The sequence below is a fragment of the Terrapene carolina genome, unplaced genomic scaffold (assembly GCF_002925995.2).
Source record: "Terrapene carolina triunguis isolate 2854851 unplaced genomic scaffold, T_m_triunguis-2.0 Scaffold199, whole genome shotgun sequence".
NCBI classification, from domain to species: domain Eukaryota; kingdom Metazoa; phylum Chordata; order Testudines; family Emydidae; genus Terrapene; species Terrapene triunguis.
Window position 1 is genome coordinate 574,035 of NW_020664550.1, and position 72,089 is coordinate 646,123.

The following is a 72,089-nucleotide window of genomic DNA, read 5'->3' on the forward strand; positions in this document are numbered from 1 at the left end:
TCCTCCTTCCCTCACGTTATTTGTTGAACTCCTACCTGCAAAACACTTTGGTCCGTTAATTTCACACTTTCCCCAACACATTAACAGGAAGCTATGAATGAAGATGCAACAAAGGAGTTTTTGGAGGGGAAGTTTTGAATCATTAAATCCTATTTATAAATAGAATATTTATATATACATATATAAATATAGGATATTTAATATAAAATAAATTACAACCTTTGCAAAACAGTAAGCTACCACAGACCTATATTTTTATACGTACAGAGATACATTTCAGCTGGTGAGCAGATACTATTGCCAATTAAGCTCACCAATATTTTCTCATTGTTTCCTTGTACTTTCCTGTCTGTCTGTATCCACTTATTTTATAGGTAGACTGTAAGCTCTTTAGGGCACGGTCTGTCTTTTTGTTCTGTTTGTACAGCACCTAGCACCCGGGGTCCAGATCTAGGACTAGGGCTCCTAGAAACTATATTAATAATAATAATGTAATTTTCCTACCTTTGTCACAATCACTTGTTTATTAAAACGTTAACATTTTTTCATTGTGCACCAAAATATTCAAACTTGGGTACTTGCTGTTAGGTGCCTAAATCCATACGTAAGGCACTTTCAGAGGTGATGGGCATTCACAACTTCCACTAAACTTAATGGGAACTGCAGCTGCTCAAGGTCTTCTGGAAGAAACGGGGGGAGGGGGAGGGGAAGGGGGAAATCAAGCCACTTACTTAGGTGCCTGCCTTTGAGCTCCCAAGTTGAAAAGGTTTTACTGCTCTTTTTTGGTATGTTTTATTCCCTGGAAGCAAAGTGAAAATGAACTTGTCCACTTCCGATTGCAGGAAGCTTCTGTCACTAACATGATCTAGCTGCAATTACACAAGGGCTGCAGAGGGTTATGTGCATTTAGAAAGTTGAAACTTATCTCTATACATGCCACAGGCAATATGAAGGGGGAAAATATTATAGACCAACATTAAAATGGCTCCAGTCTGGGCCTCAAGGCAGCTGTACACCCCAACTGGGTACACATCTAGCTACCTGCTTTGCATTCGCCAGTGCCAAGCAAACAAGGTTTTCAGGGAGCACAAAAATATGGGTGGCAAAACAAGCTGCTGCTTTGGAAGTTTTTTGCCTCCTCCTCAGAGCTTCCTGCAATCTCTGCTTTGCAAACTCATTATTTTCTATGCCTTTTCAATCAAGAGAGAAAAAGAACAAAAAGCCAATCATACCATTAAATGTAATATCGTACCTTCTGCAGCGCTTCTTGACCAGGGAGCACCATGCACTTCCTAAACACCAATGAGGGTTCAGTAAGTGCCCATGAGCCAGCTATTGTCCCCATTTTACAGATAGGAATACTGAGGTACAGAGACAGTAATTAGGTCAAGGTTTTCAAAAATGACTAATTATTTTGGGTGCTTCAGTTTTTGGGTGTCCAGCGAGAGAGAGGCTAAAAAGGTCTGATTTTCAGAAGGTGAATGGCTCCACAATTTCTGAAATTCAGGACCTTTTAAGGCATCTAAAGTTGGATGTTTAAATGAGAGGTTTAAAATTGCTAGACACGTCTGAAAATTTCGGCCAAGGTCACATGCCAAGTGAGCAGTAGAGCAGGGAACTGAATTGGGTCTTCCAGGCCCCAGGCCATTGTCCCATTCCAGCACCATCCTCTCTTTCTGGCACAAGGGCTCTCATACGGGTGTAAAACTGGTGCAACCTCAATGGTGTTACTTCTAAATAATTTTCAGTGAGTTACATGGGTTCCAATGTGAGAAGAATCAGGTCAATAATGCAAAGAGATAATAGCTTTTCATTTGCTGTTCTGGAGGAAAATTTGAGTTCTTAAGTATGTCTGTTTCACAAGTGAGTGAGGGATGAACCAGAGATATTTAAATCCCAAAAGTACTGGATCTGGGTTACAAGCTAATAGTGCCACAATAGCATGAGGTTAACACTCAAGTCAGTTATCAAACAGCAGTCCAGCTTGCAAAATTCTAGTTTCATTCCTCATTTCAGCACAAAGTTGTTTTTTGTTTTGCTTTTGCCTTTTAAGGTCCCTTCTTCACAATGTTCAGGATCCTGGGTTGTTTTAATATAATCACAGCCGCTCTTTTCTATGAAATTGAGGGCTGCGTTTTACTGAAGTGACAGAGTTACAATGCAGCTGCAGCCCACACACCCACCCACACACACCAGTAAGAGGAGAGAATGGAAGAATATTTGTGACAGGCAAATGCATGTTATGTCAAGGCTTCTTCATCAGGGATTTTTAATTCAAGGTTATGTGGGATTTGAAAAAAACAAAACAGAACTTCAAATAAAAATACATGGGCCCCAGGAAGAGTCAATCCAAAAGTTTTGCTTCATATACAATTATGTGACAATTCCCCATTGGATTCTGGGTCTGTTCCAATCACATGCATCCATTATACTTACAGGGCTGCTGGATTAGAAGAACTCACTTTCTCATGCGTTTCTTGTCCTGTCAACATCTAGTCCCATGATCTGCACACAGGACCAAGACTCAGGAATTCTTGAGTTCCAATCTTGTTCTGATACTGACTTTGTCTGTGACCTTGCACAGATCACATAACCTCTCTGCCTTAGTTTCCCTATCAGTAAAATGGGGATATTTACGTAACTTGAAGATGGAGGACTGAGAGAGTTAATATTTGTGACGTGCTATGCATTCTTCTGCATATTTAAACAGAGCTACCATTATATACACACAAATTGCTTTCCTCCAACTAAAATGCAGCAACTTCTGAGGTGAGACTTTGCAGCTGTTTAACAGCACAGAGCCACACTACGCAACTGTTTAGGGCAGACCACCACTAACTAGGTGGAACTGCAGGTGGAATTTAGATAGGCCCAATGCTCTTCCCTCTGCACAGCTCCAAAACCAACAGCAGAATTTATTCCTGGGAAAACTGTTTGAACAGAACACGGTGTTTCCCTGTTTGCTTTTCAGTACAGTGAGAAAATGCTGGATGTTGTTGCTAACGTTGCTAACATTTTATTTATGAAGCACTCTCCTGCCCCTCCACCAAAGGAAGTTGTCTACAACAGAGCTGGGTGAGATTTTCTGGACAAATAGTTTATTTGCCGAGAAATACAGTTTCAGGTTCACCCAAACTATTTGCAAATTCAGGTCAAATTAGGTGAATAGTTTTGGCCGCAAATAATTTTTTTTTTTTAGGGTAAGTCAAAAACTTTTCATTTTGATTTTTCATTTGAAAATGCCATCTAGTTAAAAAAAATTAGCTAGATTTACTTGCCAGAAAGAATAAGACACCCCAAAACAAAACAAAAGAATAAAAATACACGTCGGGTCAAACATGTTTTGTTCGAACCAAATTGAAGTTAATTTAATTTTGAACACTGAACAAAAAAAGTCAGGTGTTTGCTCAGCTCTGATCTGTGAATGTCTCCTATCATGTCACAACCCTCCTAATGCTGATCTAAATGTTTGCTTGGCAGGTATTAATCCATAGCCAATATACCTGTAAAAAGCGGTATTTTTTGTTTGTTTCCACTAGCAAAAAATGCATATTCAGCTGCTAGACAACAAAACACTTCCGCTCACTATGGACCAATACAGCTTGTTAAAGGACTATTTGCCACAAGAGGAGATTAATAAATGAACCTTCACTTGAGAGAAAGCCGTAGACACGCTTAAGACATTGACTACCTATCCTGAACATTAAATACAACTATCATCTTACTTACCCCTCTACCTTACGGAGCAAGCAGAATATCAGGGCCTGTCCCGCAATCCACCATTACTGTATTGTGGTGTGTTGACATATTGTGGTCACTGTATCAACATGTTTATAACGTGAACTTTCAGGGGGCTGAAATACATGCTCAGAGTAAAAGTCACTGCCCACCAGGAGCCCACAATTGGTTATATGCATCAGAAGGTGCAAATTCAGGCAGCTTCCGACCTTTCACCCAACCTCTACCCTGGGTTTTTTTACACTCTACTTTGGGTGCCTCTTGAGCTGCCAACTGTTTGTGTGTCAGGCTCAGACAGTTCTAGCTGACACGGGGTGTGCATGGCTGCATGCGTGTTCTGAGCACAGATCGGTGCAGAACAAAGCCTAAGTCCATTTGAGAGGATTAAAGTTGTTTTGGTCAATTGCTCCTCTGCCACAAACCCAGGGGGACAGTGTCACTTTCAAATGGTTTCACAGTCTGAGACAAAATAAGAACTTGGGGGATTCCCCAGTTGCTTTTGGATTCAGTGTGTTAGTGGTTCTCGCCAGAGGAAATTCCCTGTGCATACCGGAAGGGGCCACCCTTATTGCCTCTTTATACCATTTAATAGCACATGCCTAGACATAGGCAGGCTACAGGAAATTTTGCAGAGGCGGGGTTCCACCAGAGAAGCTGATCCTCCCTTTGGAGGAAAGTCCCCTTACATCACAACAGAAAACCTTCTACCTACAGGTCATGCGCGTGTGCAGTGTACTGCGTGTGTCTGATTCCGCTGCATCAGCTCTTGTGGCCAGGGAGTGGGAAAGTTTGCACACTCTGTAATAATGGTGCACAAAGGGGTGAAGACAACAAATCCATATTTGTGGCAGGAACACAAAGTGCAGAAGTCCGTGAGTTCCGAGGAGAAATGGCAGAGTGCGATCATTTGGATGGGCTTCTCAAAAGCGCGCGGCGCTGGCCTCACTTTGTTCCTTTAGAAAATTAATACCTGATTTCATAGATGAGCGCTTTTGAAAATCCCATCTTGTGCGTTCAAACTTTGAGGAGCAGAAAGGACTTCTTACTCTTGGGAAGAAGGATGTTTTTGAGAGCAAAGCATGAGACTAGGTCAGGACATCTGGGCTCTACTCCCAGCTGTGCCATGGAATCCATGTGACACCTCAGGCAAGTCACCTAACACACTGCCTCAGCTTCCCCATCAGTAAAATGGGGACTCAGAGCAGATCAGTGTGGCTACATTAATGAATGTTTTTTACACATTTCCAGGCCCTGGGCTGCAAGGTGCTACAGAAATGCAAAATAGTTTTGTATGGGACTGAGCGGGAAAAAATCCCTTTCCTCCCACTTAGATATTAAAATACAGCATTAAAAAACAGCAGGTTTTTGGACAGTGTCTTTAAATTGCTAGGTTAAGCTTGCATAGGGATACAGCCTAGGGCTTGCAAGAGGACAGCATTAGCCATTCTAGAGTACTTGGGGGAAAAACAAGCTCGCTGCTCTTTTCCCAACCTCCTGGACTGGGACAGCTAAAGTCTATTAAGTGCTATTTTGCAGAAAAGAGGATACAGTTTCTTCCCTAGAAAAATGTTTCCATTTTCATTAGTCAGCAGGTTTGTACAGGCCAGGAAAAGGCTGGTTAGAAACAGTGGTTAACCAAGCCCAAATAACCTTTAGGAACCAGTGCATCTCATCTTCCGACACTGAAAATCATGAGGTGACCGTTAAAAGATATAAATGAGACAGATACACACACACACACACACACACACCCTCTCCCACTCCCCAGCTCTTTTTTTTTTTTTTAAATGAACAAAAGATCTATGGGGTCAGTTGATTTTTGTTTGAGCGATTCCAAACACCAGGGGTGAAATTCTGGCCCTACGGAAAGCAACGGGAGGTTTGCCAGCACCTTCAGTGAGGCCAGAGTTCACCCCAGCTGCTTGAGATGGTGGGGGACGGGGGCAGGAGGGAGTGAAAGAAGCCTTCTATATCAAGGGTTAACATAAGAAAATGACAAGCCAAATAATTTTGGCAGGAGGATTTCTGTTTCATGTTGATTCAGGGAGTTCCGTCTAACTGCTGTTTTATGGCAGTTTAAACAGGACAAGAGCTGTTAGTGCAGCCCTGCAGGAAGTTTGCCAAAAAAGCCCAACAAATTCCTGGTCCGAACCCCAGCTGGTGTAAATCAGTGCCACTCCATTGAAGTCAAGGGAGCTGTGCTAATCTACACCAGCTCAGCTTCTGGCCCTCTGCTCCTCCAAGAGCTCTAAGTATGTTTAAGGCTGACTGAAATATAAATGCTAACTTATAAATTAGGAGGTTCTTAGAAAATCATTTGCGGGTAAGGTTTTTAAAACAGGGCCTCATTCCCAGTGTGTTCATGATCGCAAGTGGTTTGGTTTGAGAGCTGGGTATTTAAAATTGGAATGTAAAGGGAACGTTTAGATTCTATGCCAGATTTCACTTGGTGTATATGACTTTTTCCCTCCAGAAGTCTCTAGAGATACTTCTTATACCTACCACCACGATCTTTGCAGAAACGTTATGTTAATACGGTTTAAATTGTTTGTTGTCTACCTAAGTCTGAAACATTAAACGGATTTCAGTTCAAGTTGATTTTAGCCCCAGATTTTCCAATAGTGGCCACTAAATTTTTGATTCCTCATTTCTGAGGAATTCAACCAAACCCAGGGGCTGACTTTGTGGATACTGAACATCCACAATTCCCATTGAAAACAACGGCAGTTCAGCACGTCTGAAAGAACAGACCCTAGATGTCTCAAGCGTTCGGATGGATGGTCCAGTGGTTAGGGCACTAGCCTAGGACTTGGGTTCAAATCCTTACTCCACCTCAGCCTTCCTGTGTGAGCATGAGCGAGTCACAGCCTCTCCATGCCTCCCGTTCCCATTTGTGCAATAGCACTGCCCTGCCTCCTAGGAGTACGTGATGACAAACCCATTAAAGATTATGAGGATCTCAAATCCTATGTGATGGGGGCCATGCAAGTGCCTTAGACACCCAAAAACTGGGGCACTTTAAAAGCCAACATTTTCAGAAGTGGCCCCCAACCTTAATCTCTCCCCTGCAAAGTAGAGTTTGGGGCTCATTTTATGCATGTTGTGGGCCCCAGATTAATTTTTTTTTTTTTTTTAAAGATTTATCCTTCAGGGATCAACAAGCCCTTGTGATGTGACCACTGCATATTAAACTGACCTTAACGAATACTCACTTTTACTATGTGCTACCCCCACCAACTGCTGTCCTCACATTTTGTCCTTTGCTATTTACTTCGACTGTAAACGGTGAAGCAGGAACTGTGTGTGTGCGCACATCACACACACACACACACACACACGCAGCCTAGCGCAATGAGGCCTAATCCCTGATCGGGGCCTCTGGGTGCTACCACAATACATGTATTTAATAATAATAATAATAAGCCAAAAGAAAACTTCCCACCTTGGTCCCCAGCCCAGTCCTATGGCCCCGGAGGTTTGGATACTGATTTCTTCCTAAGACATCTCTCCAACTCTATCCCCAAAGAAACCTCTTTATAGTCCTTCCCTCAACTGGCTGTTCAAAAGGTGGGGTATGCAGATCTGAGATTAACCCCTTGTTAACCAGGGACCAGCCCCATGCACGTACACAATATGTGCAACAGTAATAACAGCTAGTGTTTAGCCTCCCCAAGCAGGAAGCAAAAAAATAAAAATAAAATAAAAAGCCCCCATCCGGTACAAGGATAGTGGAGGCTTATCAAGACTGTGAGGCTATTAATTTATCTAAAGGTTGACACCACCCTATTGTCAGGGGGTGAAGGATATACTCAGGGCTTAGAGTCTGAGCTTAAGCAGCACTTTGGGACCGTTCAGTTTCTTTAAATCATAATGACAAAGTGACCTGTCAGGCTGCCTGAGCCCAAGGACGTGACTGCTCGAAGGACGTAAGAGTCAATGCTCTGGAACCAAAACATTCACTCAGGGGGTTGAGGTTTGACAGTGGGGTTTACCGTTGATTGTTTAGCAAACAAATGGTTAGCCACAGAAAACGCACTGGAAAGGGAATAGCAGGAGAGGTGAAAGAAAGAGAAGAAACAGCTTGTTACAGATCGGCTGGGACAGTCATTCTTGGTATCCTGTTTGCTATTAATTCAGACATTCATGCTTGGATAGCAGCCCCGCTTCTTTTTTTATATGTGGGATCAGCAGATCGGCTGGAAAGTATGAACAACCACAAGCATTTTGCACTTTTCCAGTGCCTTGATCAGAAGCTCTCAAAGCACTTGGACTCAATCTCCTGGGGCAGCCCAGTATTGCTAGCGTCATTACGTAGGTGTAGATGCTGAAGCCCAGGAAGGTGAAGTGACTTGCTTAAGGTAAAATCAAATCCACTAGGACTCAGGAATTCTAGCTCTCAAATCCCTTTCTCTGGTAACCCAGTCCCATAATCAGACCCAATGCTAGGAACAGAAGTCAGATGTCTTGGTTCCTAGTCCCTCGCTCTGAGCACGTGATCCGATGCTATGTTCAAGAACTGGAAATAGAACCCAGGAGTCCTGGCTCCCTGTCCCCTGCTGTAACCATTGGATACTACTTCCTCCCTTAAAAGTATCAAGGTAGTCATATTTTTAAAATGCGAATAGCTTCAATAATAATCAAAACTAGCAAGAAATATTATCAAGGGGCAGGGACTGACAAACACATTGAAACACTAAGTTTCATAAGTGTGAAACTTTCCTCCAAACAATAAAGTTTCTCTTTCTGAAGTTAATCTTGGGAAACTGACAAGGAAGCTTGACACAGAGGGGCTGTTCTACTCCATCATGTCTTTGAAACACTCAGCTTGCCCTGACTTGTAACACATCTTACACCAGTACACAGTGAAGGGAAAACCCACAACCACAAGGCAACTATGGTTTTACTAGACATGGAGATTAATTACTGGCAGTGCCGGTACAAAAGCACCTATTTGCATTGTGAAAGAGTCAGAGGCCCATTGAGCCAAATGTTGTAGGCATCCACTCAGAGGCAGTCCTTGCCCCAAGGAGTTTGCAATTTGAATAGACAGGCTTGGAAGGGAAGAAAAGGGAAGTGACTTACCCAAGGTCATCCAGCAAGCCAGTGGCACAGCCAGGAATAGAATCCAGGTCTCCTGGCTCCCTGCCCAGTACGCTACCCTCTTTATCACATTGTCGCTCCACTTACCATTGCTAAATGGCTATAAACACTTGGCTATAAGGACCAAGTAGTGCAATGAGCCTGCGTTTCCCACTAGAGACGCCTGGACACCTTCTACATTGTATCATTAGCATAGTTCCCTTTTTGTAACATGCAAAGTAGGAGTCTAGGGGGCATAGGCAGTGATTTATCTATAAGTGTGAGTGGGGCGGGAAGGGAGAGAGAGCACCAGGGGAATTCCCTTCCCTTTTAAATGCTCAGCTCCCAGGTTCTAAATAGCCACCTCTCAGACATGGATTGCATTTGCAACCCCACTCCCCTCCCACTTTCTGTGAGCGGCATCATCACTCAGTTTAGCTCCATTTGCAGCTTGGAGACCTTTATCTGGGTCTCTCTGCTCCCCTCCGCTGGGGGTTTCACCCATAAATCACCCAGCGGGAAGATGGAAAAGGGAAAAGGGAAAAGACAGCGCACCTGACTCTGCTTGCAAATAGCTTCTTGATATCATCTAATGTTTGCCCCCTGGAGAGTCTAAGCTTCCTATATCATCATCACCTGACACTCTGCTGCCAGCAAACAGCTGAGTCAGCGGATAACGGGTAAGGATTACAACCGCTCGTAAAGCCCAACGTTAAAAATGGTAGGAAGTTTGAGGCATAATACTGGAGGCAAAGTATTTGGCACCAGCATTGACTTAGAGCAATAGGGATTTTGAATAGATCTCATGTTTTTCCTGGCCTACAATTATATGGGAATTAACTCCCTTCCCCCTCAGTCCCAGCTCTCCTAGACCAGCACAGGCAAAGGGCTGTGGCTGTCCTCACACACACAAAGCAGCAGTGGTATCTTCAAACGGCTCCACTGGCTCAGCATTCATTTCAGGCATCAGCTCAGAACTGCCCTATTTTAAGTCTGCCACAAACTCACTCCAGCCAACCTCATTGACTTAGTCTCTCCTACTTCCCTCCCTGCTCAATTGGCACTGGCCTCATCTTTGCATTCCCTCCCCGACAATGCTGTCGGTGCAAGAGCCTTCTCCTCAGAGGCTCCTGCCATAGAACAGCTTCCCTCTGTCTCTGTGACCCATAGATAACTCCATTTCAAAACTCAGAAGCTGACAAATGGTCCTTTCTTTGCTTATACCTATTCAGTCTCTCAACCAAGATCAGGGAACCCTTGTGCTAGATGTTGCATGGACACATCAGAGACAGTCCCTGCCACAAAGAGTTTAGGATCCAAGCAGACAGAACAAAGAGTGAGAGGAGGGAATCAGTTGCATGAATAGATTTTTCTATTCACACCCAGCAGGCCAGTGGCAGAGGCAGGAATAGAACCCAGCCCAGTGCTCGAGCCACTAGGTCATGCGTCCACAAGGCCCCAGTCTCTATTATTCTGGGATAAACTTAATCCCTAAAGGCCTGCTGGGGATCAGCAATAAATCAAGCTATAGAACATGCAAACAATCGGTTTCTCCTTTACAAATGCAGTCACATTTTATAATGAACTCTGCGCACAGCAACACGAAACACTCAGCGTTCGTTCTGTTCTCAGGTGGATTTATCTTCAAAACCATGCCTGAAAATTATGGCTTGGATCCTGCACTCTGGCACATGCAGGCAGACCCCTGTGCCCAGGCAGAATCCCACTGAAGAACATGGAGTTTGGCCAAGCAGGATGGGGGCCTGTGCATGTATCACAAACAAGGACACCTTTGCATCCACTGTCAAAGCGTATTATCTCCCTAATGAAAGCTAACAAAACGCTTTCCTGGAACGCTGCAGTCAGATTTACTGGGAGTCTGGGACTGTCCAGATCTGCAAACTCCAGACACACAATTCTGCATGTTGGAGCAGAGGCTTTATAAATAGCCCTAGGAATCATTTCTGTAACAAAACACCATTTCTGTAACCATTTTATTCCATTATCACGTGGACGTTAACAGACACCACAGACATGACCAAGCAAACGAGTTCCATTTACAAGTTGTTCTCCAAACAAACCAGACCATTCCTGTGTTTACATTTGGTTTGCATTAAAGAGACGCCTTCTCTGCATCAAATACACTGTCAGATCCAGATCAACTGTACCACCAAATACGCTTGGATCACTGATTATTTGGGTAATCAGAGTCAAGGGACAGGGAGACAAGAGGGTACCAGGGCAGTGTATTAGAAAAGAAGGTTTGGAGAGCGAAGCATTCGGGTAGTCAGTGTTCTGCTATTACATACATGGGACCTAGATACACGCGCACAGCTCTCATTAACTCTAGTGGCGGTTAAAAGCGGAGATTCAAGAAAGAAGAGATTCTTGATTGAAAACAAGATTGAAATTCATAGGGCCAGATCATGAAGCTGGTGTAGATCAGTGAAGCTCCAATGGAGACACCAGCTGAGAATCTGGCCCATATTGTCAAGGAATGATAACACTTAGTGAGTATTGAAATTATTCCAGAAAGTTATTTTTATACCATCTGTTTCATGTGTATAGCTTTCTGTGAATAAATGTTCAACGGCGCCTAAGTGATTTAGGAACCAAAGCCCAGTTGTCAAGAGTGACTCGGGCACTTAAGAGCTTGAATTTCCATTAATTTTCAATAAGATTCAGGCTCCTAAGTGCCCAAGTCCCTTTTGAAAATATAATTTAGGTCTCAAGTCACTTTTGAACGTTTTTCACTAGGTCCCTTATGGGAAGCCAATTTAACAAATTTAAATTAAATCGCCAATAAGCCAATCGGACCAGCGTTCTCTGGAATAATTCAGCATTTCACAGCTAGATCAGCTGTCCGCTTGACATTGACTTCCACGGCTCATCCCAAAACAAAAATCACCCTCTCCCACTTGTAAAGATGCGTTTGGATGCAGCCCATGGATGTCACGTTCAAGGATTTTACACAATATCTTTAATATGGAATTACTCAGGGAGTGTGTGCGCGCATGTGCATATAAGTACAGAGTTCATGTATCGCTCTGGAAACAGACCTACAAGACACGGCAACCGAAGCTTCCGATTGTTTCATATTCTTATGGCCATCGGTAATCAGAACATATGTGACTTAGGTGGAGAGGAAGTGACAGAACACAACCAGATGGTCCAGTCTCCAGCACACAGTTGACAACAGCTATACTCCAAAGCGAAGCTCTTCGAAGATTTGGTGCTGTTGATTTCTGCATTGCCCATATTCCACCTTCTCCCAGTTGGAAGTGGGAATATTTCCATACTGGAACAGATCTTTGGTCCATTGAGTCCACTATCCTTCCTGCACACGGCTCACACTGGAAAGGACCCGTGATGATCAAAATTGACAAGGATAAAGAACCCAGGAGATCATGCAATGGAAAAATCATCTTTATGCTGGAGTCACAAATTACAGAGACTTCTGCTTGTATTCCATGGGTGGGAGAGATGTAAAGTGGCTTAAAGATGCTGATTTAATCTAACCCATTTCATCTAACAGAGCATGGCCTCCTTGATACAGGATGAAGTCAGCAATTCGATGGGAACAAGAAAGAAATGTAAAATACTGGAAACAATCCATTTTGTCAAAGGAAACCCAAACAGGGTAACATCTGAACAACATTAGGGACACTGCCAGTATTCAAGCACTTGAGGTTTGCAGCCCAGGTAAGGCTAATGCTGGTGAACTGTGCCAAAGTGCTGGAGCAGAGAGGTAGGACAAGGTGATGTCTTTGAGCTAAAGTTCTCCATTGATCTTGACCCAAAGTGCGAGATATAATTTAAAAACAAAAAACAAAACACTATTTCATCAGCTCCAAATCCATCACATCTCCCTCAAACATCTGGAGCGGACGCAACCCCACTTAACCTGTGGGAACAAAAATCAAAAGGTTTATACTAGAGAAGGACACAGCAACCTTCTTGGATTCATACACTCCTGAACTCTGGGGTGGAATTTGGATGTGGATCCAAACTTTTGCAGCTTGTTCCCACATCTCCTGAAATAAGCCATTCGTTCCGAAACACACCTGCTCTTTTCTTCTTCATTCACAGCCAGCACTATGGTGCTAATGTAGTTAATGTCTCTAAAAGCAGGCAGGGATGCAAACACGGAGGTACAAAATAGAATTTTTCTCCCTCTAAATTCTAGCCTGAAACATATTGACATTTTGATTCTTATTATTCAGAAGGATTCATGGTAACTGAGGTGGTGTTGTCTAGGGAGCAGGTGGTGAGTCTCCTGGGTTTTATTTCTGTCTCTGCCACTGACTTGCTGTGTGAGCCTAAGCAAATCACTTAACCCTTCTCTGCCTCAGGTTTCTCTATCTGTAAGCAGAGATGTATTTAATGTTGTTAAATCACTTTGTGATCCTGAGTCCCAAAGACCAGGAGAAGTGCCAGATGTTCTTATTAGTAGTAGGAGGCGGATCTTACACTTAGCAAATGAGTTTGTAAAGAATTTCTGGATGAAACACTAAGGGTACGTCTATACTTACCTGCTGGTTCGGCGGCAAGCAATCGAACTTCTGGGTTCGATTTATCGCGTCTTGTCTGGACGTGATAAATCGAACCCAGAAGTGCTCGCCGTCGACTCCGGTACTCCTGCTTGGCGAGAGGAGTACGCGGAGTCAACGGGGGAGCCTGCCTGCCGCGTCTGGACCGCGGTAAGTTCAAACTAAGGTACGTCGACTTCAGCTACGTTATTCACGTAGCTGAAGTTGCGTATCTTAGTTCGAATTGGGGGGTTAGTGTAGACCAGCCCTTTGTGCGTACAGGAAACACTTCAACCGTCACTGGAATACAGCCACTTCTGGGGTGGGAAAACAGCAACTGTCGAACAGTGCAGAGCAACAAAGGAAGAATGTCTGAAATGGCAGGGTGAAACGTAGGTAGGCATTCACATAAGCTAAGGTCAGGCATAACTTCAAAGGCAAATAAACTCTTCAGAAATTCTAGGTCAGGAGGTAAATTTAGTATAGTCCTAATATCACTGTGAGAAATGGCTCAGTTGGCTGGCATAACTTTGTTGTAGACCTTATATTCCTTTATCTCATTACAGTACCAATGATCAACACTATTCCCCTGGTCAAATTCATATCTGAACCATCCCACGCTCCTCCCAGGCAGCAGGTTAAGCTCTATCTAGACATTAGAGGCGGCAAGTAAACGCTCAGCTGAGTAGCTTTGCTGCACACAGAGCACACTCTCTTACCGCTCAATGATGCTGTTGTTGCTCTGGAGGTCATTCGCTACCAGTTTCATTTGCTCTCGAAGTTCCTTCATTCTGACAAAGACACAAACAAGCCTCTTAACTCACATGCTGTTTTGCTAGTGGGAGAGTTTCCTGCAGAAGGAAAGTGGAAGTCCTCTTCTCTTCAGCAAGTCCTTACCCTCAGGTAGGAGAACAGTGTGTGCAAAAGTAAATGGCTTAACATAGCAAAGAACACAAGAGAAACGTTCCCCAGCAGGAGGTATAAGTAGGGCCCTATGAAATTCATGGCCAGGAAAAACGCATCATGGACCGTGAAATCTGGTCTTGTATGCTTTTACCCTATACTATAGAGATGTCACGAGGGAGACCAGCATTTCTCAAACTGGGGGTCCTGACCCAAAAGAAGTTTGCGGGGGGTTGCAAGGTTATTTTAGGGGGGTTGCGGTATTGCCACCCTTACTTCTGAGCTGCCTTCAGAGCTGGGCAGCTGGAGAGGGGCGGCTGTTGGCCAAGCGGCCAGCTCTGAAGGCAGCACCCCGCCAGCAGCAGCGCAGCAGTAAGAGTGGCAATACCATACCATGCCATCCTTCCTTCTGTGCTGCTGCTGGCGGTGGTTCTGCTTCAGAGCTGGGCTCCCGACCAGCAGTCGCTGCTCTCCAGCCACCCAGCTCTGAAGGCAGCGCCAGCAGCAGTGCAGAAGTAAGGGTAGCAGTTCCACCCCCCCCCCGTACAATAACCTTGCGACCCCCCTCCCCACAACTCCTTTTTGGGTCAGGCCCCCTACAATTACAGCACTGTGAAATTTCAGATTTAAATATCTGAAATCACGACATTTACGATTTTGAAAGTCGTATGGCCGTGAAATTGACCAAAATGGGCCTTGAATTTGGTAGGGCCCAAGGTATAAGGCAGTCCTGTGAGTACCAAGCACAGAGCTCCCCTGCTCAGACACTCCCCCATTCTGAGTAGCAAGTAGCTATTCTGGAGTTTCCTGCATTGCTTCTGAGAGCCCAACTTGGCCTACAGTCCCCTCCTCCCTCAACCCCTGTGCACCTGTGGGAGGGCTAGAAAGCCGGTTAACACTATCTGCTAGAGAACAAACAAGGTCTCCCTGCTCCTTCAAGTTCTCAAGCCTGCTCTGTTCTGATACCCACACCTAAAATCACCACCACCACCACACTTCATATTAAGGTTCCTTTTACGAACAGTTCACAAAGGGTTAACAGCGGTCTGAATGCACGGTTTATCAATTGTTGTAGAGTCCAACAGGCTGCTGACAGCCACAGCTTATACCCCTCTATAAAGTCTTCTCCTGATGGACGCCAAACCACTTATAAACACATAATGTCTAACATGATATTTGTTAACCCCTCAAACCGTTTATTAATGGAACCTTAATATAAAGAGGGACCATGAACTCTCACATGGCTGGTAGTGGTCCCTAGCCCAAGCCCAAACCAACCATAGCTTGGCTCTGGGGAAGTTTATGATTCAGGCCTATTCCTAGGCATAAGGGAACTCGTAATGGTGCACACAGCTTGGGTCCTTCTCATTGGTTCTGGACATGTTCCAGCTCCCTTCTCTCCTGTCACCCACCTGGACTCACCTAAGTACCATCTCCTGATCGACTAGATTCATGTAAATTGGTGGGGGTGCAGAAGAGACCTGGGCCAAATTTGGTTTCTCCCGCAGGATTCTCTGAGGTAATCTGTCCAAAGCCTGTGAAGGAGAAGGAAACTTTACAGCCTGCAAATGACATGCTATTTCCTATATTTAACTCTAGCATCTTTGATGCTTAGAGGTTTTAATAGCAAGGGGGTTTTAAACGCGGAAGTAGAGTGATGTGCAGATAACCAGGGCCATCACATAAACCTCTCCAGGGAAAGCAAAATAAAAATAGCAGATGGACCAGGGCACCTGTTATGTGTCTACATCATAAAGTACCAGAGAATGCATCCTAAAAACCACTAGGCAGCTCATCATGTTTATAACTGTTGCCACTTCCAGTTTATTACAGTCTAAAGTAACTACCGCTAGGCCGCTATTCACTTGAAGGAGGGGTGTTCATTGTTTCCTGTCCACTGGGCACCCAGGACCTGCCATTACATAACCTGTTCAGTTAAGAGATCAACACATCATACTCGACCATTAGTTACACAGAAATTTGGCAGGGTGTTAATGAAAGTCTCAATGAGGCAAAAAACCACAAGAGTCAGAAGAAGTGTCACCCTCGTGAGATTACAGATTGTATGTTGTAGCGTATAGGATACGGGCCCAGCACCTATACTCACTGGGATAATAACTTGTTAGCAGCGACTTAATTTGCTGCTAATTTTTTTTTTTTTTTTAAGACGTGTGAGCGTGTTGCAGACTAGTAGTCTGAACACAGGATTAGGAGCCAGGAATGAGTGCATTCTAACCCCACCGCTGACACCAACTCACTGTGTAACTTTGGGCAAGTCACTTGGGATCAAATTTTCAAAAGCACTTAAGTGCCACAAGAGCCAAGGTCCCATTGACTTTTTGAAAGTGTTACCCACTTCACCTTGCTCTTCTGCAGGTTTTCCCCACCTATAAAATGAAGACTACTTAGTATCACAGGGGATTTGTGAGCACTTTGAAATTTACAAGTGCAAGATACTAGTTTGATTTTAAAAAAAAATCCACATTGTAGTATCCATCTTCTGAGCAGAGAGGGTTTTAGAATAAACACAGTACATTATGGAGGCACTCCTGGCATCCCATCATCTCCACATTACAAGCGGCTATAGAGTTGCTGAGTTTCTTCAAATGCTCTCTCATCTCCCAAACGTCCCTATTGAGAAAAAACAAACAAAACAAACAAAAACTCCAGTCAAATATTTGGTAAGAATGAGAACTTTGATTTTTTTCCCCCCTTCTGAAAACCATGTTGGATTTGGGTTAAAATCCTACAGGAAAGCAGATGAATGGCTCTTGGTGTCACACCCATGTTATAATTACAGTCGTGCCTCTATTGTTCTTAGGCAAGGCTGTCCAAAGAGCACTAGCAGTAAACGAATGGGGAAAATGTACCCTGTGTGGAGGGTGCACACACCCGGTGCCAAAATTCACTCTAAAAGGCTATTTAAATTTGTAATTAACAATGGCTGTTCTCCTTTCTCTGTGCCTCATCCAGTAGAAAGACTCCCTTTGTCTTCAATGGGCTTTAGATCAGGCCCTATGTGCTTAATTCCCACATAGACAATAATAAAGAAAAATAGGCATTGCCTAAAAGTAACGACTGCACTTCTGTAGCATGCACGAGTCTCCAAGCAATACACTAAACCTTACTATGGGGAGGTCAACATTACAGCTGAGGAATCCAAACACAGAGAAGCGAAGTGACTTGCCTGAAGTCACACAGCACATCGGTGGCTGAGCTGGGAATAGCACCTTAGGGTGTGTCTACACTGCACATTAAACCAGGGCTCTGACTCAGGTTTGAGCCCAAGCCCTGCTTCCGTCCACACACAGATGAGTCTGACTTGGGTCAGCAAGCACTTATGACCTGGGTCCTAGGACCCTACTAGGGGGGTGGGTCAGAGCCAGAGTCCTACCATGACTTGGGTTCAAGCCCTGTCATTTTGCAATGTGGACTCCAGTCAAGCTGCAAACCCAAGTCAGAAGGGCTGTGTAGTGCGCTATGGAGGCATCAGCACAGCTGTGAGACCCAGCTCCAGCGACTGTAAACCCAGGTTAACAATGCAGTGTAGATGCTCAAACACAGGCTTGGAAACACCTAGTGTACAAGCCTGGGTTCCACAGACCCAGTTTCATGAGGCAGTATAGACATACCCTTAGGCCTGGTCCACACTAACCCCCCACTTCGGACTAAGGTACGCAAATTCAGCTACGTTAATAACGTAGCTGAATTCGAAGTACCTTAGTCCGAACTTACCGCGGGTCCAGACGCTGCAGGCAGGCTCCCCCGTCAATGCCGCGTACTCCTCTCGCCGAGCTGGAGTACCGGCGTCGACGGCGAGCACTTCCGGGATCGATCCAGGATCGATTTATCGCGTATAGACAAGACGCGATAAATCGATCCCAGAAGATTGATTGCCTGCCGCCGAACCAGGAAGTAAGTGTAGACGTATCCTAAAAAGTCCTGATTTCTGGGTCCCTATTTTAGGGCCAAATATAGCTTACCCTATTCCTGTATTATTAGTAGCAGTTTTATGGTAAGGCGTAGAGGCCCCAGTCAAGGATCAGAGTTCTGTGACGCTAGGCACTGTGCAGACAAGAAATTAGACCAGTCCCTGCCCCAAAGAGCTCAGATCACTCCCAGTCAGTGGGATCACTTGTTTGATCAGAACAATTAGCATTGAGTCACGAGACCCTCTCCAATGGAGCCGTCACACATCTGGGGTGGACAGAGCTCAATATTTGGTCAGAGCAACAGCTGCCACATGCAGATTACCAACAGCATCACTGGTGTGTTTCAGACCAAGAACCTGTCTACAATCTTGGGGGGACTCACCCTGTTGCCCCCTGTGCTATGTGCCTGAGTGCAAAGGTGCCTCCCAGTGGACAGACGTGACGCAGATGAAACCCTCATCATTCTGGAAAGAGGTTGTACGTTTGTTTTGGCTTTATTTTTGTTCTTTGAAAGTCAACAGTGCAATCCCCAGAAAAGACCCATCACACCACAGAACCCAACCCACTAAACAAGGACAAATCCAAAACAAGCCCATTAGAAATGAAGTGAAAGTAAAAAACCAACTCTGACCTCAAACTATAGAAATCAACCAGGAGAGAAAAGGAAAACAAGAGAAATCTTAAAACAAAAGCAAAAAAACAAAAAAAACCCACTGCTCCCACGCAAATCCCACTTAAATCTAAATGAGACTAACATGTTGCAAAGGCCTCATGCTGTCCCCTCTGCAAAGGGGTGAAGATCATCCTCAGAGAAAAAACTCCCACTGAAGTCAACAAGAGATTTAACTGCACAGGGAATGGGGACTCCAGGATTGCATCTACTATGATGTTCGAGAACTCCTTCCCCTACCACTGAAATGCAGCCACTTTTGGGGTACGGGATTGCAGCTAGTCAGAACTGCTGCACAGGATTAGAAAAGGGTAGGGGAGGAGGGCACCTCAAGAGGTTGTCTAATCCAGTGGTTCTCAACCAGGGGTACGTGTACCAGTGGGGGTACACAGAGATCTTCCTGGGGTACATCAGCTCATCTAGATATTTGCCTAGTTTTACAACAGGCTACGTAAAAAGCACTAGTGAAGTCGGTACAAACTAAAATTTCATACAGACCATGACTTGTTTATACTGCTCTATGTAATATACACTGAAATGTAAGTACAATATTTATACTCCAATTGATTTATTTTATAATTATATGGTAGCAATGAGAAAATAAGCCATTTTTCAGTACTAGTGGCCGTTACACTTTTGTATTTTTATGTCTGATTTTTGTAAGCAACTAGTTAAGTGAGGTGAAACTCGGGGGTACGCAAGGCAAATCAAACTCCTGAAAGGGGTACAATAGTCTGGAAAGGTTGAGAGCCACTGTTCTAGTCGGTTTCTCCAAGGAGGTACTGTGTGCATCCTGCCCAACAGTGTGGGGGGAAGAAAGAAAATGGTAGCCAAGGACACCAAGGCAGATGCTTGCTCCTGAAGAAGATGTCCTAGGGCTTTTTGAGATCCACCTACAGGAGGTTTGAGCTTCACTACCAGGCTTGTCCTAAAAGTTCCCCCACACAGTAAATCTCACTGAACTCGATTCCACCTCAAACAGAGGGGCCAAACCACAAGCAAGCTCTAATGCTAACGGTTAGAGAAAATCATTCCCACCCACACCTAAAGCCTTGGGGAGAAGATGCTCCACTTTAAAAGCAACTTTGCAATAAAAACCCAACCTCGGCAACAGCCACAGCTAAGTAACTCCACTTTTTTTTTGCTGTGGTAAGTCACTGTGCAGCACTCAATCACCACAGGGCAATTTGCTCTTTGCTGTATTCCCCAAACGCCATTTAACATAAAATCATGCTTTGTAAGTGGCGCTCTCTGTCTTAATAGCAGCCTCCTTGTAGTACACGGAACCCTCCCGTTGAGTGAACAAAGAAATCAGCCACTTGAAGGGAAGCTGAGGCAGTTTGGCACTGGGAGGGATGGTCGGCTGGATTTTTTATTTTAAAATGCTGCCATGTGCGTGTTCCCCAATACAGAGGTGTGAGGGGACAGTCAGGGAAATCACCCCCTTTTCTCTGCTCCCTCAACTCTGACTGGTCAGCATTTACCCAGCCAGGGAATTAATTTTCTCCTCCTCTTACCCACTTGTAACTTTTTCCTGTGCTCTGGGTTATTACTTAGACCCTGGTCAGCCAATTGGACAGAGCACTGGACTGGAACTCTGGAGGCCTGGGTTCTGTTTCTGATTCTGCCTCTGCCACTGCCCTGCTGGCTGACCTTGGGCAAGCCACTTAACCGTTCCCAGGCCTCAGTTTCGCCATCTGTAAAATGAGTATAGCGATATTGCCCTCCTTTGTAAATGTGCTTTGAAACCTACTGATGAAAAATGCTACATAAAAGAGCTGGGTATTTATTATTACCCTGTAACGACTTACACACATGCTTAAGGCCTATTGACACCATAAATAGCCCCACTGATGTTACCTAGGGCCCTAGACTGTAAGCTCTTTCCGACAGGAAACAGGCTGTTATGTGAACGTACAGCACCTAACACAATGAAGCTCCGATCCCTGACTGGGGCCTCTAGGTGCTACTACAATACAAATTAGCATAATAAAACATAGGCAATAGATTAGAACTAGAGGTGGATCCTCAAACCCCAGGATCCAAACTCCAGAGAGAAGCTTTGTCAGCCAAACCCAGACCCTGCATCCAAGCAATCCAAAAGTTGGGGGGTCAAAATCTGAATCTAAATTCAGTCTTTCCCAGGGTTCAGGTTCTTTGGATTCAGACCATCACAGAAATAGATACAGGCTAGAACATGGATCCAGGATTCAGACTTGGGCTTGTCTCCGAATTACATCCGTCCACACTATTAGGAACATCACTGGCAGGGCCTCTCCGCCATGCTTCTTAATAAGCTCTTCTACAGAGCAACGGCTGAGCAATTCTTGGCACAGGATAAAAACACAAGACAGGCAGTAGCAGCCCTAGAGGATTTCTTACTAGCTTTGTGACTTATTACGATTTCCTCCCCAACCCCAACGGGAGGTACTAGTAATATATCTTGAACCAAGCCCCACCATTAGCGTAATGTTCGGAGACCTTTAGGAGCTATGAGAGGTTCTCGGAGGAATGACTACATATTAGTGTTCACAGGAATCACAGCCCCTGCACCATGGTGATCCCAACCCACGACTATGAACACAGAGGCTGCTCCCAAAGTACCAGCTCTGCTTACATGGAAAACTAGAACCCGGATACCTGGTGTAACACACAGGACACAGGTGAAGAAGAGAGCACGGCCATTACCTCGTTATGTTCCCATGGATGGCCAGCATAGCTTGATATTTCTGTACGCAGTTCTCCTGGAAAATTGACAAGACCTTTTTGGCCAAATGCCCTAAATTCATCCTGAAAAGATTGGGGGAGAGGAAAAAGAAAATGAGTATTATTTGGGTGGGATTCAGTACCATCGCTGAAGTAACATGAGTGCTGAGATGGTCTCCAGAAAGGAAAGGTGGGCGGGGGCGCTGCACTTTCTGAAGGCAAGGCAAATTCTGCTGTGGTGTAAAAACAAGTCTCAGGCAAAAATTTGTAGGGAGACTCTCTTTAATGGGAGATTTTCCAAAAGCATCTAAGAGATTTAGGAGCACAAGTCCCACTGAAAGCTATTAGGACGTTTGCTCCTAAATCCCACAGGTGCTTTTGAAAAGTCTCCACCTTCAAGTTTAATGAGACAGTCCACAGTAACATTAGATCTGATAAAATATATAGGGGGAATAAACTCTGTTGTGTCAGGTGAGCATTTAAGCATGTGATTAACGTTTTGCATCTGTTTAAGTCCCATTGGCTTTGGTTGGGTTTGGGGGAGATTTTAAAAAGAACAAGTGCCATTTAGATACCTAATTCCCACCGAAAGTTAAGCGTGTGGCTTAATTGCTTTCCTGAACAGGGGTCTTCACGCATAAGCCAGCCACTAATTGCTGGCGGGCAGTAACCTGCAGGCAGGTTGTCTCATCATTCTCCATGACTATTCGTTTTAATTTGTAATGTGATAGTGCCTCAAGGCACCAGTCACGGATTGAGCCATTTTGCGCTAGGTGCTGTATACACATAATGAAGAGACAGTCTCTGCCCCAAAGATCTTACAGGGTACATATATTTACACTATGGGGTTTCTTGCACTTTCTCCTAAAGCAGTTTGTAGTTCGGCTGGGAGGAAAGGGCTGGAATCGATAAACTGATTGACATGGAAGTCATTTACAGGCCAGACATTCTTAGCATTAATAATCTGAGAACGTTTTGAGTCTCCTCAAAAGGCAACCAGAAATGTCAGACATTGAACGGCCCAGTTAACTATGGCCAGGCATTCAAGACCCTGGAACAATGGGTTATTTACTTACTTATCCAGCTTGTGTATTTGTTCCTCATTGTAGGCTAGCCCTAGAAAAGAGAAAGATACTTATTGGTCATGTGCCGGGAAAGAACACTGGGACCTTCCACATTCATACAGACTGATAAATGTACCTACATATACTCACAGCTGCTACACTATAGCAAGAGACCTCTTGAGGAAAAAACTACAGCTGAAATTTTCTAACGGTGTTCAAGTCAATGGTAGTTGGGTGCCTAACTCACCAACTTCAGCTACTTACGCGGACTCATCCGGGTCTTCTTGAATTGCTTGTATATGAGCTGCATCTTCTCGAGGCAGCACTCCATCTGCCGGATGCTGTGGAACCAGGACATGAGATGCGTTTTCTTTCCATCCAAATGTTCAATTAAACCTCGTTTCAGAGGAGGAGCTGGGTCTGCAGCAACCCATTTCCCTGTGAGTCGCACAGAGCGCAAAGCGGAGGCTGTGCCCCCAAGTGGATAGAGCCCTGGACTGGGATTCAGGATAACTAGGGTTCTCTTCCCAGTTCTGCCACTGGCCTGCCGCATGACCCTGGGCACGTCCCCTCTCTATGCCTCAGTTTCGCCCTCTGTAAAATGGGGATAATTATACTGATCTCCTTTGTAAAGCCCTTTGAGGTTGACAAATGGAAAGCTCTACACACGGACTTTGAAATCTAGGTGGCTAAGACCAGCCCTGAGGCCTTCACTTGTCTCCTCACACAACGAACCACCAACTCCCTCCTTGTTAGTACTGCTACTAGCCTTTACATCGGGGTGCCCAGGCATCTCACTAGACTTAAGCGGAGACATTCAAGATGTTAAGAAGGCTGCATCGACACTGAGCCTTGTGTGAAGTCTCCCAGCATTGCATCAGCTGCAGGCATGGCTCCCCCAGCAGAAGCCCTTGCATAGAAAGAGCGCAAGCAGGTGCTTTTACCGCCGTGTTGTTTAGCCCTGCTCCGAGTGGGGTTAGACGACACACTGGTTAAGATACCAGTGTCCAGTCCACACCAAGGCTCCCACTGTTGCTAACAGAGGTGGGATGCACAAGTGGGAGATTTTAACTAAAAGCTCAGTGCAGGAAAGGCTCAAAAGAGCTTAAACCCCATCTCCCTCTGCGGCAGCCAGCCAGGAATTCATCAGCGAGCAAGGCCTGGCCAAAGAAGGCTGTCCTGCAACTCTTCCCACAGGAGACCAGGATCATGCAAATTCATCCTTAACACACACCTGTTATTGTGGTTGGTTGGTTCCAGTAGCGCCTGCAATGTTCGAGGCATTTTCCAAGCAGAAAAGCAGCACAGTCCGTGCTCCCAGGGCCGCCCAGAGGATTCAGGGGGCCTGAGGCAAAGCAATTTCGAGGGCCCCTTCCATAAAAAAAGCTGCAATACTATATTCTCGTGGGGGCCCCTGTGGGGCCTGGGGCAAATTGCCCCACTTGCCCCCCCCCCCCCGGGTGGCCCTGCCTGCTCCAAAAGAGATTTCCCAATGGTGCCTATTGCAAGCTTCTTCTCCCGCACCCTCAGCTTGTATTAGCCCAGGGATTGTGATGGTGGGTAGCGGGACGGAGAGGAACATAGCTCTGCCACCTCTGCTCATAGCAGATGGGTGCTGCCCCTTCCCTCCCAGGCTTGGGGAGAGTAGCTCCCACTCCTATTAGCTCAGCTGGTGCAGTGAGAACTCCCCTCCTGTTTCAATCTACTTTAACCCCTACGTATTGCACCTCTGAAATATTGTGCTTGTGCCAGGAGCAGGCTGCAAGCTCCCTGGAGCAGGGCCTGGGCATTTTTCATGGGTCCACTCCTCGGGCATTCAAATAAAAACAGAGCTGGCCGGTGTGGCATGTCATGGGTGGGGAGGCACTTAAACACCCTTGAGCTAAAGGGGAAATTGGGAGCCCACCAAGAAAACCTCAAACTGAGTCACAGAAGTGGGTGTATTTAGGAGCTGGTGCCCGAGACCACATTCTGCTTGTCAAACCTTCCCAGAGACTTGCTCTGCCAGCCTCACCTCCACCTACGCTGCCCCTCCCGTCTCCATTTAACCTCACCTTCACCTACTCCTCTGCTCCTTTAGGTTTGGCTTCTGGACAATTACTCCCCTGACACCGCCTTCATTTTCTATAGCTGTCGATTCATTTGCACTGCTCCATTTGCCTGAGGCAACCTCCCCATCTCCTTCCAAAGGGGAGTCTCGTCCCTCCAAACTTCTCCTTCTCACCTAAGCTTATTATCGACATTCACCCATAACGGGCATTGTGACACTTGCCATGATGGACATTATAAAAATAAGCAGCATTCTAAATATAGCTTAGTTTAAACAGCAATGACCTGGAAACACAGAGGCTTCTGAGTGCAATCTCTTCTGGCTCCTGGGGAAAAGCTCAGGATCTGGCTTTATTAATACCATAAGACAGTCCCTAGTACTCTAATCCAGGAAACTGGCATCCTCAACGCAAATGTTAGATAAGAATGATAAAGAGCATCCTTGAGATCAAATGCCACCAGAGACTATAGTACCTAAGTGCATACACATTTATACGCATGTTTCTCTAGAAGCTGGGACTGAATTGTTCTCATAGCAGAAAGTGAAACAAGTTCCAGATAAGTAGCCTGAAATGAAATAATGCTCCCTAGAATCACAGCTGGCCAACGCACATGCACCAAGAACATTACTAGAAGGTTACAGGCAGTATGGTCCAGTAGGTAGGGCCTGGGCCTGGGAGTTGACAGTCAAAGAATCATAGACCCATGGGTTGGAAGGGACCGCAAGAGTCATCTAGTCTAATCCTGCATCTTGGCAGGGGGTTAGTTATGATGTGTGTGACAGTCTTGAGTTCTAATCCCAGTCCTGCCACTGACTCCATTTTCCCACTTATGAAAATGGGGATAATTATTAGAACAGACTAAAAATGGGGGAGGGGGGGAATGCTGAAATATTTGGTGCCAATTTTCCAAAGTTTTCCCATAACAATAATGATATGTTAAGAAAGTGCCTGGAGCTGTATGGATGAAAGGCGCTATAGTATGTCCAAAGTAATATTATTAATGCTAATAATGGTACAGCTATTATTACTTAAATATATAGTGCAAAATAAGGTGCCAAATATTGGCAGTGTACTGGAACTGTATATGCATATATACAGTACACCACTCATATTTGACATAAAATTATCACTATCTTGCACTTAAATGCAAAGTAATATGAATATAAAACGTACTATTAACTGTGTTTGCAAATATTGGTAGTGTACTGTAACTTATACATCAATATATGCACATACTAGAAGTAGGTGTGTACAGCAATATACAGACAGTTGCATATGAAAATATATTAATGTTTTTCAACATTAAACAAAAGCTTATTCTACAAACCTATTTTCATGTGCCTGTTTCCTGTGCTTTACCAACTCAGACAAAAGAGAGTCCAATGTCCCTTTATGTTCGGAGATGCTGTGGGAACATCTGGTGAGGTCTTCAGTGACCTACAGTGGGAAAGAAAAGGTCCAGACCAGGGCTCTCCATTAATCAGAGAAGTTCCACATGGGCTTCTCAGCTCCTTCCCACATAACACCCATAGCTGGAGCTACATACTCACAGTCTGCAGCCTTGTTTTCACCTCAGCCAGATCCTTCAGCTCTGGACTACTGTTGCCTCCAGAAACAGAATCATACCTATTAGACACAGATCAAAGCTTTATTAAACCAGAGGCCGGATTCAGAGGGGCTTTTCCTGCTCTGGGCTAAGAGGGACAGATAACACCTGGGCAAATGAAAACCCTCCTCTTAGGCTGGAAGTTTCAAAGGCATCTAGGAGATTTACAATCACAACTCCCATTGAAATGAATGGGAATCACACCTCTAAATCCCCCTAGGCAGCTCTCTCAGCAATAAAATAACCCAATCCCAAATAAACCATTTTCCACCCCTGAGGTGATAAAACAAAGACGCAAGAGCTAAATGACCAAGGGTAGGCTTGGATTTCACTGGAGCAGCAGTGACAGCAATGGATGTATTTAGTAGGATTGTCTGAGATTTCCCTGTAACTTGGTCTCTGATGGAAGTTCCACTAATGGAGCCTCTTAAATGGAAATAAAAGGCACATCAACATAAGGAGTGCGGTCAGGCTGGAGGCAGCACTCAGCAGAAATGCACTGTAATGGGTCTGAAACCTAGAGATTAGAGACAGAAGACGCACATCCATCCTCCAGAGCGAATGCAGAATTGTTCCTTATAGTAGATTCTACAGGGTTTTGTCCAAAAGGACAGGGATTCCACCCATTCCCTTGGGAGAACAATGTCTCGGTCTGACTGACCTCCCCCTGGGATTTAGGTTAATGCAGTGTAACTCTTAACGCGGTTTTCATTTTACCGAGCAACACGGCTCTTTTTTTCCATTTGCATTCAGCTGAAGATTCCAGCACTGGTGTCTCCTTGAATTTACGCTATGACTTCATCTCTGTGGCTTATATAGGTTTGCCGTACCCTGTAATATTCAATCTGAAAAACCCCAGAGAGCAGCCAGACCACCAGGGACTAAAATCCAAGTTCTTATGAAAGTGGAGACTGATTGGGGGGAGCGGTGGGGAGAAGGGTAACCATTCAGCTCAGACATTCCTGCACATTCCCCACGTACAAGGATTGCAGGAACATAACACTCACCAGCAACCCAGTTTACTCACAAGTCTCTTTCTCCACTGCCCCAATCATCTGGAGCACAATACCTACAGATAACCAGCAAGGGCTCCTGACAAGTTCCTCCTGCACAGAGCATTGCCTTGGTCACTTTACTTCAGGAATAAAAGTAATATCAAGGTCTTGTATAGCACTTTTTAATCAGTAGATCTCAACGCGTTTTATAATGGAGACCAGTGTCATTAGTTACTTTTTACAGATGGGGAAACTGAGGGAGAGAGCGAGGAAATGACTTGCGCAAGGTCACCAAAGGGCAGGAGGCAGGAATAGAAGCTGGGTCTCCTGAGTCCCAGCTCAGTGCTCTATCCAATAGGCTGCACTGCCAAGCGCTGCCTCGAGTGGTGAACTAGATCCAGTTCCTAGTGGACTGGTGTCCACCTCACCAAAACTGCCACCATGGGTTGAAGATCTCAGCACAGAGGACAAGGACTGAATGGGCCCTGGAAACAGAATGGGAAAGTGGCTCAGACGGTCAGGGTGAAGGTACTCTACACTGGTGGGGGGAGCAGTGGGATACCGCACTGCTTACTTTCCATGCTGTACCAGCTCTGCGGATAATAAAGGACCTCGGCCTCCTTGGCTGTCAGGGGAATTCTCTGCCTGGTGTTCCCCTCTGGATCCCTTGTTTGCACCTTGTGAGCTACATGCTCTGCCCTTGTTTTTGATTCTGTGTCTCCTGCAGTCAGTTAAGTTCTGGGTTCTGTGGCTGCGCACGTGGCCTTTGCTGTTACCCTGGTGAGTTCTGCTCCCCATCCCAGGATTTAAATAGGCAGCACCAGATTCACCACAGAGACGTTAACGGAGCTCTACACATTTTTCTGTCACGCACGAGAGCAGCAGATGCCTCAATACAGAAGGTGGGAAACCTACATCGTCCCAAGTCTGGAGAAGAGAACATGGCCTTTGGATTTATATTAACCAAGAGTCCTATAACTGACGCCCCAGTCCAGTAGGTGGGGGCCACCAAAGAGGCCTCAGGTGGATTTTTCCAAAGCCCCAGTGTGAGTGAGGAGCACAAATCCCAGTGGCTTGCCGCTAGACTTGTGCTCCTGAGTCATGCAGGAGTTTTGGAAACTTTCCCTCTTAATCCCTAACGTTCTGAGAGCTGCAATAACTTCTCTTCAAGCTCAAGTGACAAGGGCCTGTGCAGAGCCCCTACTGGACCAGCCCACGCGTGGGACAGACATAGCTCAGTGCCATGACCACATGTGCACAGCTGCAGAGCATCCTGCACTGGCGCCTGCATTACCCCTTGCTGCAGAAGTGACAGCAACAAAGCGATACTTACAACACGAAGGCCTTCAGCTCGGTATGCTGCAAGCAGCTCAGCATCGAAACGGCCGCTTCCCTTCTCTCCACAACACGGGAGCACTTGGCTTTCAGGCTCTCACTGCAAAGAGACAGGTTTGTCTGGAATCCTCCAACTCCCCTCACCCAAGGGGTGCAATGCAGCTGAACTTTGAGTGTTTGCCCGTTTGCAAACCCACTTTGCCAGAAGCTGGGAACGAGCGACAGGGGATGGATCACTGTTCTGTTCATTCCCTCTGGGGCACCTGGCATTGGCCACTGTTGGAAGACAGGATACTGGGGTAGATGGCCCTTTGGTCTGACCCAGTAGGACCGTTCTTATGTTCTTAACTTGCTTCCAACCACATCTGCCTCTCCCCACCCCTCAAGCCCCAGCCTTGTGCTTCAGGGTTTCCTTTGGGTGCTTGTAACCATGAACGGTAGAATATACACAGCTCTATCATTTACTCTGATCACCTGATATCGGGGGTCCTATAACATGAGAGAGTTCTTGCTCCAAAGAGCTTAGAGTCTAAACAGGCAAGACACTGTACTATGTGCATTAACACTGCTATATTTGCCACCCTGGCCTGAACCGACCCATCGGTGTCAGACTGTGACGAGTGCTCAGCCACAGTGGGGACAAGGATTCCATCTGGAACACATGCTCTGAATGAAGCCCTCGGGTGTCTCTAATTCACACACATGCACGCACCCTTCTGCAGTTCAGAAGCAGAGAGAATATCCCCAAATTGTTTTATTTTTTTACATCTAACATTACACATGCGCGCGCGCACACACACACACACACACTCTCTCTCTCTCTCAATAGTATTGATCCAAACCACTGCAGCATATGCAGTGACACTGCAGGATTTGGAGCACCGCTGTAGAATACTATTGGGGGATTGTCTGAGCAAGCGATCTGGTTCTCAAACACAAGATATTTCTATCAGCTACACAGAGAGAAAAGAAATCAAACAGTTCCGGCTGTTCTTTACACAGCACCAACAGGGTACACTGGCTGTCATGTACTTACATCACCCAGTAAAGACCTCTCAGAATAAACTCTTGACATTTCAAAAGTGACCGAGAGATCTTCAGTGTCTGGTGAACGGCACTCAGGACACCCTAGAAGGCAAAAGGGCACTGCCAATGACCACTCCTTCACTTGAGTGTGATTTCCAAAGCCTATTTCAATCTTGAGCTGAAATCCCCAACATACCTTTGCCATGCTGCAGTCAGCTAGGACATCAACCTTTGGGACAAACTTTGGAAACTCAAGTGACGCTGAAAACAAAGACATCGTTCAGAGCCCTTTGTGGGTACATTTCCTATATCACCCGCTATACAGAGGGACCTCTGTGCTTCATGTTTGCTTCATTAACAGGGAATCTCTCATGGAGTTGCACTCTTGTGGATCAGCAGTGACATCTAGTGCCCACTTAGGCAAACCACAGGTATTACACCAGATATGGGAGGACATTTTCCAAATCTCACATGTGACTTAGAAGTCCAAGTTCTACTTTCAAAAATGACTTAGGCTTCTAAGTCACATAGGAAATGTTTAAAATTTTACCCTACATCTTGGAAGTTGTACCATCAGCTCCTGTGCACAAAACCCAAGCAGGAATGTAACTGTCTGCCACTCTCATCTCAACCGATGTTTTTTGTACAGACATCAACACAGAAAGCATCCTTCCCTGAAGGCTTTATGGGCACTTCTCTGTCTAATCTAATGGGAAGGGTAACCTTCTCCTCTCCTGCTCACATTGTGGGTCTCTGCAACACATTTTGCCCTGGAGTTCTGCACATGGAATAAAGAGAGGATATAAAGCAGAGAACTGCAGTGTGGATCCTAATACACAAAAGTACTTAGCAGGTAGAGAGCACTTTTGATCTCTCAAGTGAATTACAAATATTAACTAATTAATCCTCTTCATATCTTTAAGACATGGCTAAACAATTTACATTTTACAGATAGAGAATGAGGGGCAGAAAATTTTCACTCAAGTTCATAGAGGGAATCTGTGTCAGCTCTGAGATGAGAAGCTAGGAATTCCTTGCTCCTAGTCCTGCGCTCAGATCACTCGCCCACATCTCTGGGTTCAGCAGGGCAGAGCAGAGCTCAGACTTTATTAACTGATGGTAGCACCCGGATGTCTCAGCCAGGTCCTGGCCCCATTGTGCTAGGCACTCTACAGAGACATTGCAGGAGGTGGTTCCCACCCTAAAGAGTAATCTGAATGGACGAGACAGACAAAGGGTGGGAAAAGAGTATTATTATTACTCCCATTTTACAGATTGGGGACAGAGGCACAGAGAAGCTAAATGACTTCCCCATGAGCACACAGAAAATCTGTTTCAGAGATGAAAACTGAACCCAACCCAACCATGTCCAATGCCTTTAACCACAAAACCATCCCTTCCTCTCTGTTGAACTTTGCCCTAATAATTTACAGTTCTGCAGTGACTCCAAATGAAGTGACCAAGAGCCCTGTATCAGGAGGACATTGCAAGCGTGACCATATGCGTGCATACATAGATGGCGGAAACTAAACCCACTAGAAGAGCTCAAATGGCTGGACGGGAAGCAGAAGGCTCCATTTTACGAGATGACTGTACTCACGATCTCTGAATCTCACTCCCACGGGTTCCTCCGGTACACTGCTCAGCAAGGTCAGTGGGCTATTTTCTGTGGTTCTGGAGAAATTGTGAGCTTGCAGGCTGGGTTCCAATTGATACGGGTGACCTTCAAAAAAATATTCTTGATGGTGAGGGGCTATATTTGTCTGTGTGAAGACAGCTTCTAAAAATATGGTGGTACTGAAACAAAAAACAAACAAGGGAACGGAAGGGAAATAAAACACGAGGCTATCAGCAACCAAAATAATTTCACACACTAGCCAGTAGTTTCGCTATTATTCTGTCCACCCCCCCAGTCCTACTCTTGAGTTTATCATTCACTAAAGGAAGCTCGGTTGGGATCCAGCAAAGCTTCCCGGCCGGCAGCATGCGGCATCAGACTTGTTTACACTGATATTTATTGTGGATTGCCATTGCCCTAGCATTCTGTCACCTGAACGCTTTAGCAGTCTGACCTAACTTCCAGTGAAGTCAGGGGGAGACTTTCCTTTGACATCAATGGGTTTCGGATTATGCCCAATACGAGCAAAAAAACCACTCAAGGATCACTTCTCCTCCAATGAAATGCAGCCTCCTGTGCAGTGGAGAGCAGCAGAGCAGGCATATAGGGGACAGCAATAAGCAACCCCTTCCAGCTGATACACTTCCCTGGGAAAGCGCAGCTCAGCATTAAATTGAACCTTCTGCTTTTCCCACTGGTTTTTCAGCCAGTTTGGCTGAGGTGCAAAGAGAACACGTGCCTCTCCCAGGCTCACACCGTAAACCTGCAGTGAAAGTTTGGCCTGCGACTCAGGACTCCTGGATTTTTCTCCCAGATTTGCCAGGGGCTAAGCCGTGCTTACGTGTTGTAGGCATGGATGTAGACCCGGTGCATGGTAGCTTGCTGCAAGGAGAAGACGTGGACCACTATCCTGTGCAGGATGTCAGTGGTTTCAGCAAAAAACTGATCAAAGCCCCAGCATTTTTCCTGATCAACTTCCAGAATGTTAGCCAGAATGGGGATGAGCTGGCTCTTCAGCCCCCTGAAGTGAAGGAAAGGAAATGAAGATGTTTTATTATTAATATATATACACACACACTCTATATATATATATATATATATATATATACATACATACATACACACACACACACATATATATACACATATACATACACACACACACACACAAAATAAAATAAAAAGTAAAAAATAAAATGAACAGAAGACAGTGCGTTCCAATGGATAGGATGCTGTACTGGGAATCAGGAGACCTGGGTTCTATTCCCAGCTTTGCCACTGACCTCTGTGAGACCTTGGGCAAGTCACTTCCCCTTTCTGTGCCTCTGTAAAATGGAGATACTACTAGACCTTCTTTTGTAAAGTGCCTTGAAATCTACAGATGAAAAGCATGTGCCCCAGGTTAAGCACCCATGCACTCTATGATCCTGATCCAACTCCCTTTGTAATCTTTCCAATCAACTTCAAACGGAATGGGACTGGGAATTATAAGGATGACATCATCAAATTGTATGCCACTTACTCCCCATTTCATGGCATGGCCAAATAGCTTCCCTGACGAGCTCTCAGGAACGCATGGCCTACGCTTTGTCATCATTAAGGATACGTTCAGCTTTCCTTGACACAGCCCTATACAATATTCATCCAGCATCCATGGGCTTGTCACATGCATTTCTCCAGATGCTCCATTACAATTTAGCCCTCGCAAATGAATCAAACTCAGGACCCAGAGAGTTTGTTTTCCCAATATTCATTTCCCTGCGGATGTAACAGAGAATAAATAGATGGGTTCACAGGCTGTCAGGCAGGAAGAGACAGACTGAATATAAATCTCTTTTGAATCCTTGAAGCCTCATCTTGATAGGATGGAAAGATTGGGGGGGGGGGGGGGAAGCGAGGGGAGGGTTTAAGAAATGAATGCCTTTTCTTTTAAGGTGACTTTAGGGCTGGCGAGAGGTGCTGGATTGACAGCCCTAGAGACTGAAACCCCTTCTTTAGCCACAGGAGAGGGATGGCACAGACAGCAGCAGCAGCTTAAGTGTAGAGCTGCTTGGGAATATTTTGACTAACTGGTTTTTCGCCCACTCGTTCAAGCCGAAGCTGTTTGCGAAACAGTGTCCATCTCCCAACTCAAAAAAAAAGGATCGGATTTCTTCCCCCCCCCCCCGAAGGGTTGAAACCCCCTATTGCAACATTTTCAAAGTGAAAAGTTTTGTTCAAATCAAAAGGCCTTGTTCAAAACTGTAGTGAATTTAAACTAAAAAGAGTTTAAGTTGCAACCAGAACAAAAAGTTTTGATTGGCACAAACGGAACTTTTTTTTGGGGGGGGGGGGGGGGTTGGTTCATGCAAATTTTCTAGATTTCGACTCTTCCTCCCAATTTAGGATGAGAAAAATTCTCGGTAACTTGAAAATTTTCACAGGATGGGAAAACCATTGCTCAGGTAAGCTTTAGTAAAGTGTTCACCTTGCCCCATCCATAGGTTTCAACCCTGACCTCAGGTGCCCAGATAGCACAGCAAGGGGCACAGTACAAGACCTGGAACAAAATAGACTTGGGAGGAGCAGGGATGGTTTTTACGGTACTGGTGTGTTTTACAATGTGGACACTTGCCCACATTGGAAATGTCCTAATTCCCTGGCAGTATATTTCACACGGATTATCAGAAGGGTGTCGACAGAATTTTATTTCTTTAGTTTTCATCAGCTGTTTGAAGGCAATGCAGATACAAAGGGTGGCCTTTTGCTGCAGATGGACAGTGCCTTAGCACTGAAACTTCAGCTTCTGATGTCTCTGGGGAACTACATAAAGAAACTCACTCATTGTACAAAAGAAGTAGAATTGGAATTAGGTGCTCGGCTCATTTTTCCTCCTCTCATGAACTGTGCCTTGTGCCATGCATAGGCAAGGCACCGAGGAGAGGAAGTGGGGGGGGGGGGTTATAAGTTACTATTACCTCAAAGCATGTTAAGAGAAAGGACACTGGGACAGAGGCTACAAAGTACTAGAAAGACTGTTCCAAAATGGAGCACCAGTGATGTATATTTTTTCCAATGCCCTCACATAATGCACTTCCTCCTAGACCAAGGCTGGCGCAACCCATTAGGCGACGTAGGCGGTTGCCTAGGGCGCTAACATTTGGGGGGGGGTGGCGACCGCGGTGGCCGGATCTTCGGCCCCCCCGGTCATGGGCAGTATTTCGGGGGCGGGACCTTCTGCCGCCTCTGTTGGGGGCAGCATTTCGGGGGCGGGACCTTCCGCCGCCTAGGGTGGCAAAAAAGCTGGTGGCGCTCCTGTCCTAGACACTTACAAACATGAATGAATCCAAACTGCTTTGTGTTGTAGGTGAATATAATTATTTACATTTTGCAGATGGGAAAACAGAGGCACAGAGAGGGGAAAATGCCAAAAACCCCAAGTTAACCACTTTTTTTTTTTTGGCCTAATACAGCACCGGGAGTCGGCGCCAGGAACAGAACCCAGGCTTTTCTGGCCCAGAGTCTCATTCTCTAATTATGAGCCTGTGTTAATACACAACTGAGACACATGGGAAGAGAGGGAGTAGATAGAAGTTGGGGAGCTCATTGACAAAAAGAACCTCCCTGGCTGGGGTTTTAAGATTAACCATTTAGCTCCTGGAGAAAGAGAAGAGACAGTGGAACTTTCAGGATCACCTCGAAAGTCAGAACACATTGCAGAAATTATTAAACTAAAATCCCACACAGTAGTGCAGCTGCTACAGATTAACATGGCTGTGAGAAGTCTCCAAGTTATTTAAGACAATGATATGCTCGCATACTGGTTATGGGCTTGATCCCAGTGATAAGTCATTAGGGCTGCTAGGTTCAATAAGGACTCACGGCACGATTACACCCTAAATTTTGATTTTAAGTACCCAAGCTATCTTCTACTGTGAAAGGATTAATATAGACACTGTCAATAGTGGGAAATTTTGGAATTAACCAAAACAACGTGAGTCACTTCAACTGAGAGAGATAATGTGACAAAATGGGCAAATTCTCTTTCCCCAGATTTATAGCATGGGACAAACACTAACTGTTTTGAGGCATTTTATATACACTTAGGCCCTTTATACCACTCCAGCCTTAACATAAATGAGAATCAGGCCCCAGGTACATATTAATGAGTACCTCACAGGAGACAGATATACAGTCACAGACGACTATAATGAAGGGCACAGAGATAGCAATGGGCTCCACACATTCTCTTTGAGGCTTCAATCATAGCTTTTTAGAGCCTTGTATTGCTCCGAAAGTCTTAATCATGCTCAAGGCTATTTATTTCAACACCAGCCATGTGCCCAGCGCTGTATGGGACAAGGGACACTCGGGAGGGTCGTGGGTAGCTGGGATTGAAGTAACGCACCTTATGATCAACACGCAAGAGCCTCCACTGCCTGAGCAAAAAGCCCCACCTCTGTTGGCTCAAAGGATGTAGCCAACTCAACCATCTCTGCAGTCCAGCCACTAGAGGGGGGGCGCACAGCTATGCTATGTAAGCATGCATGACACGCACCACACAGTCCCCGCCCCCGAGAGCTTATAATCAAAGACAGAGAAAATGGGATGCACGGAGAAGTCCAGCAGATGGAATGAGTAGGCTTTTACAGCTGAGATGTTCAGTGCCCAAATCCCATAGAACAAGGCGTGTACGTCTCCGTAAGCACCATTGAAAGATATCCTTTATATAGAGGTATTCATATGATTACAGACGCGCTTGGTCCAGGCACTATGGGAGGAGCAAATCTAGGGGAGGGACGTTTGCATGCCATAACTACATCCCTGGAGTATGCCGAGGGCAGAGCAGAGTCCCTGTGCTCTTTTCCAACCCAAAGCAGCACTTCTGGCCATGCAACTCACTGACTGGTTGGAGGCTCTATGACCAAAGCAGGAGGCGGGACAGCTCTCTGGAAGCAGAGACTGCAGGCTAACCCCAACCCCTCCAATACTCACACAGACAGTTGGCAGGTGATGGGCAGCTCGTAGCGCCACTCAATGGGCCCGTTCTCCTGCCTCTGGACACCTGCGATAGCTCCAGCGGGTTTCTCGGTCGTTATTTTATACCTGTTGAAAGAAAAGTCGTTTCTTGTGTGTGGAAACTGGACAACCGGCCTCCCCTTGGCACATTCCAACCACTTCTTGGCAAGTTGTAGGGGATACGGGCAGAGAGAGGGAGTGAAATGGAGCGGCTAAGGAGAAAATCAGTCTCCACCTTCCCACATCATCAGGGAGGAGTTTCAATTGACAGAACCAAAATTTACCACCACCAAGAGGTGCCTAAATCGCGCATGGAAAACCAGACCAACAGGAACAAGCGAGCAGAGACTGTGCGTGCTAGCGAAGCAAATGGGAAATTGCACGTACAGCCACATAACCCACACACGCTTAGACTAGTTTGCACCTGCCTGTTTCCTGGGTGCCATTTAGGCATCTGCTTTTTGAAGCTGTGATCCAGAATGATCAACCCCCAACCCAGAAGTACAAAGGTATGAAAAGAAAAATCCAAAACCTGTTTGCATCATCCCTCGGGGGAAAAGCTGCATCGCTTTCAGAAGACGGTGCGTGGGGGGAAGGGAGGACATTTCAAGCAACAGCATGGAAGTCAAGTCAGAAGCTGCCCCGTCTTTCAGCCGTTAAACCACAAAGCCACAGAAACACCGTTATCAGGGCAAACATACCATAGAAAGGGGCACTGATTGCCAACTGCAGCTCTGCCGTCTTCCTGCCTGGATGCTCACTCTGAGCAGAACTCAGTTAATCCCTCATGTACTTGAGTTAGGGACAGCACAGCCGGCTTGGTCTCCAAGGGGGCTTTAGTGCCCGCCCCTGTAGTGCTAACCACAGGGGCGGTCAATAGCAGGGGCTGCATTGGTGACTTGCCAAGATGGGGCAGCCCCACAGAAAGTGCAGTCCCTACTACATCGTTCGTGTTCTATCTTGCCCCAAGAGGCCTCTCCTAAGAACAGCATGGAACAGGGCATGCTGGGAACTGCAGATGAAGCCAGCCACAGGCTACACTTCCAGCAGATCTAAAGTATACATGAGAATCTGGGTGATTAAATCATCAGTAAGCTAAGGTGCATAAACACAAACAGACCCGGGCAATTCCACATTTATAGAAAAGAGCACAATGAGGAGTCGGTAGCTGAAATGGGTCTTCAGCAGACATCTGAGACTCAGAGCCTCGTATCGGGACAGAGGCAGGACTCGAGAAAAGCATGCAACACAAGGACTGGGAGGCACTGGCAGATCTGGAGGGGCACACAGCACTGGCAGAGCAGGAGGTATTGCAGGTCAGGATTGGGGTGCACTGTTAGCTCTCCATGTAGCCTACCTCGTCCACTTGTCACTACAGCTTCTCACTTTAGGACACAATTCAATTCACCAAACTCAGCCAAAACAGACAACACAAAGCCCATTTAAATACCACACTCCTGTCGGCGGCACTACCTACATGATTTCTTTATTCCTGCGAGGTCCGCCGAAGGGGATAAATGGGAGATTGCCCGTAGCAGCATGGTAAAAGGTTACCCCAATGCTCCACAGATCTACAGTCACCCCATAAGCCTTTTGCTGGGGTTTTCTCAGAACTGCTCGCTCGTACATGTCCGGGTGCTAATGAGACGAAGTGGAAGAAAAGCATTGTGAATGAATCTGCTTTACTTACAGCAGGTCGGTCATGGAAGCCAAGATTTCCCCAGTGACTAGTGATTTAGGGTTCTTCCATTTTTGGGTGCCCAACTTGAGACACTTCAGAGGGCTTGGTTTTCTGAAAACGTAGGCACCGAAAATCAGGTCCCTGTAAGCTGGGCTCCCCAAAACTGAGGCACTCCAAATCTCCAGTTACTTTCAAAAACCTTGGCCACAGAAAGTGAAGTTCAAGCAAATGAGTGTCTATGAATGAAACGCTTGGGGACAGAGGAGGTCGTCCATTCTAAGTGGACAGAGCAACGGACTTAGGCTAGGTCTACACTACAGCGGGGGTCCGACCTAAGATACGCAACTTCAGCTACGTGAATACCGTAGCTGAAGTTGCGTATTTTAGGTCGACTTACCTGGCTGTGAAGACGGGGGAAAGTCGACCGCTGCCGCGCTGCCGTCGACTCCGCTGCCGCCTCTTGCCGCGGTGGATTTCCGGAGTCGACGGCAGAGCGATCAGGGATCGATTTTATCGCGTCTTCACGATAGGTCGATCCCAGAAAACCGATTGCCTGCCGCCGGACCCTCTGGTAAGTGTAGATGTACCCTGAGACTAGACACCTAGGATCTAGTCCCAGCTCTGTCACTGACCTGCTGGATGATCCTGGGCAAGTCACATTCCCCCCCCCCCGTGACTCAGTTTCCCCATCGGTAAAATGGGGATAATGATAGTGAGCTCCTACGTAAAACACTTTTGAGATCTACTGATGCAGAGTGCTATAGCAGAGCTAGGGATTGTTATTATACACTAAGCATAGCAACAGCCCATGCTCCTACAGTTCCAGACCATGTATGCTGAGACAAGTGACCCGTCCTTCCTGAACTCTTGCTCGTTAAGCCACTGGCATTTTGCTTTACTCACAAGATATTCCTCTGTCCCGTAGACGGACACAAACTTCTCGTCATCGTCCAGCTCTCGAGCGGCCCCAAAATCCGTGAGCTTATAGATGCTCTGCCCGTCTTCCCCCACCAGCCGCATGATGTTTCCTGGTTTGATGTCTCTATGGACAATGCTGTTCTCACGAAGGTGGTTCATGCCGGCCACTACGAGCACAATGGGAAAGAGAGAGACTGCTTAGAATGGCCTCCGCTTCTCTGAGCCGGCTTTGCAAACAGGCAGCTGTATGGACTAGAATTGAGGCAGGCAGGTGGCCCTGGGTTCAGCTTTCAGACCCGGTGAAGCTAACGTGAACTTGTGATAAACAGAGAAGACTCATGAGCATGATGCCCATTCTAAAGAGGGGAAGCACGCACAGGCAAACCGTACCATCTCAGACATGTGATAACGTGAGCACAACCTACCTTCTTGTTCAGTTGCACAGTTAAGTCTCTCAGCTCCCTCAGGATGCCGAGGGCATCATCAGAATCCAAGCACCTCGATGGAGAAGCATAGGGTGACATTCCTGACATGCTCAGGGCGGGCTTGCTACAGGGACCGAGAGCATTGCAGCACCTAGAGTCCTGCCAACATAGGCTCATGGAGATGCCCACCCATCAAATGGCCTCTCAGTAGAAGGGCTCGGTTCCAGGGTATGGAGTCTTTCACCTGCCAAGTCACTGGTTCAAATCCAGCCTGGGTCAGTAGTGACAGACAGCCTGGATTTGGTGGCCTGAATGTGGCAGTCTTAGTTCTTAAGGGAACTGACTAACAGTCACAGCTGGCCTCAGCAAAGGACAAGTGGGTAGGGAGAAGTGCACTTCTGGCAGAGGGACCATACTCCCTGTGTATTCGGCAGACAAAGGCCTTCACTCTCCACCATTCCCACTGCTTTGTAAAATGCACCTCCAGGCATGCAGTAAGTTAGTTTTTGCCCCCATCCACATCTTTACACTACAGCAGATCTGACGAGGAGCTGAGTGTGAGGACAGCTGGTACAGGAGGAGAATAAGAAGACTGGAACTTTTCAGCTTGAAAAAGAGACGATTAAGGAGGGATATGATAGAGGTCTATAAAATCATGACTGGTGTGGAGAAAGTAAATAAGGAAGTGTTATTTACTCCATCTCATAACACAAGAACTAGGGGTCACCAAATGAAATTAATAGACAGAAGGTTTAAAACAAATAAAAGGAACACACAACACACAGTCAACCTGTGAACTCCTTGCCAGAGGATGTTGTGAAGGCCAAGATTAAAAAAAAGAACTAGGTAAGTTCATGGAGGATAGGTCATCAATGGCTATTAGCCAGAATGGGCAGGGATGGTGTCCCTAGCCTCTGTTTGCCAGAAGCTGGGAATGGGTGACAGGGGATGGATCACTTGAGGATTACCTGTTCTGTTCATTTCCTCTGGGGCACCTGGCATTGGCCACTGTCGGAAGACAGGATACTGGGCTAGATGGACCTTTGATCTGACCCAGTGTGGCCATTCTTATATACAGTAGAATGCAAATCCCATGTCCCCACTAGCTGCATCGAGCACCCGTTTATCCCCCTTTCCCGCCACAGACACCCAAGCCAGTAGCTCTGAGACTTACCAACACAATGCAACACGATGAGGAATTCTGACTCAGACAAGCCAAAGGAGTTCTCTGGATCTTCTAACACACTCAGCAAGCTCCCACGTGAGCAGTACTCCATCACCAGCACCTTCTGCTTGCTGTTTCCCTGGGTCTGGGGGGCAGAAGGAGAGATGGATCCTTTGAGCAGCATTCTGAGAAACAGTAACCCTGTGACGCTTTGTTATGCACAGAGTCCCGGGGCAGGCTGCTGTGTCCCACCCCTTGCCCCGTCCACGGAAGTGTGGTGTCCCTTCCTTGTCCAAGAAGCCTACGTGGCTCTAGTAGTCAGAGACGACTGACTGCACAGGCAAGAGAACGTTGGGTGGGAAAATGAGCTCTGCCACCCAAAACGAAGTCCTTGATTAACACAATACACCCCACCCAGAACTCGAAGGAATTGGCCAATGAACCACTAGAGTGTGCGATCCAGGACACTTGGCTCCATCCCCTAGGGTGTGGGATTCCGGGTCGACTAGTGGTTAAAGCACCAGATGTGATGGCAGGGCACCTGAGTTCTATTCCTAGCAGCACTACTCAGCTGGCTTGGGGCCTTGGCCAAGTCACTTCAATGCTCCATCCAGCAGTGGGGAATAACACCACAGGGATGCTGGGAGACGTCACGAGTGAATGTTTGTCAAGTGCTTTGAGCTGAAACAATAGGGAGGGTTGAGGGTGAGGAGAGAAAAGCCACAGGAAGCACATCCCGGCAACGGGTGCCCTGTCACAGCGGCTAAAAGCCAAGTCCCGCTGCATTACCCCCAAGCCACACCTTTCCCACTGTAGAGCTAGTGACAGACTTACAGTCTCTTCAACTGCAAACAGTTTGACGATGTTCTTATGGTTTAATTTCCTCAGCACCTCAAACTCTCTCATCTGCACCTCCTGTGGTCTCAGGTAGCTGGCATTATTAAAGACCTTCACAGCAACCAGCTCCCCTGATCTCTGGGCAAGGAGGAGAAAAGATACAGGATAGATTGAGAGAGCAGCCCCCAGGTGGAATGCTAACCCGCCAGGAAAACAGGTTAGTGGACAACACATGCTCTGTAGAGTGGGGACGGCTCTGTTCTAGAGGGGACGATAAAAACGAAGCCAGAAGGCAGCTCAGTTTCCAGTTGGGAATGAAAGGATTAAGGGGGAGGATTGCAAAGGCGCAAAGGGAAGTGAGATGCCCAGCTCCCATTGAAAATCAAATTCCCCTTTGTGTCATCTTAAAATCTCCCCGCAAGCTCCAGAGTAGCCCTGGGTTTAACACACTGTTCATTCACCGCCGCCGCTCACGGCTGCAGTACAGTAGCTGGTGGTTTGACTCTCTCCCTAGTGCTGTTCCCCATTTCATACCCAGCCTGGCGCCCTCATGCAGTTCCTGTCCTGACCAAATAGCTCAGCCATGGTTAGTACATTGCAGTTTGGAAAGCAAACAATCCTGGCAATGTATGTGTTTCTTTGTCGGATTCACCCATTCTCCCCATTGCAAAGCAAGGACAGCGATGCTTACTGCACTTCCTTCTGTGCCCCCGAAGCCCAGGTGAACGGTGCTGAGCAGGACATGTTTATCCAGTTCTGTAAAACATCTCCAGCGAGGCCCAAAACCATCACCCCCAGTCTTTCCTCCATGAGAGTTAGTGGTTTACATTATAAAGCATCCTTTAAACTGAATCTCCTTCCAAATCCCGACTCTGAACTGAGCAGTGAGACAACCCTCTGAATAAACTTCAGAGAGCAGAGACACTGATCAGCATCTGGCCCAATCCCAGTGAGTTCATTTCCTGGAACTCATGCATGATACACTCCAATGATTATGGGTGGCATTTTCAAAAACGTTCGGCATTTGCCTCCCTTCCCCCAAGGTCACAGGGAGTTTTACCATGGGCATAGAATGGGAACACAGATAAGCCAAGGCATCTTGAAAAACCCAACCATATCCTTAGTCTAAACGACCCCTTGAAAACCATGGCCTAAGTCAGCCTCAGAATGAAAACTGGCCTGGATCAGGTTATAACAAGAAAGTGCCTTGGATGATTTTGCAGCCCGCTGTCTTTGCTCGAGGAAGAGAGCAGTGCAGGGTCTGTAAAATGATGATCAACTGTACGGATACAAAATCAACCCTGGCTTTGCTCACTGGGCTGCGCAGCATGAGGCAATGGCTGCAGGGCACCAACAGGGCATGGAGTGATAGTGATAGAAACTACCCACCCAGGACTAATTTACACATAGTTGAGATGAGAAGGGCATGCCAGGGGATTGGCGGTTGAGAGCAGGTTGCAAGAGAGTGCATGGGAAGGGTTGGTAGCTCCGGTGTGGTGGGGGGGGTGCTACGGGGAGCTGCGTTGGGGTGCACATCACTTGGGAATTTGTGGGAGGGTTTGGAAGCATGTAACAAATTGGGAGGTCTTGGCAGCTGGAAGATCAGAGTAGGGTTGGTTGTTGAGAGGGGGGTTGGCCACACGTCACTGGGGTGCGTGTGAGAGCTGGGTTGGACAGACTGGAGGGAAATCGAATTAGGAGCCTACGTGGGTCCATGTACTGCCAGTAAACTCTGCACCCGAGAGAAGCATGTGCGCGCTGCAACCGAATCAACTCAGGCTTCCCACCCCCAGGGCATCCCATCCTGTGCTCTCCTCCTGCCCCTCACTCACCTTACTGCGGGCTTTGTACACGCTGGCTGTAGCCCCTTGGCCCAGCACATCGTCCATGTTCCAGAGGTAGTTGGGCGTGCTCTGCATTTTCAGCATGAGGCCAGCTCAACTCTGAGCTGTGAGGCAGCGGGGAGAAGACAAGTCTGTGAGGAAAAGAGCCGTTTACACGCATGGACAACCCCGGCAGACAGTAAAGTCATACCAGCCCCAGTGTGCTTTCACATGCCTCCCTGCTGTTTTAACGCTCATTCCACTTCTCCTGCTGCCCAAAATGAGATGTGGGACCAAGCCACACACAGCCTGGACAAGGAGATGAACCTCCTCACCGCTTGGAGGGTTCAGATCCCGTCCGTTTCCATAAGAAGCTGATTGTAACACAGCCAGCCACACCTACTACTGCACGGGTGTCACTGAACCAACACAGCCTCACAGCAGCGGCTTGTCTAAGAAGTCTGATCCCTATGGGCTAAAGCCCAGTCCGCTGCCACTGCAGCTGTCAGAGAATCTCCATCAGACGCCAGCAGAAGAGATGAGAGTTGACACACGGCTGAGTTCTGATTCTGTCCAGCAGAGGTCAGTGGTGCACAGACAATACCAATCAGCATAACCAGGAACAATCTGTCTCTAACAGCATCATTATTCAGGGGTTACTCACCCACCCCATTCTCCTACATGTGTCCACTGCCCCTCCCCCATCTCCAACTCTTCTGCTGTTTCTTGCTAAAGTGGAGTTCTTCTGTCTCCCTTAAAAAGGGGCCACCAACTTCCCTCTGCAAACATGAAAGCAGAGCTCAGAAAGGATGGGAGAAGATGGGGTAAGGACAGAGCTGTGAACCTTGTGCAGGGAAACCCAGTCAGAAGCCACTCAGGCTGGTAAAGAAACACTGATTGATGCAAGAAAAATACTAAGCATTGAGGGCTGCAAGGTAAGAGAGGCACCTCCCAGCTGCAAGAACAGAAACCTATAGGATTGCAACACCAGCTTCGCAGCCACTGGTTAAAGAGGAAGCACTCAGCTTCCTGCCCCGAGAGCAAAAAAATTCCCAGACTCAGAGCAGTCTCTGCTCAGCATTCAAATCTCACTTACCAGCAGCAGCATCTCAGTACAATGAACCTTCAAGCTCATGTGGTCATTAGAAATGGGCTTGTGCCAAACTCCACAGTGGGACTTCCCAGACTTGAGTGGTGTGTGAGATTGCACTTGGGCAGAGGGGACACACTGGGAGACAGCTCAGCATCCAAATTGGGATCCAGATCCAAGTTTTGCACTTGACCCCGTCACGACAAAGAGCTGAACCAAAATTCTATGTCCAAACACTCCTGAAGTTCATACGCCTGCAGTTCTGTCACCTGTGCCCATCTGCAATTGTTCTAGGGAAGAGTGCACAAGCACACGCTTCTGTTGGCCTTTGACGCTGTCCCCTCACAGGAGAATGCCAGTTGAGGCATATTCGGGGCTGGACAACTCACTATGAACACCCCACTGGGGAATGGGAAGCAAATGGGGCACATCATGCTTCTTACAAGCAGCCCTCAGGGCTTCAGCGGGATACCCATCCAACCCTACTCATCAGATAACTCTCCCCATAGGTGAAAGCCATTGTGCAGAATTGATTGGTGACAAACGGCTGCCATGTTCCACTGCAGAGGTGTCTGTACTCCTGTGATGAGCCAAACTCGCTTCCTCCCACCCCCAAACACCCCATCCATCACACAGTGCTGTCGTCTTCCTGGCAGCTGCCCTTCACCCCCTTCAGTGGCAAAGCTGTACGCACATCATTCGCAAAGTGCTTGATGCATCCCCGCCCTCCTTGGAATAGCCATAGTAAGTGATTAGCCAATTCATGTGCAGGGCCTGCTCCTCCAAGCTGGAAATCACACCTTCCAGCTCTGTGTTTAGGAGAGGTCCAGAGCCTGAGTAGCAAAAATGTTACAAGCCCATGGTAAAGTGAGCTTGCAGAGCTGCCTGGAGGACACCTGCAGTCCAGCACCCCCTGCCCTGCGCTCTCCTTGCGTGTGCTCTAAAATCCCAGGCAAAAATAGATCACAAAACGCAAGATCGGAGATAGGGACCTTATTCAAACTAAACCCACTTTTTTAAAAAACATGGCTCGCCACAAAGGACACAAATCCTGTCCCTCACTCATGGGAGCTGGCACATAAGTCTGGTGCGTCCCCTGATCTAGGCTCCCTTAGATCAGCACCCAGAAAAGAAAATGTCTCGGCGAATCCTCAGATCGATACAGAAATGTTTTCAAGGTACAAGTTGCTAAAAAAGAGCTAGTGAGCCTGCTGATATTCTTGCCAAGATTCACAAGGTCTATCAGGTCATGCCAGATGATTTAACCACAACAAATTTCCCCCCCGAACAAGAAAGCCAGTACTGCTCTATTCCAGCATAGAACATGTATTGATCACGGGGAGATCACCTCTAGTCTCCCTCTCATCCCCCCCGCCCCAATGCTTCCTTTCGCAGCTGTCATCAGCACATGATCCATCTTTCTCTCACTGTTCTGGTCTCACATTATCACATGCATGTGAGGATAATGCATTTCAGTATTGTTGTTACAATAGAATACCATACTACACACACACACACACACACACACCCTGGCACTACCTGTAATCCTGGTTGCACATCAGGGGTTTCCATACACCACCCTAAGCATAATGCAGTGCAACAAAGCCAGTGTAGACTCCAAGAGAGGAACATTCCGTAGCATTTACCTGGCTCTTTACATCTGCAAGACAGACTGTACAAACGTGAAAGGAGATTCCCACTCACCTGAAGACAGCAGCTGGCTCAGAAGCAATGTATGCAGTGAAAACCCTTAAGTGCCCAGGTTGGGAGCCATGGTGTGGGCTTGAAAGCAGCCACAGGGACCCCACACAGGCAGGGATGGAACGAAGTCCAGGCTGAGACTTTCTTTCTGCTCAGACTTCCTGCTTTCTTTTTCTCTTAAAGGGACACTGCCCAGTTTCTCCCTTGTCGTTTGAACACGTTGCGAGCATCGACACAGGATCCCTTTTCACTGAGCTGACGCACATCAACGCAAATCATTGTTTCCTGCTTGGATGGATTTACAGTAAAAGCAAAAAAAAGGGACCAAACCATGACCTGCCTGTCAAGCCATTGAACGGAAGTTCATCTCCAGTGCAGTGCAGTATATTCTCTCTCACACTCGCACACGTAAAATTATCATGAAAAGTTACACCAGCCTGGTACAACTTCTGCTCCCTGTCCTTAACAATTCTAATTATTATCCCATCAGAATCAATGAAAATGGGGGAGGGGGAGAAAAAAAATCAACCCTCACCCCACCCTAAGGATATTCCTTGCCTTTAGGAGAGAAATAGAAATGTTGAGGTCTGTATTCCATACAAACACACACAGGAGGATTAGTCCTGTGGACAGGGACTCAGAAGATCTGGGTTTTGTTCCTAGCTCTGACACTGACAAATTCGCTGTGACTTAAGGCAAATCACTTTAGTCTCTCTGTGCCTCAGGTTCCTATCTGTAAACTGGGAGTAATATTTCCTTTGTAACCTCTGAGGCACAGATGCTCTCTCACTACATGCAAGTACAGTGCCTTGCATAAGGGGGCTCTCTCTGGATGATGCTGGAATAAAAACAACACTACAAAGAATATGTGATGTACTGTCACTATAGGACTCAATAGAAATTGAGGTCTTAAAATTATGCTTTCCATCAAAATTGCACCCTGAAGAACATTGTCCTGTTAGTTGCTACAAACATTGGGGAGCATTGTATTTGCCCCACTGCAAATCACGTTTTTATTTTTCCTCACCCAGTGACATCACTTAATACAGATCTGCACGTCCTATCAAGTTCAACTAAAGCCCCCGAACTGATTTTGGGAGCCAGGTTTAAATTCACTACACTTCTGAAACCAAATATGCATGGTACACACTGGATGGGCTGCTCCATGTTATTCATTCAAAGCAGACAAAGATCTTGGTCTGTGTACCTGGGGTATTTGGACTGCTACCCATGAAAAAAAAGTTTGCAGTTTGTTTCTGTTCTCGTGACTTTGCACAGAGTGTGTATAAGTGAGCAGCAGTTAACATAAGGAAGATGCTTCTACCAGTAAAAAGTCTGAAGGGAAATTCCCACTGCAGTACCCAGCAATCTTCTCATGCAGCCCTGCCCGAAGGCATAGTGATATTAACACAACCAGAATACAGTGTTTCCTGCTCATTCACATGACTATTTAGAACACCCACTTCATGTTTGCAGACTGCTGCTCCTGCATTTAACTTCCAGGGACAGAGCACCTGTTTAGTTGCTAACGCAGGCACTGTAAAAACAAAAGTGTATTTCCAAGCCACACAGAGAGCCTTACAGAGCACCAGAGGAAACCCTTAGTGTATTGCATGCCATTGTAAATCGGCCACTACCAATATGTAAATGCCAGATCTGACGCCCAGTCTTGTGCTTTAACCACTGGATCAGCTTTCCTTTCACTGTCTTGTGGGCTCCCCATAACCACCACACACTTGTCAAAGAGCCCAATTCATGCACAATGGCTTCCTGTATCCTGCTTCCAAAAACACCAATGAACAGACTACCTGAGCTGAACCTGAACACCAAACATGTTCAATGAACAGGGGCCTGACTGTTCCAATGAAAGACACTCAGGCCTGGAAATTCCAGTGGTGACCATGTGAGCCGAGCCCATAGCTCAGAAGAGCGACCAAAACCCTCGCATTTAAAGTCAGAGCGTTCAAAACCAAGTGCGTTTAGTGTCCTCGGACTTATCTACACTACCTTGACTTTCACATATGGCTTTGTGGATTTGAACTGAGGGTGCTGATGTGAGAGAGAGAGAGAGAGAGGAAGGAAGCAATTAAATTTTTTTGTAACAGCAAAAAAAACAGCCTATTTTCAGGTCCTGCTACAATTCCCTTTTCTTTTGAAAGCACAACTCTCCCTAGCCAGACCCAGAAGAGGAACAAATGCCCCCTTCAATCAGAGGTAGCCCCAAACTACAACTTCAGGTCTAAAATCCCTCAAACTTTTGCAAAGTTACAATTAGATTGTAAGCTCCTCAGGGCACAGACCTCATCTGACACCGTGCAGTGCCAAGCACAGCGAGCCTTTGACCCTGTTCAGAGCTTCTGAACATTACAATAGAACTGTTAACAACCCACCCATGTTTGGATCATAGAATATCAGGAATGGAAGGGACCTCAGGAGGTCATCTAGTCCAACCCCCTGCTCAAAGATGGACCAATCCCCAACTAAATCATCCAGTGCTGATGTTTCAGAGGATGGATCCAGTTCCCTCCATGCTCTGGGGAAGTTAAGGACTAGGTCCAAGTTTCCTGTATCTTTGCGGTCACGCTCTGCTTTTTCACCTTTAAAGCTTTTCTTGTGGTTTTTCCACAAAGTGCAAAATTTACCAACCCCTCCCCCCCATTACAATGCTGCATCCTGCTTCAAATCTGAACCAGATGCTCAATTCCTTCTACTGATCAGAAACAATTGTAAACCTTTCATCAAAAAGCAATGAGGGGAAAAAAACCATGAAATTATAGATCTTTAGGGCTGGAAGGGGCCTTGAGAAGTCACCAAGTGCAGCCCCCTGCACTGAGGCAGGACCAAGTAAAGTTAGACCATCCCTGACAGGTGTGTGTCTAATCTTGTTGTTAAAATCCTCCCATGATGGAACTGCCACAACCTCCCTTGGAAGCGTGTTCCAGAGCTTAACTAGAAAGTTAGCAAGTTTTTCCTAATAACCAACCTAAATCAGCCTTGCTGCAGATTAAGCATTAATTACTGCTTGTCCTACCTTCAGTGGACATAGAGAACAACTGATCACTGTCCTCTTTATAACAGCCCTTAACATATGCCCAACCCTGTGAGAAGGAAATCAGAAATCATAGAAGATTAGGGTTGGAAGAGACCTCAGGTCATCTAGTCAATCCCCTGCTCAAAGCAGGGCCAACCCCAACTAAATCATCCCAGCCAGGGCTTTGTCAAGCCAGGCCTTAAAAACCTCTAAGGATGGAGATTCCACCACCTCCCTAGGTAACCCATTCCAGTGCTTCACCACCCTCCTCGTGAAACAGTGTTTCCTAATATCCAACCTAGACCTCCCCCACTGCAACTTGAGACCATTGCTCCTTGTTCTGTCAAGGAGTGAGATAGCATCATGCTACGGAGCAACTTGCCCCTTGGAGCAGGAATAGACACAGGAAGTCAAATTCCAAACACAGTGATAAAGCTTATCCTGGGCAAAGTGAACCTCTGTCTGACAGACCTCAAGGGTCCCCCCTTTCACACACTGGCAGCAATGGTACAGTTTAATGAGGGGGGTTGTCAATAGTTTCCCTGAAGCTGAATTGTTAGTAAAATAGACACTCCGCAAGGTGGCAGTAGAGATTCAAAAATAAAGCTGGAGGTAGGAAGGTGGGTGTGTTCACATGCTGCCTTCTCCGGGCCCCTAAGGGACAAGGTCAGGCCTGCAGTCCCCACCCGTACGCACACGTGCTCTAAAGGCACCTCTTCCCCAGGGCCCGCAGTGCCGATCCACCTCCCAGAGAGGAGTAAGGAGACCGCTGGGTTCTGCACCCACCGCCCCTCCTGCTCTGGTCTATTCAGTTCAGTCTAGGCAGCATTCTGTGTCCTTTAACATCACAAGTGCTCCAAGGCCAGAGCCACATCTCTCTCTGTCCTGCACTGAACACGTGGTGAGGGCTCAGCCTGTGGCGGCACCTGCTCCAGCTACATCTACCGCAGGGCCCCCCCGGCCCTTGGTGAGGACACCTGGGGAGACCAGACATCTGGACCAATGAGGCAGATGAAAACTGACATCCAATGGGATGCTTTGCATGTGCTCTTCAGTGGGAAAACCTTATAGAGGAATTGTACACATAGGAACAAAGTGAGACTCTGCAACCTGCAGAACTCCATTACCCAGAGTAGCCTGCCCTGCAACAGGCCGAATATCTTACTGGGTCTCACGTCTTACACGCAGAAGGGACCTCTCAGCAATTCACCAAGGTCCTGCCCCATCGGCAGCCGGCACCTAACTGTAAGAGACAGGAAAGCTAGACCCTCCCAACTACTAGCCCCCAGGAGCATTCACCTCCTTTGGACCAGCCAACTCCATGACACCATTCAGCCCTCATCAGCACTTTCCATCCTGAACGTACTTTACTCACATGAACTAAGTCTCCCGACAACCCCGAGGGTAAGCACTTCCCCTTTTAGAGAGCGGCGGGACGGGAGGGGGACTGAGGCACAGAGCAGGGAGGCAATTTGCCCCAGGTCGCACACTGACTTTCAGCGGCAGGGCTGGAATTAGAGCCCTAAAGAGCCTGGATCTCAGGTCTGTGCTCAAGCCACTAAACCATCCCAAGCAAATGGCAAGTGAATCTCAGCGCTAGGTACATGTGCCCTCACCCACTCCCAGCTCACCTCCAAGGCTGGCGGCCCCAAACATGGCAGATCTCCAGTCGGTGTAACTGCCGCTGTAAGTCAAAGAAGGGAATCTCACAGAACGGGAAAATGCCCCAGCTCATTTACATTTGTAACTCTGCCATGAGAGGAGAAAGAGCTGGCTTTAATGAGCTATCCTCAGCATAGAGGCCTGGTTCCAATACCCTCCCATGTGTTGAGTAGTGCTTTATTGTGACAGTGCTCCCAGCCCAATGATTTCACCGGGGTTGCTCACATGGTAAGATGCTACACCAGTGGGAAGAAAGGTGGCGGAATCAGGCTCATAAAAACAGAGGAGAACCTGCTGAAAGGTCTGCATCTCCCCCATGGTTCTGAGGGATCACACCCTTTCCAGCCACCTTGCTACAGAAGCTCTTTCTAAATGGGTCTGGAGCAGGGGTTCTCAAACTGGGAGTCAGGACCCCTCAGGGGGTCACGAGGTTATTATATGGAGGCTGTCAGCCTCCACCCCAAGCCCCGCTTTGCCTCCACCATTTATAATGGTGTTAAATATATTAAAAAGTGTTTTTAAATTTATAAGGGGGGGGCGCAGAGGTAAAAGGGGTCACCAGTACAAAAGTTTGAGAACCACTGGTCTGGAGCCTCCATTACTTAGTCGCCTCCTAGCTTCCCAGCTGGGAACATTCCCCCACCTGGCCTTTCACTTGTAACCTTTTACTTGCAATTTACCAATTCATTTATTTTTTCACTGAAAAAAATAAAATCAAATGTGCTTTCGGAGAGGGGAGGAAGGGTTCCAAGCCCCCAGACGCCCAAGCTGCGATAAATGATCTGATTAAAAGGTTTTAAGAGATTACAGCATCTGAGTCAATGTCATCGGACAGCAACAGCTGTAACGGAGAATCAAAAATCATTTTTATTTGTGTATCCGATACGCTCAAAAAAGATGCGCGCCGGGAGCCCCCGGAAATCAATGGAGACTAATTGAAGATTCATAAAAATGAAAAGGATGTTCAATTCAATCAGCCTGTTGATTTATTGAAGAGGACTTTAGCAGCAAGGAGCCTGATTTCCTTAAAAGCCCAGACTCCCCACAGCGGAGATGGAGCCTGTAGGGAACAGAGTCCCCGTCCCTGTGCCTTGGAGGCCAAGTACATCACAGGGGCTCTTCGACAGACAAGAGCGGATTTGCAGGACACCACTACCTCGCTTGGAAGACTAGCCGTTTTCCAAATGGTTACGGGTCCACTCCCACTGACTTCAATGGGGCACAATCAGGCCCTGTGTTGTATACAGCCATAAGTACAGGCGTGGCTACCCGCACTGCCTAGAACAGTGGCTCTCAAACTTTTGTACTGGAGACCCGTTTCACATAGCAAGCCTCCAAGTGCGACCCCCCAATCAATTAAAAACACTTTTTAATATATTTTTGACACCATTATAAATGCTGGAGGCAAAGCGGGCTTTGGGGTGGAGCTGACCACTCGCGACCCCACGTGTAATAACCTCGTGACCCCCCCCGAGGGGTCCCGACCCCCCATTTGAGAACCCCGGCCTAGAACAATCATCACTGGTATTCTACTAGCACCATGAAGCTTCAAGGGAGATCCCGGCCCTGTTGCACAAGGCACTGTGCATGATCTCGGAGTGTGTCAGCAATGTGGGTAGGGGGCACAGTTTTTAGCACCCATTTTTACCCTGGTGTCAATGACAACACACAGATGCAAGGAAGGCAAAGGACAATCACTCTCCCCCATCACCCATGCTTTCAAATCCACAAAACCAAATGGGGGGAGGGGGAAAGAAATGACATATGCAAAGAGACAGTCGTCGAAAGTCACCTTAGGGGCTACCTGTAATCATAGTGGGGACATTTGCAAACGTAAGTGTGATTTTTAGGGGGATGGCGTCCCCTGGCATAGAAATGCAGGGTGCTAAGCAGAATCTTGGGAGGCAGAGATGGAAATGACTTGCCAGGGCACCAAGTACATTCTCTGGTGATCAGGGCAAGGCTGTTTCCTACAGTACATTCTCTGTCCGAATTACTCTTGGCGATGGAGTGTGTGGGGGTGTCCATGGGGCTAGGCTAATCACTGTATCCATAGCGCTGAGCGGCACCGGGGGAGAGAGCATAACCTTAAAGAAAGGAAGACAACGATTCCAGGAATCGGATGCTCCAGGGGTCAAAATGGCCCTATAGTTTGGCAGCCCGCCCCCTGCTGGCGGTGGTGACAGCACTCCACAGTGGCCCTGTAGTGCTAGAGGCTATGGGGCTGCCCTATTCCAGTCCTGCCCTTGAATACCCCCTACACTGGAGCTTGCAGGATGGCCCCATAGGACAACACAGCTGTGCTACAGTCTGTTTGTCCTGGGGGAATTCTTCCCCCCCCACCAGCCTAGGTATCTTTTACAACCTGGGTGCACTGGCCCAGTCCCTCCCTAGCACTCCTTTCCTGCCAGGCTTCCTCCTCGCTCCTGGAAGGGTCTCATTTGTGGCTGACCTGCATCAGCAATAGACTCTTACCCACCCTGGAACTGGCTGGGTTACACTAGCCAGGGAGTAGGAGGGGTGGAGCAGCAGCCAAACCAATAGTCCCACTTACCCCTACACTCCTGGACCAAAATCCAGGTGGCTCCTGGAGGGGTGCCTGCAAGGTCCCTACTCCCTTATGTGAGTGCACAGCCCAAGTCAGAGCCTACCTCACTAACAGCACATAGCCCTTTCCACAGGCTGGCAGGGGAGATAGGCCTGCTTTGGTTCCAGGCCACAGGGTTTACTGTGACAGCAAAAGCACGACAGAACCATGCAGGGAAAGCAAACTGATCAGATGACATCCACCAGGGACTCTCTTGAATCAACAAAGAGACTCAACATAACATTCCTCAGTTAAGGTTTCTTACCAATTAGGTTAAACCAGGCAATAGTCTCTTCCACCTTGCTGCAAAGCAGCCCTCGTACTTCTGAGACAAGCTAAGGGTTTCCGGCAATAGTAGAGAAGCAAGTTCTTAACCTGTAGAAAAGAGAGCTTTGAGATGCAAAGGAAGCAGATGTCCCAGCATGCAATTGTTGCTTTGCTCACTGTGGTGTCTAGTCTGGTTTCTGGTGTTTCCATTTAGCCTACTGTGATTTAGACCACTAATCCACTAGAGAAAAATTCCCAATTTCTCAGCATTCCTGCCCATACATTGGCTGCATGAGAGAGAAGTGGCATTGGATGACAACACTGATCTTTGCTGTGTCAAGGTGTACAGCTATTCTTTGCTATCTTGCAGATATATAAAAATAAAATGGTATCCTGTATCAACAAAACAGATCTCGTTAACCTGTCCGTATATTACTGCTCCTATAACTTTTTTTTTTTTTGGCTACATTCTACAATAATTTATCTGTGGTTTGTAACTATAATGGTTAGATGTTTAGTTACAGGGTAAATCGATCAAATTAAAAATCCAACTACTGAAGCTGGAAGTTGTGAACCAAGTTTGTAAGAACTTTTTTTTTTTTAAAATGCATTTGTTTCCAGTTATGCGAGTTGGAATTTGACAAGACAGAACATTAAATCTCGGAATCCACAGTCTCTTATTCAGGAACTTTCCCCCCTCCTTTCCTTATAAAGGAATTCCCCCTGTGACTTATACATAGAATTAGACTTAAGTAGATGTAGGGTAGGGGGTCCTGCTGGGGACCACCCTCCCCTGTCCCAGGAGTTTCAGAAGGAGCCAGTTTCCCTCCTGATGGGAGGGCAGCACGTGATTGCGTCCATGGCTAGCTGCACCCAGCTGACTTCCAGCACAACACACAATGGTTTGGTTAAACACCAAACACCCCTCGCTTCCCCACACCAAACCCTACTGTAAATAACTATCTGGACCCTAACAAAAAAGAGGATGTTTAACCCACAATTACAAAAACCTGGTGGGATTCCGCCTTCCCCAACAAAATATTGAAAACAGAAGAAACTCCAACTCACAATCCACATGGCCAAACTCTTTCCCCCAGGGGCAGTTTGAGCCCCCTCCTCTCCATGAAAACGCCAGCAAGATTAAGCATTTTTTAATCAGCCAATTGCAGGAGGAGTTCATGCTCCATCAAATCCTGTTTGTAACCGGACAGGTGTGTCTAATCTAAACTGGATGGGAGCTAAGAAAACATGGAAAATGTTAGCAGCCTGGGTGTCCATTAACAAATAAAATTCAGCCCCTGGAGGGAGGCAGATTTGGATGGATTTCAAGGTTTGAAATTCACCAGCTTTTTGGAACCAAGAAATCTTGGAGGCACTGAATCAACCTTTTCCTGTGGATTCACTGCTGTTTACTGTGCATGTTGTTCTGATTTAGGCACTCAGATTCCATGCTGATGGTCAATCTCCAAAAACCTGTTAGAAGAACCTTACACTGTTTTCTAAGAGCATATATTAATCAACATGTGGCCCTATTCCCATAGTATTCTTGAATACCCCCCAAACCTTAATTAAATGTATAGTCAATGCCCTGTGAGCTGTGGAAATACACGTATCCCCCATGCTACAGATGCAGAGTCAAGGTACAGTCAGATAGAATGACCTGCCCAAAGGTCACACAGAATCCATGGTAGAGTTGGCAACTGAACCTAGAGCTTGCAATTCCAAGTCCATCACCTTAACCACCAGAGCACTCTTCCGCTGTAGGGTGCCCTAAATGGGGCTCTGGTGGAACACTTGTCCTGAGAACCAAGAAGCTTCAGCACATGGGCTGACAATGCATGAAAATACATTAGGACCCAACTTGGTGAGGTGCTGAGCACCTTTAGAACCCAGTGGCCTGGAAGGGACTGGACTAGATGACCTCTCGAGGTCCCCTCCAGTCCTACGATTCTATCTTGCAGGATGAGGCCCTTGGTTTTCGGCATGCCAAGGGCACACAGCAGGGGACAGAGCAATGGATTCTGGACAGGAAGTTAGTTTAGAACAGGGGTTAAACAGGGGTCGTGACCCCTCAGGGGGTTGAGAGGTTATTACGTGGGGGTGTGGGTTGCGAGCTGTCAGCCTCCACCCCCAAACCCCACTTCACCTCCAGTATTTATAATAGTGTTAAATATAAAAAAAATGTGTTTTTAGTTTATAATGGGGGGAGGGGTTGCACTCAGAGGCTTGCTGTATGAAAGGGGTCACCAACACAAAATGTTTGAGAACCACTGGTTTAGAAACAGGGAGGGCATGACCAGAAGAGCCTAAGGCAATATTCTGACTGTTTACTCTTATTTCAAATGGAATCCATAAAAAAAATAAAACCCACACCCACTCAACAGGAGTGAATACCTACAGGGCTATAAACATCATTAAGTACATAGCAATATAATCAATTGCTTTGGGGTCTTTTCAGTCATGCTTTATATCAAAACAACCGGCTGGGGTATATATAGCCCTGCACAAACGTCTCTTAGAAATAAATAATTTTACATTAAAGAACCCACTTAAAATAAGAAGAGACAAAACACTCCCTTATGCTCCTTTCGCAGCCTCTCCCTGCTGAGAGTGTCCTGCTGGCCTTCTTGCCTCCTTCCAGTTAAGTCAATAAGGGAAAAAACAGCCACAGGCAGAGCTTTTGAAAGCTGCCAGTGCAGGGCCAGGACACTGGACTATCACTACATACAGCAGAGCTTTTTAGTGGGCCGGATCCAAAACCCACTGAAGTCAGATTTCCTGATAAAGTCAATGGATTTTTGGTTACGTTGCTACTGAAATGGACCAGAAAGCTCCGACTCGCTTCAGTGCAAATCATTGACTTTCACTCTTTGCAGTCAAGCTTCATCGTGCTTGTAGTGAAACTTCACTCCACTGTGATTAGTTTCCACCGTGTTGAGCACCTTGGAATGCTGCAGTTGGAAGGGTGGGAAGAGAAGCTACCAATTACTTGGGTGGTTCTATGGAGTAAGGAAAGGGAGGCAGGAGGGGAACCTGGCTCCCACTCTTACCCACAGCTTCTCCCCTCACTGGGAGAGGAGCTAGCCCACTCTTGCAGTGGGAAGTGGAGCTGATCTTTCTACAACTGTTCCCACTGGAACAATGACCTTCTAAAGGAACCCTACGCTGCTGGCACCTCCTGCAACTGCAGCTGATGAAAACAGACTATACTCCTAGATGGAAGGAAGGATGGGGAGGAAGAGGGATTTTCTTTGCTTAGATCCCCTATAACACAACTCTACTTGCAGGTCCAGATATTCAAGTGCTCAGCACCCACACCTGCGGCCAGACGTCCAGAAAAGCTCAATTCCCATTTAGGCAGCTAAACAGGGCGAGATTTTCTCAAGGGCTCAGCACACAGTGGCTCTCAGTGTCATACCGCCAAGTGATTTTGTAAATCTGACAAAGCAACCGAAGTGCGCCCCACATACTCAGCAATCTTGAAATATCTGGCCATTTATTCTTGGTGCCTAAATAGGAACCAAGATCTTTTGGAAATCTGGCCCATGGTGACATATTTCTTGTTAAATGAAGCAGTGTTGGAGTTCAAGGTTGTATAGATCAAGATCAAGAACAGGCTGCAACTATATAGGTCCATAATGTGAGTAACAGGACAGAAAACAGGAACTGAGAGGTGGCTCCTAACAGGACACAAAAGTCTCTTGGAAATGTACAGAACTGCAAAGCTGAGTGCCTCTGGCACCTTGCCAGGAGCCTGAAGGTCACGCATTGTTTGCATATTCATTTGCACCTCTTTTTAATCAAAATTACTCTGCCCTGAAATATTTGCCTCTACGTGATAGATGAACAGGAACGGTTCATTGGCATTTACCAGCAATTTTAAGGACAAATCCTGGTTCCTTTAAAATCCCTGAGACCAGAATTTGGTGGTTAATCACTTTCGCCCTATCACATAGAAAAAAAACAGGCATCCACAAACTGCACCACTGACTGCTGCTGGTCTGCAATGCAAGTAACCACCGCCCCATACTGCACATATCAAAACAGCAGGCCCTATGCACAAGCAGCATGGGAGATCTTACAAGAATAAAATGCCACTATGAAGAAATAGCAGCACTGTATTCCTACCCTCCCTGTGCCCCCGCAGTAATGTCTCCCAAGCATTTGCTCCCCTGTCCGTTCCTGTCGAGTGATTATGCTGACAGCAACATCGCTGCAGGATTCTTGTGGCACGAAGCATAATCCACAGACGTGCACAAAGCATTCCCAACACCCAGAGACTTTCCTCTTCTAGACAGCCATCTGCCTCATGCAGAAAGACTGCCCCACACGTCAATTCCTTCCCAGTTGGCTGGACTAGGAACTGAATCACAGCTACACATTGAAAACTGATGCCTACAGTCAGTGGCCTGCCGAGCATAGATTTATTGCTGCCCACGTTTGAGATGTGGTTCACACACAGCCTGTCCGTGGACTAGATAGCAGCAGATTCAATAGCTCCTCAAGACAGTGTGTTAAAGCGTAATTCAGATTCCACTCCAGAGAAGGATGTTCTCTTCTAGTGCATACGTATGGAGGGGGGATTGGACAAGAGCGTGCTTATCTTATGAGCACCTTATAATGGGTGCAAGGGAGAAAAGACCTCGGGCTGCATTTTCTGATATTTCCAGCTGCATTTGTGAGGCAATGGGATCCAATGGATAGAGCCCTGAACTAGGAGCAACAATTTTGGGCTCTGCAACGATTTCTGCTTATCACTTTGGGCAAGTCATTCCACCTGCCTGTGCTTCATATTATCCAGCTGCAAAAATGTGAATGGTGCTGCTTACTCACCCCGCTGAAGCACTTTGAGATCTATGGACGGGAAGAATTCCTACTGAAGCTTTGTGAACTTTCCTCAGCTACTTAATTTTGCCAGTCGTCTCTTAAACTGACTTTGAATCTAACGAAAATTCCCAATCTTCCAGAAGTCAGCACAGCGCTCCTGGCTGGCCTCACCCCACATGGTCTCATCCTTGCCAGCAGTCTCTCTCTGTCTTATACACATACCCATCATTTATTGTCTGTAGGTCAGCTTTTCCACCATACCCAAAACATTTATTTCTCCAAAACTATTGCTAATAACGACGAATACATTGTTTCCTCCGGTACGGCGTTACCAATTCCAACACATGTACTCCTCTAATACTGTACAAGACTGTACCAAAGGGAAAAAAAAGATGTACCTCCATATTGTACATAGTTGTATATACAAAGTACAATTTTACACAGTTTTTTCAAAAGTAAATATGTACACCATATATATATTGGTGTAGAAGACATGAAACAATGGAAATTGCCTTAACAAGAACATTTCATCCCAACCCATTAAACAGCGGCTGTTAATAAAAACAAAAAGAACAATGCACTGTACGAACCCTAGCCCACCTTTGAGAGATTAGGAATTTTTTTTTTTTTTTTTTTTAAAGATTGCTGGATTGCAATCAAACTTTCTTACATACAATAGAATCAAGACATCACTGCTATTGTTTAAATTTGTAAGTGACAGTTTCATCCATTACTCTATTTTGGCTACATTTCTCATAGCTGGTCTTTAAAAGAACTTGTTGATTACAAGTATTGCTCCAGCAGTTTGGCACACTCCAAACCCAGTTCCAGGGAACTCAGTTTATGCAGATTATAGCACTCTGCCTCTAGAGAAAGGCTGGTGAAGTTCACTTATTACAGTGCTGCTAAAATAAAGGGTCCGTCTAGTTTCCATTGCAAACTGCTGAATGTTTACCCTGCATTGAGACTTGGACTATCAAGTATTTGCACAGAAGGAACTCTTCCTCTTGTTCATCCATTTTTGGAAAAAACTGGAAATCCATTTGCCCCAAACAATGTTACTGGAGGTACAGCATGAGAAACTCCAATTTTTCCAGTTTTTAAACAGCTGTTTTGGCTCCCCCTAGATCAACTGAAATGCAATCTTAGATCGAAGCTTGGAAAAAATCCATTCATCTCCTTTTGGGCATTTGTAGGTGAACAGGCCGAGGTGAATGTTTGAAAAGCAGCTACAGCACACCCAGTAATTTGTGCGTTACACAGCAGACTGATTAGAATGGCTCCCTTGAGCCTTTGTGTGGGCACAGGACGGGGGTCAAGTATCATTTCCCAGTACAGGTGGTTGCACATAGAAAGAGATGATGTGGGAGGGAAAATACCTTGAGAGGTGATCTGTCAGGCTGAAACCAAAGTGGAATTACACCCACCACCAAGTGCTTATTGCTTCCTCTTGCCCAGACGTAGGAAGCATTCAGCACAGAATGAGCTTTAACTCCTAACATTTAAGAATTGTTTCCTTTTGTGAAGTCCTCTCTCTCTTGCTGGTTCACTAAAGACACCCATGAGTTACCTGTCTCCTGATAACTAATGCTACATACATGGGATGTCCAGCCAATGCCAGATTTCACAGAAAGGTTTTTAAAAAAAGAACCAAAACATTATGTTACAACTAGTTTCTGTTCTGAATGCTCCCCGCAGCCTGTTTCTGGCTTTTTATTTTCATTTTAGCTTCACAGTTTTCCTAGCTGGTGGCATATGGCCCAAGGAGGACATATTTGTGTTTTGGAACAAGTCCCTATGGTGTCAGGGCTCGATCCTACTAAGTGCTGAGTCCATAAGACCCCAATCCAACAAATCAACAAGCACATTCTCAACTTCAGAGAGACTATTCACATGCTTAAAGTTAAGCACATGCTTATTGGTTTGCTGGACTGGGGCCAGAGTACTCAGCATTTGCGGAGATCTATTGAACAAATTGTTTAAATAGATATTTACCCATCCCCAGGTACTTTATTAGAGCATTATACCCACCTGGGGAAATAATCTACCTTAAAAAAGCCGCAATAGGTGTTTCATTAATTGACAGAGCCAGTTCAGTCTATCAGGTAGACACATGTATACAGAATTTGTGATGTGCTTGCTATAGGGAAGCATACTTCTGCCGAAAAATTCAAGAGAGCGCTCTCACACACACACACAACCCTAGGTCTCAAAGCCCATTCCATGTTCAATTAAGTGTTGAAGTTCTGACCAACACACAAAAGAAACAGAGTGAAGCCTAAAACTCCACCTTTAAGCCATCCCTTTGTCCAATACTGCAGAGCTCTCCCTGATGTGGGGAATGTATCTTAGTGATAAATTTACCCGATACCAAGGTACAACAAGATGGGGAGGCTCAAGGGATAGAATTTCCTGCCCTGAACTCTCAAGTGCTATGATTTTCTGAGTTTGTCAGAACTTTGTAATCTGAACACAGAAATGTGCAAGAACACTCTTACATTAAAAACGAACAAATGAGGTATTCTTTACAGGAAGCCCAAAGACTCTCTCCTTTTAAAGAGGCATCAAAATATATTCAGGAGAATTCTTGCACTGTCACAGTGTACTGTAATTATCTAATGGTTTTCTTTGCAATCAAACATCCAGTACAGATAAAGTGAACATTTTTTGGTCATGTCATTGTTTTGACACACACTAATTTTAGAGCTCATATTACCACAGAGAGGCAGAAATTTAGCAATCATTAAAGCACATTGCCTAACACCCAACTGGGGATGGGAAACATATAAAGGTTGGTGCTGCAGAAACTATTGACTGATCACCTAAAACTGTATTTTATTTTCAAAAGTTTTGCTTTGGATTATTCTAATCCATCATTTGATAAGTGACAGACTTATGTTCTTACAGAGTATTGCCAAGCAGACATACATTATTCCAGTTATCAACGCTTCTTTTCTTTAAAGAGATATACCATTAATCTGACACACACGTAACTGCATCTCTCTGGAAGATCTAATATTTCTTCTGACTATGAGGTAACATATAAACCTCCCCATCCGCCACACTGTGTCCTGTTTCTCCACGCCATGTTGGTCTCTTCAGTAGGATGCCCAGTGGGCACAGTCTTTTCCAGTTTTCCCTCTCCCAACAAATGGTAGTAACGCTTTGTAGCAAACTATCCTCCTGCCCCATAGAGTTCACAGCATGAAGCGGACTAGCCACAAGTGGTTTTTCTGTGTGTTTCGTGCTGGTTTGATAGGCCCAGACAACATGGAAGAGAAAAGATGCCCTTCAAACTGCCACGTTGCTAGGTGTATGTTTTCAGTGCAAGTCACAGTGCACACCGAAATTCCAGTTGATTTGCACAGGATATTGTTTATCATTGTAAGTTCTTATTCCTCTTGTCAGTAGGATCTTCCCAGTGTTGTGGTCACTAGAGATAGGCATAGTAATTCCATACACAGACAATGGCTGTTATAGTATGGTATAGTAAAAAACCTTATTTCCACTCATTTTGTGAGCTTTGAAGACATGAGATCTTGTCCTAAGATGCCTTGTATGGCTGGATGTCGTCCCTTGGTAACGTGAATGCAAAGCATAAAATAAACAAACAAAAAAATAAGGCATTGCAAAGAATGAAAGTGAATTTACAAAGAGATCCTGTTCTGTTCATTTCCTGTGTAGTGAGTGACATGCATTCCCTTTGGCCAGTCATGATCCCCCAAAAATAAAATATTTACCACAAAACTTTGCCTGAGTGAAAAATAAATCATTAGTTGCTTTTTAAAATTATTAGTTTCCAAAAAGAGACTGAGATTCCTTGGTGCTAGGAGTCCATCTGAACCTGAGAGCAACCGAGCTGGTCACACAGTTGGGTTTCATTCCCTTTGATATGGACAGGTTAAGATCTGACAGAAGTAACACACACAGTGCAGTGTTTCCAAAAGATAAGGGCTATTAGATGTTAACTAAGAAAATAAACAATTAAAATGGTCCCAACAAATCTTTTTCAGGGGTTTCTTTCTCCTGTAGTCCATGAACTTCTCATGTCTCCATAATTTAGGACACAGAGAAAATCAGTCCTTTTTACACAAGCATTAATACAAAAAAATCTTCTCTTTCAAAGAGATTGAAAAACAGTGTCTATCCAAGTAACCTCCTTTAAAAGGAATTAGAAGTGGATGTTTAAGGCCAACTTGTTCTTAGAGATGCAACATACCTTGTTTTTATTACAATGCTAGTTAAACATCACAACCTGCATTAAACCACGAAGTTAAGGTGTGATTCAGGCCCACAAATATCAAAGGACACGACTAGAGTTGGGAGAGTCACCTTCCTTATGTTGTTCTTTCTTGAGTAACTACAACGAGAACATAAATGGTAGGGCTATTCAGACTCCAGCAATATTTGGGCATGATGGGCAAGGTAAGGATGGAAAGTCAGTTGCAAGATCCCTTGTCTAGTGGGGCTGTGAGACTCATTATCTTAACATAGCATGTGCCTTTTTTTCCCCCTTCATTAAATATATGGCAGCATTCTGGAAAATATATTGCCATGAAAGCACAGAAAAGTCCATACAGCCTGCTAGTAGCTGAAGCAGTCAGTCTGTCACACACATATATACTAAGAAGTCACTAATTTGTCAGCAGAATCCCTTGGAGGCATGATGATTTATCATAGAAATATGTATTTAAGCAATTTAGGAGCTGGACACTGTAGTGCCAATCACCCATAGAGCATGCTGCCACCACTCTCCTTACGCTGGGGTCCTCCACAATAGTTCATAGTGGTGAGAGCCATAGAACAAAGTCTTTACGAATCAAAAACAGGGCCAAGCTGCAAAGAGTTTCAGAATCAAGCTTTAGGGATGTTCAGAAGTGGGGTTTCGGTTTGAGCCCATCTCAACTTATGATCACGTTAGGAAATGCCACTCCTGAGAGAGCACAGCAGCTGGTTTTCAGAAGGTAACTCGTTTTTACATTCCACCTTCCAAGTTCCCACTGAACAGCACACACTGCATTATTGTCTAATGCCCTGAAAGTTTCATTTTAAAAGAACAAAGCTGCTTTTAAAACTGGGAGCACCAAAACAACTGCACGGTGGCCATACTCAGCAATTCTATTTTTTTCCCTCCTAAAACTCAGAAATAGATTTGCTTTATTTAAATCTGCACCAACACAACACAGAACTCATGTTCCAGAGCTGAGTATTTGTCATGACAAGTTTCAATCAAGGGGAGCTTGACATGGCTAGGAGCTAAGACTGCTGAAAGAGAGAGGATGTAATGGAAATCGAGACAGACCCTTAACAGCAGTGGCACCAGCAGGAAATGTAATAATGCACAAGAATCAGGCATGTCCAAGCTCCACATAACTAGTGGTACCAAAACATGCAGTAGACTAAAATCTATTGGATTGTTTCCCTGTGGCAAATGAATATATATAAGTCATTACACCAGTATCCAAAACATGGCACCACTGAGTACTTCTCTCAGTGGCCAAACACGAACAAGGCATCAACTATAAACTGAGAACCAATTCATCAGTCCTTTGTGTTGGCCTCATCACTTTCACAGTGACCTGATGTTCGATTTTCTGTCTGTATTTCATAAGCAAGGTATGCTGTTGTGGTGTGCATGTGGCGAGGCTTAACTACCCATGTCTTCACTCCCAGGGAGCGCTCCTGGCAGTAACGACTTACAAACTAACCTTCAGCAGAAGTCCGAAACTAGTTAAATAGGAATTTTCACGTGTCTTTAATATAGTCCCCTCATTTGAAACAACAAAATTATATCCACAGTGGGGCTTCTGGTTCAGACAGTACAGGACTTGTCAGTAGGCTGTTGAGATGCGGAAGAAGCAACACCAGGGCTTGTGGCATTTGTTTTGGGGAAAACTGCAGGCTTCGGCCTTGTTGCTGGAGGTTTAACCTGGGCAGCCATTTTGACTGACTTCACTGGCCTGAAGGCGCATGGGATGTCACCAGCAGTGCTGGCGCTCCGCTGGAATGCTGGTTCGGAGTCCTTAAGAATCTGGGTATGCAGAGGGCTGGAAGGTTCTGAGGTGGGTGCCACAACAGGGGAGGTTTTCAAAGGCTCCAGGGTGTCGAGGACAACATCTGGTGTGTGCTTTACGCTGCTTTGCCTTTCCAACTCCCGCAGTTCATTCAGAGCAGTGTTCATGGTAGCTTCAATGTCCTGCAAAGATTTAAAAAAAAGACAAATGATCACAGGGGCCAGATACACGTAAACAAGCACAGTTCTGTAAGAGTCAACTGCAGAGAGAGTTCATTTTTCTTCAGCTCCAGGGGTCAGCAAATCATCGTCTGCTAAGGGTTAATAGGACCTTAATTACCATAAAGCAAAACCCGTGTTAGACTGTACATGCTAGGGCTATTGACTGTATTTAGCTGCACATATAGAAATCACTTAGTGATATAACATTAACCAGCAGTAGGGAACAAACTAATCAAGACTTTTTTTTAAGGCTAGTTTTATGCTTTGTTATTCCTGAATTCTCTTATGTTTTCACCAGGACATCAAAAGACACAAATAAAATCCCTCCTGGGCTGAACTACAGAGAAAAAAACCTGCAGTTTCAATTGATATGGATCTATTCTGGTCTTTCTTTTTTTGATAAACAGAAGGATAATCCTCCAAACGGTACTGTGGAGAGTAACTCCTTGAAAAGGATGAAATCATGCTGTTCACTGCTTCCTACATCCTTTAAGGGTGATAGCATCCTAGGATGCTGGAGTTTGCATGGGTTACCTATCCATCTCATTGGATCTGCACATATGCAAGGGCTGGTATCCCCCATGAAGACATCACACTGGACCTGTAAATCATATTGAGCTTTTAAAATCCGTAAAAGATATTGGACACATGTAAAAAACAAGTTGTCAGCATTTCCCTTCCAGCTTACAGAATACTCTAGGTATTAACCAGGAGGCATAGAGAACTTCATGAGACCAATAATAAATGTTGTCAGTGGGTTTTAGTCTCAGCTATATTGAGACCTACACGTTTGCTAAGACCTAAGCTATGGGTTGAGTCTACTGTCCATGAACAGAATTCATATGAGAGTGGAATGGTTTAGCTTTTCCATGACTCAGTTTAGCTACAACTTTTTAGCTTCCTTGGAAGCTTTGTTAGGTGCAGGGGGAGGTAAATCAGTCAAGGAGTGGTAGAGGGAACCAGAGACGGTGGCTTGACACCTCCAACCATATAGCAAGACCAAACAGGTTTTAAGAAACACACAACTATGAAAGATATGTAAAAATGTAAGATGATTATTAGTGTCTGAACTGACATATGACATGGCACAAAAGGGAGCACTCAATGCAGCTAATTTTTTAAAACTTTTGTTTCCACTAGTGAATTATAAATGACTGGACTTTATATTCGGGCAAGAAGAGACTGAAGAGAAAAACTAAGTGAGAGTTTAATTGAAAGACAAAGATTGATTTGTGTCAACCAAACCTCAAGAAAAAAATGTCAAGACAATGAGACCTGTACATTACCTTCTCACAGAACAGAGCAGGCTAAAGATACTACAAGAGCAAAATATAGCCCCTCCTCCCCCCCCCCCACAACAAAAACAAACAAACCCAACAACAGAGGATGTAACAGATATTCACTTGGATTCTGGGCAAAAGGCCCATGTTTACATTACAATAACCCAATATCAAGTATAAAATATCTACCACCACTGATTTGCCTGTAAAAAGGTGTTTTATTCATTGTCACCTACCCACTCCTTTTGGGATTCTTTTGAAATCATGTCACTTTTGGTTCCAGAAGACTGTAGAAACTGGCCTTCTTGCATATCTCAGAGCTGACTATGTAATCTGAGAGCCAAGTGTTCCTTAGCTTTAGATAGATCCACCACACACTGAAAACAGCTGGCAAGGGCAAGCATGCATGTGTAGATATATCGACAGTTTGGAATGGGGGGCAAGGGGAGATCCTCCAGTGATTAGGAGGAAGTCAGCTAGAGCCTGTAATACCTACCCATTTATCTGCATTGGTAGCTCTCACCCCTTGCAATCTAGGTTTCACTTCAAGCATCTGGGTGTTTTAGATCTGTTTTGTGACATGTTCTGGCACTGGTCAGTTCTGGACAGTGCAAGCTGAGACTTCATTGTGAATTTCTGATTGTTTTTTCTATTGACATAGGTCATTACTGTAATGGTCCATGGTCCCAAAGAAGCAAGAGATGGAGAGATTTTGTGCATAGAGATGAGGATTTTATGAGAAGTGCTCATGTCAAAAGCTAAGAGAGAGGGAGATTCAAAATAGTAAGGGTTTTAAAGATGAACTAATAACAAAGCCCCTTTTCCTTGTATGCTGACTTGGTCTAAAATGTAGAACACCATCTCTGCAGGGTTAAGGAACAGCTGTGTACATACTGGTTAGACACCCGACCACATTCCTTAAACACCTGTCTAAAGAAATCAAAACGTCAAGACTATTTTCTTTGAAGGTGGCTTTTCACCACACATTGAAACCTACAAGTACCAAAATATAGCACTATGAAAATAGAAGAATAGGGCAAGTCTGCTTTTATTTTGATTATACTACTGCATATACCTCCAACATCTAACTACAGTCAAACAAACTTGCTCAACTGGTGAAAGGGTTTAAAATTGACACTTAATACCCTGCTTTTCTCATGCTCTGGAATTTGGATTATTTAATATTTTGCTGACAGCTTTGGAATCAGAGTATAATTTTTGGTGATGGACACACCCGAACCTTTGAAACGGTAGAATATAAATAATAAATGTGCAGAAGTTTCTACTTAGTAAAGGATTCATCCATTTATCTTTACTCACGTGAGCAGTCTCACTGACTTACCCGATGTACGTTTACAGGATTAGATTCTAGCCACGTAGAGGGTTAATATTTTATTAATCCAACACAAAGGATGCAAGTTGTAAAACTAAGCCACAATTTGAATTCGAAACATTTGATTGTAACAAGCAGCCAAAGAGACAAGTATGATCACAAATCCTTGCTTCCTTGCCCCACCAATTATAAATAAATATACCAATAAATAGCCTACAACCCATGTCTGCATACTGCAGAGACAGTAAGAAAAGCTACAACACAAATAGATGATGGGTCAAAAACCCAGAAAGCCAAACTTTGAATTGTGCATATCTGCGACCTCCCCACTTCTTTGTATTGCCCACGCAAGCCCAGTGCATCTGTTGTGCAGTAACCGCTATGAGAAATTTAGGGAAATAACTAGGTGGGTGGATACACACATTGCTTATGCAGAGGAGTGAGTGACAAGCACAGGGAATTCAGCATCTGTCTATGAACCCGTGAAGTGCTTACAAGTGCCAAGGATTGGAACACACAATCCTCTCCCCAAGCCTGAAGGATAGAGGCACCACACTAAGGAGCGGTTTACTCAGGATGAGTTGGATAAGGTTTAAAATCATGACACTCTTTCCTTACAAATACAAAAGGGACACTTCACTGAACCCTTTATGCCAAGCAATCCCCTTTACCTGCGCAATGACCTCAGGATCCATGGGCCGATGGTTATTGAAACTCTTTGACCTGCCTGCAGTCACAGTTTTACGGATCTGTGGGCTGTCTATCCTGTTCTTCAGAGATGAGTGCCGGCTGATAGAATTGAGGCTGCCGTGGCCGCTGATGGAGCATTTATCTGGTACCTCCTTGGGGAGACTCTGGCTCATAATGGGCTGAGATGAGGGTCTAGCGCTAGCTGTGGCTCCTGGGGAGGCTGGTTCTACCAGTGAACTAGCCAGTCCGTGGCTGTCGCTTTGACGGAACGCTCTTCTGATGCTGCCTGACTCTGGTCTCTTTCTTTGCCTTCCAACACAGAAGCAAAACAAGTCAGTACAAGCAGGTGTCGGGGATGGGCCATACCTCAATATAGACGTCCTGAGACAACACAGAGGACAACAGAAAGATCTAAAGGTGGCCTGGTTGTCACTATCACTCTCACAAGTCACTATCACAACACTTGTCATTAAAACAAAAGACTGAATGGAGAATATATTTAACATGGTGTGACCCATGGTGAGAAAGCGTTAAGCATCCTGCAGATAAATGACCCAAATTCAACCCTTACGGACATTTTGGTAGATAATGTTTGTGTGTGTTTACATATATATTGTTAGATGTTAACAATGTAATCAAACAGTCCCAATCTATGCTGTATTCTGTTAATTCAGAGATCAAAAGGATCTCTTAATATTTAAATGAACTATAAACATAGTGATTCATCTCTTTGAAATGTACAGCAAATCACCTGCGAATGGTGGAAAAACAGGCAACTGCCTTATGTTAATCCGTGTAGTTAATTACCCATGATGATCAGGAAACAGGTCTACTTCAAAGTCTCCATGATTGCCTATTGTTCACCTAAGGACTCCGACCTGTCAAGAGAAGGCCTGGAACTGTATAAAAACCCCTTGAGTCCTGATCCTTTTTATCTCAGATCTGCTTGATGCTTCATGCAGGGGAAGTTTAAATCCTAAGACTGAGATCTCCAGACCTGTCTGGATCATCCTGAATATGATCATTGAACTATAACCTATGGACTATATCTGAAAGAACTCTTTGCAATTACAAAACTTACCATCCCTACTATGAATCTCATCTCAGAAACTGTACTCATGTCTGTATGTATACTGACTTTTTAACCAATACACTCTCTCTCTCTCCTTTTTAAATAAATTTTAGTTTAGTTAATAAGGATTGGCTGTAAGTGTATATTTGGGTAAGATCTGGAATATTCATTAACCTGGGCGGTAACGCGTCTGATCCTTTGGGATTGGTAGAACTTTTGTATACGATGAGTAAGATTTTCAGTAATCCTCACCATATTTGCCTTGGGTGTCTGGGTGGAGGCCTAAGACTGGGTTACTTTAAGGGGACTGTGTTCTGGCTTCTGGGTAACCAGTGAGGTATTATAGAAGCTGTTTTGTGCTGGTCTGGTAAATCTAAGTATTAGAATATCCATCAGCTTGGGGGATGGTCTGCCCCATTCTTTGCAGTTCACCCTAACTGAAGTGACCCCAGCATGGCTCCTGGTCACACATGGTTATGAAACAAAGATTTTGCACTTTTAACTAAAATAATTCTGTGTTGTCAGCTCGTTTGGCTGCCTGCTTTCATGATATTAGACCAGCAGAGCTTCTATTTTTGGCTGAGGGGCCGGGGAGAAAGCCTAATCAAACTCTGGGGCCAGAAGCAAGAAGATATTTACAGCTCTACAGGTATGGCTGGTGACCTGCAGTGTGGCTAAGCTAATAGTCATTTCCTGTTTACAGTAAATGTATCTTCTCTATACTGAACAAGACCATTGTGGCTTAATTATAGTGTGCTATAAGTGTATAGGGTGCTGTGAAATAGTTGTTTTTACCAGTTAACCTATCTCCATCCAGTAGCATGCAGTCTGAAAGCATGACTCCAAGCAAATGACGTATGATCATCGTAGCAGGAATGTGTCAAGCAATAGAGGAACCCACTGAATCCTTTAAAGAGGATTAATTTATATATAGCACAGGCCCTGTGAATAACTGCTAGAAAGTTCTCGTTCCAGCTGGATTTTGGCATCAGAAAAATAATTCAGTGGGCGGCACAACTGCTACAGTGAAACCATCTGATCTATTTTGTCCAGCTCTGCACAGATCAGAATATTCATTTCTAAAGAAAACACAACATGAGTATTATGCTCCTAATTATCACACCTTCCCTGGTAAAAGGAAAACATGAACTAAGCCTAACCAAGCCCTAGGAGCTCTCCCCTTTGGTGCAGTGTCCATAACAGATGGTGAGCCTCCAGAACGGATCTGATCATTATACAAATCCTTCCATAACTGGTAGAGTTCTGTGCTTTAATGGCTCATAGAACATATAAAAATGCCAGACCCTAAGGTGGTGCACGGTGATATAGTGTCAATGATATCAACAGAGCTGGATTAACTCACATTAGTTGAGGATCTGGCCCATTATTTAATACAAACAGTGGGCAACTTAAAATGATTATTTTCTATCTTTGCCCTAGAGTCCCTGTTAGGCTAATTAAAGGTTGATATTTTCATTCAGTTCTAGAATGTTACAATTATCAATACTAGTAGCTTTAAGGCACAGATTTATTGCAGAGAAAGACATTTCGGTAACACAGCATGCTGTTTTATAGTAATGGGAGAATCTGAAAGATCTGGGGGGAGAACCCTGCCTTAAAAATAAATAAATATAAAAAGTGAGACACATTTCATCTCATTCCAGTTTCGTTTTTCAGATTTTCGTCAACTCGGCCTTAGGCTACTCTAACAATTTTTCATTGAACAGACAAAATTGGAAGTGAGGACAGTTATTTCAGTAGCACTGTACATACATAGTAACTTCCTTTGGGTAAAAAGCGTGAGAAAGGAGAGATCATTATGGATGGCATTGAGGCAGTTGAAAAGAGGATCTATCTTTCATTAGTGCTTCATAGCACCCAAAACTGTGCTAAATGTCTTACAAGATACATTTATAAAAAAAAAAAAAAAAAAAAAAAAACCCTGTCCTAAAGAGCAAATAATCTAAAATGTAAAGAGGCGGCACCAAAGGGTAAGAACAAACAATGGGGTTGGAATAGGAGAAAAGGGGTTACAAAAAAAGTCATGTGATGACGACTATGATCTTCTGGGTAGTATGGGACCATCTTCCTATGTGATAGTACAATGCCTCATACCATGGAGAACAGATCCTGTCTGGAGCCTTTATGGTTTAACATTTCCCTTCTTGACTCCTTTTCCTGTTTACACAGCATTGGAAGTGCCCCTAATTCTTCACCACTCCTTCTATTCGAAGGCATGGGTTCGTAGGTCTTGAAGCTCTAATCCTTTTCTCTCTTCAAACTTCTCTTGACAGAGTCTTTCCATTGTATCCTCAGTCTTCCACGTCCTTCCCCACCCATGCTTCCTTTGCTGGTCATTCTTCTCCTATCATCATCTCATGTGCGCTCTCCAGCCTGTCTATCATTAAGAGTCCCAAATTAATCTTTTCCCTAATTTCCGCCATGGGCTCGCTGTCTACCCTCCACATGCCTACCGATCTTCTCAGTGTATTATTTTCTACTACCTTCATGCTCTAGAGAAACAAATAATTAACAGCAATGCAAGAATATCATCTTTGTGGCTCTGCTACATACACAATAGTTGTTTAAATGTTAGTGTATGTACTATTGGATTTCAGATTTTCATCTTTAGGGCAGGGGATGATGTGGAACTGAAGTGGGGGAAATAGGTGACAGTGGGCCAGGCTGGAGAAAGAAGGAGCTAGAGAGTGAGTGGTGGGGTACGGATAGGTATAGGGAGGAGGAAACAGAGAGGAAGTGGTACCACTTATTCCTACGCCTATCACAAGAGAGAAATGTCCCACAACGCTCAGCACCAAGATTTCTGTACCAAGTAGAAAAACGCAAGATGGCTCTTACTTGTTGATGTTTGCAAGATAAATATCAGCGACGTGACCCCCACTTGGACAATTGGCACCGGCTCTGGCTGTCACTTTTTCTTCTGGTGGCTCAGAATTGATTTCTATTTCGGACTTGGGGCTGGATCTTTCAGAGGAACCATCCTCACTAAGGAGGAGGAGGGGAAGGAAAGCACAAACAAAAACACAATCTTAAGTTTTCAGAAGATTCTATTGTGCCCACTCTGCCCCCCTTTTGTCATCACTACATTGTGAGGGACAAGTTTTGTTCCAAATTATGAAGTCAATTTTTGTGCCTATCTTTGAGAGCCCAGCTGTGCACTGGGATTCCTCAGGTGGGCAAATATTACTTTTAGA

General features: G+C 45.5%; 2 protein-coding genes across 5 annotated transcripts in view; both read right to left on the reverse strand.

The window, feature by feature from the left end:
- Positions 1-12,071: 12,071 nt before the first annotated feature.
- On the reverse strand, positions 12,072-46,012 carry LOC112118394 (inhibitor of nuclear factor kappa-B kinase subunit epsilon). 2 transcript variants are annotated; one of them, XM_026655259.1, is made up of 21 exons: positions 45,894-46,012; positions 43,109-43,251; positions 41,274-41,414; positions 40,449-40,584; positions 38,835-39,016; positions 37,728-37,888; positions 36,227-36,337; positions 32,094-32,273; positions 31,235-31,431; positions 29,831-29,895; positions 29,645-29,736; positions 28,607-28,708; positions 26,223-26,298; positions 26,000-26,109; positions 22,886-22,962; positions 22,634-22,673; positions 21,540-21,641; positions 16,784-16,880; positions 15,672-15,784; positions 14,066-14,137; positions 12,072-12,721 (listed from the first exon to the last, which is right to left on the reverse strand). In XM_026655259.1, exons 2-21 carry the CDS (start codon positions 43,202-43,204, stop codon positions 12,688-12,690), a joined length of 2,184 nt encoding a protein of 727 aa, XP_026511044.1. In that variant the 5' UTR covers positions 43,205-43,251; positions 45,894-46,012; the 3' UTR covers positions 12,072-12,687. The 2 variants fall into 2 exon arrangements, with proteins under 2 accessions (XP_026511044.1, XP_026511045.1); XM_026655260.1 differs by lacking the exon at positions 12,072-12,721 and having other exon boundaries at positions 14,071-14,137; positions 15,662-15,784.
- Positions 46,013-64,076: 18,064 nt separating this feature from the next.
- LOC112118435 (SLIT-ROBO Rho GTPase-activating protein 2) overlaps positions 64,077-72,089 on the reverse strand; it is a 204,790-nt gene continuing 196,777 nt past the window's right edge. For 2 of the 3 annotated variants that reach the window (XM_026655276.1, XM_026655275.1), the window contains exons 21-23: positions 71,734-71,880; positions 67,784-68,111; positions 64,077-64,460 (exon numbers count right to left, since the gene is read on the reverse strand). In XM_026655276.1, the coding sequence (XP_026511061.1) occupies positions 64,077-64,460; positions 67,784-68,111; positions 71,734-71,880 (859 nt within the window). The remainder of the gene's footprint in view (positions 64,461-67,783; positions 68,112-71,733; positions 71,881-72,089) is intronic. The other variant, XM_026655277.1, reaches the window with a different exon arrangement.

Excerpts from the sequence above, each read along its gene's own strand:
- LOC112118394 (XM_026655259.1), bottom strand. The coding sequence starts at position 43,204 with ATGCTGAAAATGCAGAGCACGCCCAACTACCTCTGGAACATGGACGAT. Across the intron at positions 37,889-38,834 it reads ACGGGACAGAGGAATATCTT|CACCCGGACATGTACGAGCG; the intron begins GTGAGTAAAGCA and ends TCGTCTCATTAG. Across the intron at positions 15,785-16,783 it reads GCCAGGAGTGCCTCCATAAT|GCTTTGGACAGATTACCTCA; the intron begins GTACTGTGTTTA and ends TCTCCTTCACAG.